Below are 72,089 nucleotides of genomic sequence, written 5' to 3' on the forward strand. Positions count from 1 at the left end.
GTTCACACTACGGAATTCTCGCCGACAATGTCCGCTGAATTCCGTCAGCTGTCCGCCCGCACATCTGGGCGCCTTTCCGCCGACCCCATTCTATGGGCCGGCGTATTCCGCTATACACTGAAAGAAGTGTCATGTCACTTCTTTCAGCGGATCGCGGAATACGCCGGCCCATAGAATGGTGTCTATGGGGCCGGCGAAAAAGCGCGTGCCCGTGCGGGTGGCCAGCTGACGGAATTCCACGGACATTTTCCGCGAGAATTCCTCAGTCTGAACCCACCCATAGAGGAAATTACCACATACCTGATAACCCCTCACATATAATATATAGTAATATAGATAACCCCTTACTTGATAGCTCCTCACATATAATATACAATGTATATACCTGAGAACTCCTCACATATAATATACAGTATAATAGAGACAATTACCTCATACCTGATAGCTCCTCACATATAATATACAGTATAACAATTACCTCATACCTGATAGCTCCTCACATATAATATACAGTATAACAATTACCTCATACCTGAGAACTCCTCACATATAATATACAGTATAATAGAGACAATTACCTCATACCTGATAGCTCCTCACATATAATATACAGTATAACAATTACCTCATACCTGATAACTCCTCACATGTGATATACAGAGCCAATTACCTCATACCTGATAGCTCCTCACATATAATATGCAGTAATATAGAGGTAATTTACCTCTATTTACCTCAGGGTACTCGGGTTACAGGGGTCACCTGACGTGTTTCACCCCATATTGCCGGAGCGGCGCTGTAGAGCGGTTTCTGATTTTCCCGCCCTTTCGATGCAGGTACTTTTTTTCTCCACTAGATGGCGGAGGATGACGTCAGACGAAAGGACGCATCCACCCCGGAAGAAAATTGACCGGTCACTTTTTGGGCTCCACCTTCTTATCGGACGTTCGCCCCGCCTACCGCTCAGACCTTTGGTTGCCAGCATGGAAGGGGAGGAGCTGTAGGTGGTCATGTGATGATCTGAAAGATGGCGGCGCTGTGCTGAGTCCCCGGTACGGGTGGAGTGACAGCGGACCCGTGACATGCAGGAGGCCGGGGACGGAGACAAGACGAAGAGCATGTTCCTGTCACGGGCGCTTGAGAAGATCCTGTCCGACAGGGATGTGCGAAAAAGTCACAACTCCCCACTGCGCACAGCCTGCCAGGTGGCCCTAGGTGAGAGGCGGGGGCCCGGGGGAGCGAGGGGTGACAACGGCATGAGGGGGAGCGAGGGGTGACATCAGCATGAGGGGGAGCGAGGGGTGACATCAGCATGAGGGGGAGCGAGGGGTGACATCAGCATGAGGGGGAGCGAGGGGTGACAACTGCATGAGGGGGAGCGAGGGGTGACATCTGCATGAGGGGGAGCGAGGGGTGACATCAGTATGAGGGGGAGCGAGGGGTGACATCAGTATGAGGGGGAGCGAGGGGGTGACATCAGTATGAGGGGGAGCGAGGGGTGACAACAGTATGAGGGGGAGCCAGGGGGTGACAACTGTATGAGGGGGAGCGAGGGGTGACAACTGTATGAGGGGGAGCGAGGGGGTGACAACGGCATGAGGGGGAGCGAGGGGTGACATCAGTATGAGGGGGAGCGAGGGGTGACAACGGCATGAGGGGGAGCGAGGGGTGACATCAGTATGAGGGGGAGCGAGGGGTGACAACGGCATGAGGGGGAGCGAGGGGTGACATCAGCATGAGGGGGAGCGAGGGGTGACATCAGCATGAGGGGGAGCGAGGGGTGACAACGGCATGAGGGGGAGCGAGGGGTGACAACGGCATGAGGGGGAGCGAGGGGTGACATCAGTATGAGGGGGAGCGAGGGGTGACATCAGTATGAGGGGGAGCGAGGGGTGACATCAGTATGAGGGGGAGCGAGGGGTGACATCAGTATGAGGGGGAGCGAGGGGTGACATCAGCATGAGGGGGAGCGAGGGGTGACATCAGCATGAGGGGGAGCGAGGGGTGACATCAGCATGAGGGGGAGCGAGGGGTGACATCAGCATGAGGGGGAGCGAGGGGTGACATCAGTATGAGGGGGAGCGAGGGGGTGACATCAGCATGAGGGGGAGCGAGGGGTGACATCAGCATGAGGGGGAGCGAGGGGTGACATCAGCATGAGGGGGAGCGAGGGGTGACATCAGCATGAGGGGGAGCGAGGGGTGACATCAGCATGAGGGGGAGCGAGGGGTGACATCAGCATGAGGGGGAGCGAGGGGTGACATCAGCATGAGGGGGAGCGAGGGGTGACATCAGCATGAGGGGGAGCGAGGGGTGACATCAGCATGAGGGGGAGCGAGGGGTGACATCAGCATGAGGGGGAGCGAGGGGTGACATCAGCATGAGGGGGAGCCAGGGGTGACATCAGCATGAGGGGGAGCCAGGGGTGACATCAGCATGAGGGGGAGCCAGGGGTGACATCAGCATGAGGGGGAGCGAGGGGTGACATCATCATGAGGGGGAGCGAGGGGTGACAACCGTATGAGGGGGAGCCAGGGGGTGACGACAGCATGAGGGGGAGCCAGGGGGTGACGACCGCATGAAGGGGAGCCAGGGGGTGACGACCGCATGAGGGGGAGCCAGGGGGTGACGACCGCATGAGGGGGAGCCAGGGGGTGACAAACAGGGCTGTGGAGTTGGAACTAGTTTTGGCTGGAGTCGGAGTTGAGGTAGAAAAAAATGTACAGACTCCAGCTTTAAAAAAAAATCTTAGAACAATTTAAAATTAAGTTTTAATATGATTTTTATCAGTTTTGCTCATCAATATATATTATGAGCAACATTCTAATAGGGCACCAGCCCTATTAGATAAGGGTGGTCGGGGAATATATCAGTAATAAGACACTGGCCCTATTACATAAGGGTGGTCAGGGAATATATCAGTAATAGGACACTGGCCCTATTACATAAGGGTGGTCGGGGAATATATCAGTAATAGGACACTGGCCCTATTAGATAAGGGTGGTCGGGGAATATATTAGTAATAGGACACTGGCCCTATTAGATAAGGGTGGTCGGGGAATATATCAGTAATAAGACACTGGCCCTATTACATAAGGGTGGTCGGAGAATATATCAGTAATAAGACACTGGCCCTATTGCATAAGGGTGGTCGGGGAATATATCAGTAATAAGACACTGGCCCTATTAGATAAGGGTGGTCGGGGAATATATCAGTAATAGGACACTGGCCCTATTACATAAGGGTGGTCGGGGAATATATCAGTAATAAGACACTGGCCCTATTAGATAAGGGTGGTCAGGGAATATATCAGTAATAGGACACTGGCCCTATTACATAAGGGTGGTCGGGGAATATATCAGTAATAGGACACTGGCCCTATTAGATAAGGGTGGTCGGGGAATATATCAGTAATAGGACACTGGGCCTATTACATAAGGGTGGTCGGGGAATATATCAGTAATAGGACACTGGCCCTATTACATAAGGGTGGTCGGGGAATATATCAATAATAGGACACTGGCCCTATTACATAAGGGGGGTCGGGGAATATATCAGTAATAGGACACTGGCCCTATTACATAAGGGTGGTCGGGGAATATATCAGTAATAGGACACTGGCCCTATTAGATAAGGGTGGTCGGGGAATATATCAGTAATAGGACATTGGCCCTATTACATAAGGGTGGTCGGGGAATATATCAGTAATAGGACACTGGCCCTATTACATAAGGGTGGTCGGGGAATATATCTGTAATAGGACACTGGCCCTATTACATAAGGGTGGTCGGGGGAATATATCAGTAATAGGACACTGGCCCTATTACATAAGGGTGGTCGGGGAATATATCAGTAATAGGACACTGGCCCTATTACATAAGGGTGGTCGGGGAATATATCAGTAATAGGACACTGGCCCTATTACATAAGGGTGGTCGGGGAATATATCAGTAATAGGACACTGGCCCTATTACATAAGGGTGGTCGGGGAATATATCAGTAATAGGACACTGGCCCTATTACATAAGGGTGGTCGGGGAATATATCAGTAATAGGACACTGGCCCTATTACATAAGGGTGGTCGGGGAATATATCAGTAATAGGACACTGGCCCTATTACATAAGGGTGGTCAGGGAATATATCAGTAATAGGACACTGGCCCTATTACATAAGGGTGGTCGGGGAAAAGTTGTCGGTCAATATTTGTCAGTTTTTCTGAGCTGGAAGAGTCCATTGTGTGGGGGGAGATCTGTGCTGGTCTCTTCCTGGATGCTGGATGACTGTATATGAGCAGCAGTGTAATATGAAGATATCCTGTGTAATATAGAGGAGGAGGAGAAGACATAAGTAGTGTAGCAGTAACCTCTGTCCTCAGTGTGGTGTTTTTCTTCAGTGTTCTATGGCTGCAGCAGGCTGTGTGTGTGTGTGTGTGTGTGTGTGTGTGTGTGTGTGTGTGTGCGCGCGCGCGTGTGTGTGCGCTATGGCTGCAGTAGGCTGTGTGTGTGTACTATGGCGTGCCCCCATACCCACAGAGACCTCTTTGTCACTATGTGTGACCCCTCTCTATATCACTATGTGTGACCCCTCTCTATATCACTATGTGTGACCCCTCTCTATGTCACTGTGTGACCCCTCTCTATATCACTGTGTGACCCCTCTCTATATCACTGTGTGTGACCCCTCTATATCACTGTGTGACCCCTCTATATCACTATGTGTGACCCCTCTATATCACTATGTGTGAGCCCTCTCTATATCACTGTGTGTGACCCCTCTCTATATCACTATGTGTGACCCCTCTCTATATCACTATGTGTGACCCCTCTCTATATCACTGTGTGTGACCTCTCTCTATATCACTGTGTGTGACCCCTCTCTATCACTGTGTGTGAGCCCTCTCTATATCACTATGTGTGAGCCCTCTCTATATCACTATGTGTGAGCCCTCTCTATATCACTGTGTGTGACCCCTCTCTATATCACTATGTGTGAGCCCTCTCTATATCACTGTGTGTGACCCCTCTCTATATCACTGTGTGACCCCTCTCTATATCACTATGTGTGACCCCTCTCTATATCACTATGTGTGACCCCTCTATATCACTATGTGTGACCCCTCTATATATCACTGTGTGACCCCTCTATATATCACTATGTGTGACCCCTCTCTATATCACTATGTGTGACCTCTCTCTATATCACTATGTGTGACCCCTCTCTATATCACTATGTGTGACCCCTCTATATCACTGTGTGTGACCCCTCTCTATATCACTATGTGTGACCCCTCTCTATATCACTATGTGTGACCCCTCTATATCACTATGTGTGACCCCTCTCTATATCACTATGTGTGACCCCTCTATATCACTATGTGTGAGCCCTCTCTATATCACTATGTGTGAGCCCTCTCTATATCACTATGTGTGACCCCTCTCTATATCACTATGTGTGACCCCTCTCTATATCACTATGTGTGACCCCTCTATATCACTGTGTGACCCCTCTCTATATCACTATGTGTGACCCCTCTCTATATCACTATGTGTGACCCCTCTCTATATCACTATGTGTGACCCCTCTCTATATCACTATGTGTGACCTCTCTCTATATCACTATGTGTGACCCCTCTCTATATCACTATGTGTGACCTCTCTCTATATCACTATGTGTGACCCCTCTCTATATCACTATGTGTGACCTCTCTCTCTATCACTATGTGTGACCCCTCTCTGTATCGCTGTGTGTGACCCCTCTCTATATCACTATGTGTGACCCCTCTCTATATCACTGTGTGACCCCTCTCTATATCACTATGTGTGACCCCTCTCTATATCACTGTGTGTGACCCCTCTATATCACTATGTGTGACCCCCTCTCTATATCACTATGTGTGACCCCTCTATATCACTATGTGTGACCCCTCTATATCACTATGTGTGACCCCTCTCTATATCACTGTGTGACCCCTCTCTGTATCGCTGTGTGTGACCCCTCTCTGTATCGCTGTGTGTGACCCCTCTCTGTATCGCTGTGTGCCCCCCCCCCTCTATATCGCCGTGTGGGTAGCCCCCCCCTCTCTATATCGCTATGACTTACCTCTATATTACAGGTATCTGGCAGTGTTAGCAGTGTTTCTGTGTGTATGGTGAATATTTAGTTAGAAACATAGAAGCCTGTCAGCAGGAAAAGACCACCTGCTCCATCTAGTCTAGTTGTGAGTAGTTCAGGACATGGAGGCTGGAGACTGGCTGCATCTACTGCACACACAGGAGAAGCTGCTGTATATACCGTATTCCTTTATTCCCTCATAAGTCGCCCCAGGATCATGTAGGACATTAGGGAGAAGCTGCTGAGCCGGTGTGATAGATAACTCCCCTGGTATATGACCAGCCATTAATCAAGGAGCGGGAGTCGGAGTCGGTCCTGATAAAATTCAGGAGTTGGAGTCGAAGCTGCTGCTTACTGACTCCACAGCCCTGGTGACAACGGCATGAGGGGGAGCGAGGGGTGACAACGGCATGAGGGGGAGCGAGGGGTGACAACGGCATGAGGGGGAGCGAGGGGTGACAACGGCATGAGGGGGAGCGGGTGGGGGAAAAGGGACAGCTTGTCTTCCTATATGTGCCCTGTACGGGCAGCTGTATATTCTAGTCATAACGGAGAGTTGTGGTGTGAACACACTGCACAGTATGAACCAACCTTAGTCATGTGACCCACTTGTACCCTCATAGGAGGAGCGCTCGTCCACCCGTCAGACGGGTTTATCAGGATCTGTCTGTCAGGTCTCTGGTGACACCCTCAGGCGTCATGACCCCATCATATCAGCCCTAGCCTATATCACAGTAAGATGATAGATATAGGAGCTGTTTGTTATGGATGAGGTCAGGTGTATGATGTTACTGTATCAGGTCAGGTATGGGATGTGTTACTGTATCAGGTCAGGTATAGGATGTGTTACAGTAACACATACACCTGACCTGATACAGTAACACATCCCATACCTGGCCTCATACAGTAACACATACACCTGACCTGATACAGTATGAGGCCAGGTATAGGATTTGTTACTGTATGAGGTCAGGTATAGGATGTGTTACTGTATCAGGTCAGGTGTAGGATGTGTTACAGTAACCCATCCTACACCTGGCCTCATACAGTAACACATCCTACACCTGACCGGATACAGTAACACATCCTACACCTGACCTGATACAGTAACCCATCCTACACCTGGCCTCATACAGTAACCCATCCTACACCTGGCCTCATACAGTATCAGGTCAGGTATAGGATGTGTTACTGTATGAGGCCAGGTGTAGGATGGGTTACTGTATGAGGCCAGGTGTAGGATGGGTTACTGTATGAGGCCAGGTGTATGATGGGTTACTGTATGAGGCCAGGTGTAGGATGGGTTACTGTATGAGGCCAGGTGTAGGATGGGTTACTGTGTGAGGCCAGGTGTAGGACGGGTTGCTGGATGAGGCCAGGTGTAGGACGGGTTGCTGGATGAGGCCAGGTGTAGGACGGGTTGCTGGATGAGGCCAGGTGTAGGACGGGTTTCTGGATGAGGCCAGGTGTAGGACGGGTTGCTGGATGAGGCCAGGTGTAGGACGGGTTGCTGGATGAGGCCAGGTGTAGGACGGGTTGCTGGATGAGGCCAGGTGTAGGACGGGTTGCTGGATGAGGCCAGGTGTAGGACGGGTTGCTGGATGAGGCCAGGTGTAGGACGGGTTGCTGGATGAGGCCAGGTGTAGGACGGGTTGCTGGATGAGGCCAGGTGTAGGACGGGTTGCTGGATGAGGCCAGGTGTAGGACGGGTTGCTGGATGAGGCCAGGTGTAGGACGGGTTGCTGGATGAGGCCAGGTGTAGGACGGGTTGCTGGATGAGGCCAGGTGTAGGACGGGTTGCTGGATGAGGCCAGGTGTAGGACGGGTTGCTGGATGAGGCCAGGTGTAGGACGGGTTGCTGGATGAGGCCAGGTGTAGGACGGGTTGCTGGATGAGGCCAGGTGTAGGACGGGTTGCTGGATGAGGCCAGGTGTAGGACGGGTTGCTGGATGAGGCCAGGTGTAGGACGGGTTGCTGGATGAGGCCAGGTGTAGGACGGGTTGCTGGATGAGGCCAGGTGTAGGACGGGTTGCTGGATGAGGCCAGGTGTAGGACGGGTTGCTGGATGAGGCCAGGTGTAGGACGGGTTGCTGGATGAGGCCAGGTGTAGGACGGGTTGCTGGATGAGGCCAGGTGTAGGACGGGTTGCTGGATGAGGCCAGGTGTAGGACGGGTTGCTGGATGAGGCCAGGTGTAGGACGGGTTGCTGGATGAGGCCAGGTGTAGGACGGGTTGCTGGATGAGGCCAGGTGTAGGACGGGTTGCTGGATGAGGCCAGGTGTAGGATGGGTTGCTGGATGATTTCAGATCTTTGTCCTTGTTTCCTTTTCATCCCCTTTTTCTGTTTTGCAGATGAGCTGAGAGCTGAGGTGGAGCAGCAGAGGTGAGTGCGGAGTCAGCTCAGCGGTTTTCATGGCCTCCCGTTTTGGCGCCTCTTTTATAAGCTTTTGTTCCTTTTGTTTAGGGATGAGTCCGCTCCACCCTCCAAACCCAAATTCATTGAAGCCGACAAGTACTTTCTTCCCTTTGAGTTGGCGTGTCAGTTAAAGTCTCCTCGAGTGGTCAGCACCTCCCTGGACTGCCTGCAGGTACCCATCCTCATACGCGGGGAACTACAAGTAGCAGCAATACGTATTACATAATAGCTGCCTATGCGTGCCCTCCCCACAGTCTTATGATAAAGATATCAGGGATAGATCGGGTATGGAGCTGAAGGGCAGGGGGGTCTGGAGGAAGAGGGTGGAGAAGTCTGGAGCTGGGGTGATGGAGAGTTCTAGGGGGTGGGGGCAGAGTAGTCTGGAAGGGGGTGATGGAGGAGTCTGGTGCTGGGGAGGTGGAGCAGTCTAGGGGCAACAGAGGAGTCTGGAGCCAGGGGGGCGGGGGGGGGGGGTGCAGGGGGGCGGCGGAGGAGTCTTGAGTGTGGGGGGGGGGAGGGCGGCGGAGGAGTCTTGAGTGGGGGGGGGGAGGAGTCTTGAGGAGTTCTCTTCTACGTGTGTGGTGGAATGGGCAGACATAGCACCTGGCTGAATAAACATTTGCTCTTCTGGTGTCATGTCTCGGCACTGTACGGAAGCCGCACTCACAATGACATATGGTCTGCCTTGTACGGAGGCTGCACTCACAATGACGTATGGTCTGCATTGTATGGAGGCCGTATTCACAATGACGTATGGTCTGCATTGTACGGAGGCCGCATTCACAATGACGTATGGTCTGCTTTGTACGGAGGCTGCACTCACAATGACGCATGGTCTGCATTGTACGGAATCGGCACTCACAATGACGTATGGTCTGCATTGTACGGAGGCCATACAATGACGTATGGTCTGCATTGTACGGAGGCCGTATTCACAATGACGTATGGTCTGCATTGTACGGAGGCCGCACTCACAATGACGTATGGTCTGCATTGTACGGAGGCCGCACTCACAATGACGTTTGGTCTGCATTGTACGGAGGCCGCACTCACAATGACGTATAGTCTGCATTGTACGGAGGCCGTATTCACAATGACGTATGGTCTGCATTGTACGGAGGCCGCACTCACAATGACGTATGGTCTGCATTGTACGGAGGCCGCACTCACAATGACGTATGGTCTGCATTGTACGGAGGCCGCACTCACAATGACTTATGGTCTGCATTGTACGGAGGCCGCACTCACAATGACGTATGGTCTGCATTGTACGGAGGCCGCACTCACAATGACGTATGGTCTGCAGTGTACGGAGGCCGTATTCACAATGACGTATGGTCTGCATTGTACGGAGGCCGTATTCACAATGACGTATGGTCTGCAGTGTACGGAGGCCGTATTCACAATGACGTATGGTCTGCAGTGTACGGAGGCCGTATTCACAATGACGTATGGTCTGCATTGTACGGAGGCCGCATTCACAATGACGTTTGGTCTGCATTGTACGGAGGCCGCACTCACAATGACGTATAGTCTGCATTGTACGGAGGCCGTATTCACAATGACGTATGGTCTGCATTGTACGGAGGCCGCACTCACAATGACGTATGGTCTGCATTGTACGGAGGCCGCACTCACAATGACGTTTGGTCTGCATTGTACGGAGGCCGCACTCACAATGACGTATGGTCTGCATTGTACGGAGGCCGCACTCACAATGACGTATGGTCTGCAGTGTACGGAGGCCGCACAATGACATACAGTGACTTGTAGTTTTTTTGTCTTGTAGAAACTCATTGCCTATGGACATATAACCGGCAATGCTCCAGATAAAGGGATTGCTGGAAAACGCCTCATCGATCGCATAGTGGACACCATCTGCAATTGTTTTCAGGGCCCCCAGACAGACGAGGGGGTACAGCTCCAGATCATCAAGGTGAGTATTACAGCCCAGTATGGATGATACCAGAAGAAGCAGGACCCATTGCAGCAGCCAGATTAGTTACTGGCACCCCCACCCCCGTAGACCAGCGGCCACAGCAGGTTAGTGAGCACTCACACCATCAGGATGATGAACCCCAGCGGTTAGCAAGGAATAATGGGCAGAGACGTTACCCTGTAGCACGATGTAACTTGTATATGTGTATGTAATGATAATAAAGAGACCATGAGGGAGCGGGGGTACACTTTAACCATGTGTGTTAGGCGGGGGTGTTTTGTCTTTTAAACAAAACTGTTAATAATGTTAATATAAAGTATCCCAATACCGCGCCCTGATAACTTACTGTTGTGTTCAGGCCCTCCTGACTGTCGTCACCTCTCCATATGTGGAGATCCATGAGGCCACCGTCCTCCAGACCGTGCGGACATGTTACAACATATATCTGGCCAGCAAGAACCTGGTGAACCAGACCACCGCGAAGGCCACGCTGACCCAGATGCTGAACGTCATCTTCACCCGCATGGAAGCTCAGGCGGTAAGAGGGGCACACGCGTTACTTATGGCAATGCAGGCTAGAAGGACACGTACTATTGTACATAGATGTTTGCTTCACGTGTGTGACTTGTTTTTCATCATGATTTAGGCCGGGTTCACACTACGTAAAAAACACGGCCCTATTTCATAACAATGGCCGTGTTTGCACAAACAACGGCCGTTGTTTGCGAATATACGGCCGTGTTTTTTATGTAGTGTGAACATAGCCTAATACCTGATATTTTTTTAAGGTTTCTCAATAACTGAAACTTTTTAGTAAGAAACACCCATAAAGAATGTTAGGGGACTTTTACTTAGGCGCTTAGTGTCTCTATTTTGTGCCAGTATGGTGTGTATGATTGTTGGAAATCACACAAATGTCGGGTGAGCCTAGCTGCCAGCAGCAATATGCATTATACATGGTGGCAATTTGAGGATCTAGTACTGCTGGCCAGCAGACAGCTATTAACCCTTTCATGACCATGGGTCATTGATACCTCAGTGTCCAGGTCGTTTGGGACTTCAGCTTATGGGATCGTAATGATCCCACAAGCTGAAGTCCCTTGCGCTGTCCCCTCTCCTTTGTCCCCTACCGCTGTTAGACACCAGAGAGGAGTGGGCAGAGCTTGCGGACATGTGCTGGCTTTCCCTCCCTCACTTTCCCCCGTCCATTTCCCCCGTCCATTTTCAATATAACTATTTGCAAAAATAAGTTTTACTGTTAAAGAGGTCCTGTCACACACCCATATCCCCCAACCCCCCCCCCCCCCCCCCCCCTTGTCGGGGTGACAGGTTCCCGACCCCCGCTAGGGCACATTATACGTACCTGATCGCGCCGGGTCCCGCTTCTTGAGACCATCGGGTGACATAGATTTCAAAGCCCGAAGCCCGGCACGTGTGTTCCTGAGATGAGTCCAACTCTCATAGAGAATGACTGGGTCCGACGCTCCGTCATTCTCTATGAGCGATGGACTTCTCTCAGGAGCGCGCACGCCGAGCGTCTGGCGCGAATCAGGTACGTATAGGGTGCTCTAGCGTAAAACATTATAAAAGCAATATAAGCTGCATATCGCTGTGATCAGCCTGACCTATAGAATAAATATATCATGTCAGTTTTACTGTAGTGCATTGAGTAAACACGGAAACCTCCAAAATTGGTGTAATTGCATTTTTTAATCCCAATTTCACCCCACAAATAATAATCTTGGGGCTTTCCTCATTTATTTTATGGTAGATTAAAAGGCGCCATTACAAAGTCCATCTGTTCCTAAAAAAAAACCTCACATGTCCCTGGAGATGGAAAAATAAGATTTATAGCTATTAGAAGGCAAGGAGGAAAAAATGAAAATTGGCACGTTCATAAAGGTCATTTTAGGCTCTGTCTAAAGGGGTTAATAAAGATTTTTTTTTAGTATTTGGGTTGGCACAAAAAGTGCTATTATGGACCCTCTATGTTCGTGGGGTTGGTGATAAATTTAATATCACCCTCCACCCAGACAGGTATAATTACTGTAGTATTTACGTGATTTATGGAAAAGTCATAGGAAATGCTTCTAAAAAAGCAAACAAATTCACCCAGTTCTGACATTGACGGAGACCTGCACCAGTTTATGCGACTTTTTAAAACGTTGCAAATGATAAATTGGGTGCAAATCCCAGATTATGCAAATTTTTAGGGCGAATATTTAAAACAGGCAAATTAAAAAAAAAAAAAAAAAAAGTTGCATCTAAAAAATATTTGCCCGTCGAATACACATAGTTTATAAATAGACCTTAGACCTAAAATGGGTGAAAAATCCAATTATTCACCTAAAAATAGGCGCAAAGCCCTGGATAAACGTCCCCCAGATGCCATAATGGCAGCTCGGTGACGGTTCACACTGCTCTGGGGAGGGTGGTCGGCTCGCTTACAGGTGTTCCTAGTGTGCAGGTGATGGATTTAGTTTTTTCTCCTAGGCCCAAGAATATATTGATTACACCAGACTTCAGACACTTCATTCTCCTGCCGCTCACAAATTACCAGGCTTCCAAGGGGGCACACCGAGGAGAGGCAGCTATCCTCAGAGCGCCCCTGCCACACCGACCAGCCTCAGCAATGGCCGCCAGCACAGAGAGGACGCAGGTGACGAGACACCAATATACTATAACCTTCCTTACTCTTTTTTTTTTTTTTTTTAAACATAATTTATTAGTTTTCAGGAGGGGGGGGGGGAAACCTAACATACAGTGTCAGTATACACATTCAAACAGATATTTGGAAATATAGTTCCAATAATAGCAGAGAGTCTGTACTTTGTAGAGTATATTTGAGTCTATGTAAAGTCCAGGCTGTATGAATAGAATCATTTATTGATAGGAGAGAAACCGATCATCAACAGGAAATGACAAATAAACACAAACCTAGGAAAGGTGAATGAAAACATTGATGTGAATTCTGTAATGCATAAGTCCGTTCCATAAGGGAAAAGGATATAAGAATATTGGAACAGTCGGAGCTGCCACCTATGGAACCAAGTCTGAGCCCCAACCCCCCGGGTGTTTGCTGCGTATGTGTTACTATACCATAAAGAAAGTAAAATGACGTATAATAGGTTCTCTTTCCTCCGTGGATAATTGGTTAGTAAGGAAATCTCTCCACTTTAACATAAAGCCCTTAGTAGATAATTCCTTGGTGTGTATGGTGTCCAGCATTTCCCAATGGAGTGTCTGTAAGGCATTCTATTAGCTCAGGGAGAGTAATGTATTTAGTAGCCAGTGTCGAAGGAGACTCTGTATTTATAGAAGTAGGGTCAGATGGATACCTTTAGTAGCTATAGGTCCCCTAGATGGTACCTCGCCCTCCCACCACAATATAATGGAAAATATCACTGATGGGGTGTAGGGATCTATCGAGACCCCAGACTGAATAAAAGATTTAATTTAACTCCAATATGTTTGTACGTGGGTGCATAACCATATACAATGGGAGAGGTCTGCTGTTGGTAGTAAACATTCCGGACAATGTTTGATATAGTCAATTGGTGACTGCAGAAAAGAAAAATTTAAGGCGTATGTTGTATATCCTTGCTTCTGTCTCCATGGTATGTGTGGGGTAAGCTGCACGTATATTGCTGTATAATAGTAGAAGAGCAGCCACCTACTGAGGAAGAATAGCTTAGGAGATAGACATTGTAATAGCAAGGGAAGGAAATGGGGGGGCCCCCAGAGGAAGGGCTTCCAACAGCACAGAGCTAGTCGAGGAAGGACACATCCAAGGGAGGTCATGTGTATGAGTATATATTCTGTAGAGCGCAGTCTTCATCATTTGGATTTCTTTTTTTAGTGCTGAAGGAGCCATCACAGGTGGACAGAGCACAGGAGGCACCATTGAGGGTGGATGGGTTGCCATCAGAGGTGGACGGGGCTCGGGTGGCTCCCTCAGAGGTGGACAGGCCTCAGGTGGCTCCCTCAGAGGTGGACAGGCCTCAGGTGGCTCCCTCACAGGTGGACGGAGTGCAGGAGGCTTCCTCACAGCTGGATGAGACACTGAATGTTCCATCACAAGTGGACAGGGTTCCATTGCAAGTGGATGGAATGCAGGTGGCCCCATCACAGATGGTCGGGACATGGCAGGCACCAGCTGAGCCTGATGGTAAAGGTATAATGGTGATAGTTTCTCATTGTTAGCTCAGCATACCTGGCATAAACATGGCTGCTGCTGTAGTGATAGTGAGTATACAGGAGAGATGATGGGATTAATTTATATTGCTTGTTTCCCCACCACAGTGTCTGAGGAGAAGGTTCCAGAAAGTGTCTCTGAAGCAGCTGATCTTCCTCCCCCTGACAGTATCCACACTAATGGGATAGCAGATGACGGGCAGTCAGTGTCGTCCATGGATAATCTGGTAGGACACAATGCTGGTGGATGGATCTACCTGATTCTGGACATTCTGGATCCAGTGTAATGTGATCTGTTTTTTTCCATTCAGGAGTCGGACTCTCTTCCCGGCCAGCACTCTGGAGCTCGATTCACCCATATCCTACAGAAAGATGCTTTTCTGGTCTTCCGCTCACTCTGTAAACTGTCCATGAAACCCCTGGGAGATGGACCTCCTGACCCAAAGTGAGTGCCCCCCGCTGTGCGGAGCCGTCCTCGTGTCATGAGGTTCAGGAAACATTCAGAATTTTCTGACCGTAAAGATTGGAAAGACAAAAAAAAGCCATACCTGCCTGCTGCACGGCTACAGCTCTCTGCAATCCAACTTGTCTTCTCTGGTCTTTTCTCGCTGTGCTCATGTGCATAGCACTGGTGGAGAGAACGGCCTTGTGGCCAAAGGCATAATGCTGTCTCCAGCCTTAAATTGATATTGTTGCCCCTGTTCCAACCAGTTTAGGACAAGTTTAATAATTTTATGACCAATTTTACGGAACAGACACCCTTCAGGGAAAAAATGGATGTTCATGGCTAATAAAACCCTATGGGCACGAAAATGTATCTAACTAGAGATGACGCTGCTGACGCTATCTGTCTGTCTGGTCTAGAGATGACGCCGCTGACTCTTTTTGCAGGTCCCATGAGCTGCGCTCTAAGATCCTCTCCCTCCAGCTCCTGCTGTCAGTGTTGCAGAATGCCGGTCCTGTCTTTAGAACCCATGAAATGTTTATCAATGCAATCAAGCAATACTTGTGTGTAGCCTTATCCAAGAACGGGGTGTCCTCTGTGCCAGACGTCTTTGAACTCTCCTTGGCCATATTCCTCAGCCTGCTGTCCAACTTCAAGATGCATCTAAAGATGCAGGTGGAGGTGAGCATCGGCCGCAGTTTAAGCGGGGGGGGGGGGGGAGCTTTGGCAAAGGGGGAGAGCATTGGTTGCGGGGCAGGGGATAAGTTGAGCATTGGGTGGGGGTAGGTAAGCATCGGTGGAGGGGGGTTGAGTGTTATCTGGAGGAGCATAGTTTAAGCGTGGTCTGCCGTGGCGGGGGGCTTTGTGCATAGGTGGCGGAAGGATTGAGCTTCGTCCGTGGCAGAGGGGAGTATAGGGTTAAGCATTGGCAGAGGGGAAGGTGCAGATTTTACTTTCTCTGATCTCAATGCGTTTCTTTTTTTCTCAATGCGTTTTTTTTTTTTTCCTTCAGGTGTTTTTCAAAGAAATATTTCTTAACATCTTAGAGACTTCATCAAGCTCATTTGAGCACAAGTGGATGGTGATCCAGACCCTGACAAGGATATGTGCAGGTGACTAATAACACCCACCAACCCCCTGATAATGATGTGGTGGTATGATGATGGCGAGGAGATGATGATGATGATGATGATGATAATTGTGCGGGGATAGTGATGATGGTGACTGTGCAGCAATGATGATGATAGTGATGATGATGGTGATTAGAGGTGAGTGAGTACTAAAATGCTTGAATGCTCGATTCAAGTAATGAATTAAAATCAGTAGGAGACTCAAGCATTTTTTCAGGGGCCTGCAACCCTTAAAAGCTTCCTTATATGTGACCTTAGTTCCTGTCATCCCTGACAACCATAGATGCCATACAGAAGGGGGAACCCCAAGTACACCCACTGGTAACTGTTTTTGTGTGTGTGATATAGTCAGACCCATCCTGTATACATTCTGAAGGCTGGACTAAAAGACTCAAGACTATATACTGTAACCCTCCACCTGCTGTCCCTGCTCCAGCAGCTCTCTCTGTCTCCTACCTAACTATATAATGTAACCACCTGCTGTGTCCCTGCTCCAGCAGCTCTCCCTGTCACCTACCTGACTATATAATGTAACCACCTGCTGTGTCCCTGCTCCAGCAGCTCTCCCTGTCACCTACCTGACTATATAATGTAACCACCAGCTGTGTCCCTGCTCCAGCAGCTTTCCCGGCCAGCTATCAGACCGCAAGTGATTCCAGCATCTAGAGACCTTGATCTTTATTCGCCCCGGTCACCTGATGCAGCCGGCCAATCTCTGCTATGACTGCACCCGACACAGCTGCTATGTAGCAATTGGAGATGAGCGAACCTCGAACATGCTCGAGTCCATCCGAACCCAAACTTTCGGCATGTGATTAGCGGTGGCTGCTGAAGTTGGATAAAGCCCTAAGGCTATGTGGAAAACATGGACTTAGTCATTGGCTGTATCCATGTTTCTCGGGCGTCTTATTGGGGGACACAGACACCATGGGTATAGGCTGCTGCCACTAGGAGGCTGACACTAAGAAAAAAATAAAGCAAGTCGGCCCCTCCCAGCAAGCTATACCCGCCCACTGGCACTGAGCTAATTCAGTTTAGCTTAGTGTCAGTAGGAGGCAGATGCAGGTCTGGTTGCTCCAGATCATCTCTGCTTTTTTTCTTATACTAACCCCCTTTTTTTCCCCTAACAGGTTGGGCACGGTGAGTAATCTAGACTCACCCTGATCCCACTTTCCACGTGACCAGGGAACAGACCCTAAATATAGAGGGACTGTCTACCCTAGGTCACCTACGGCCGGACCCAGCGCCCAGGACACAGACCTGCCCAGCTGTCTGTCTCCTTATTGCGGACTTTGCTCCGCCAGCCCCTGCCCACTCAGCCTCCCAGAGTTGAGCGGTCAGCGTGGCACAGTGCCGGCAGAAGACGTCGGATGGTGAGTTATCCTTCTGGCCTCCTCCCCGTTTGTCTGCCCTGTCCCCCCCGGGTTCCCGACTTGCCCGGGCGTACTGCGCGTCCCCTCTGCTCGGGCTGTCTGCTCCTCCGGACCACCTCTCTCGGCCCCGGCGCGCGCCCCGACTCCTTCGCCGGCTTTGGCGCGCGGGCCTGGCTCCCCCGACTGCTCCTCCGCTCCGGGCCTGGTGTCAGAGGGTGCCGCTCTCTCCCGGCGGCGTGCGCTGCACTCCAGGTCCGGGGCGCTATTCCGGTCAGGCTCCTGTTTGAATCTCCCGCGCGCGGGCCGGCGCGGTGACGTCACTGCGCAGAGGACGCCGCGCTAGTACATCCCCACGCGCGGGCTCCAGGACACCAGTGCTTCCGTCCCCTGGTCCGCACGCCATTACTGTGCCCTGCTCTGCAGTTGATCTGCTTGTCTCCCTGCCGAGTGCCTGCTCCTGCATCATCTTCTCCAGGACGCTTCTGATTCTCCCGGGTAAGCTCTGTGGGATTCTTTACTCTTATTTTACAGTTTTTTTCTTGCTGCCAGCTCACTGGGTATCTGTTCCTCCCCTGCAGGCTGTCAGCCTCCCCAGCTTACCTGGTACTCTGCTGAAATCTTTCTACCACGACACCTTTTCCTTTAAAGGACAACTCCCGCGGGACCCCAAAAAAAAAAAAAAAACACAGACACACACAGACACCATACTCGCCATCCCTCCGGTGACGATCGCCACTCGATTCGCCCGCCGTCCGCCTCTCCGTCGCCGCCGTCCGCCATCCAGCGATGTCTCAGACTTCCGGGTCCAGGGGATGGAAAAGGCTGCCAGTGCGCTTTTCATTGGCTAGAGCGCATCACATGGCTTCCAGCAAGCTCAGCCAATCAGGGCTGAGCAAGCTGGAAGCCATGTGATGCGCTCCAGCCAATGAAAAGGCTGCTGGTGCGCATGTGCACCAGCAGCCTTTTCATCCCCATTCACTTTGCATGAAGACGCCGAGGAGGAAGAAGACCCGGACCGCCCCTCGGCTCTGACGTCGTCGTCACCAGATGCCGCCCCGGAGAAGAGGACCGTGACGATCGTAATAGGTAATGTATACATTCTTTAACTTCCGGGGTGGGGGGTCGGGGGTCCGAAAGTGGGGGAAGGGGGCCAGGCCGGGTATTTAACCACATTACAAAGTTATATAACTTTGTAATGTGTGTTAAATGAGCAAAAAAAATTTTTTGTGGGAGTTGTCCTTTAAGCTGTCTGCCCCTAAGAGGATACACTTGTGTGTTTTTTCCCTTATATTGCATTATGTCTGACTCAAGGTCTGACTCCTCTCGCCGTCAGCAGCCTCCACCTTCCTCTGTTACTTACTATTTCTGTTCATCCTGTAACACTAAATCTTGTTCTGGCCATTCTCAGCCACTGTGCACTGCTTGTTCCATGCAGTCCGGTTCTTCTCAGTCCCTTGCACAGGATCCCCCTCCTTCCCAGGAGTCAGATGAGCCAGCTCCAGCTTGGGCGCATTCCCTCTGTCGTTCTGTCTCTCAGATGGCTGAATTTTCCCAGTCGGTCGCGGCTGCCCTCGACCGTCTATCCACTTCTGCGGCAGCTCAGGCTCGCCCCCTCCCTTCCACCAGTCGCTCCGGTCGGAGTCCTTCCCGTAAACGCCCTCGGATGGCCTCTTCTCGTTCGTCTTCAGGTTCTCCTAGGTCGAGTTTGGCTCCTGCCCACATCTCCCCAGCAAGACGGTCTCATTCTCCTGAAGATCAGTCAGATTCTGAGTTGGCTTCCACCTCTGACTCAGAGGATTCTCACATGTCTGCCACGGTAGATAGCCTCGTGGCCGCCATCCGTGATACCTTCCAGTTGAAGGATTCAGCGGACCCACCTCCATCTGGAGAGGTCTGTTTCAACAAAAGTGCCCACCGTGTTCGTAGCTCCTTTCCCAGTCACAAGGAATTTGACGCTTTACTCACTAAGAGCTGGAAGACCCCGGATAAGAAGTTTGCCAAGCCCAAACGCTTGGAAGCCTTGTATCCGTTTTCACAGGACCTTGTGTCCCTTTGGTCTTCCCCTCCTTCTGTGGATCCTCCAGTTTCCCGTTTGTCTAAGGCCACTACGCTTCCTCTTGACAACGTGGCTTCCTTCAAGGATTCCACAGACAGACGGGTGGAAGCCTTGGCAAGGTCGGCTTTCGAGGCCTCTGGATCCTCCCTTTTGCCCACTTTTGCCTCTACGTGGGTTTCCAAGGCGATCTCGGTGTGGGCTAAACAACTGAGGGACGGTCTTCTTTCTGGGGCACCCCCTGACGACCTGGCTGACCTCGCCCAGCAGATACAAGATGCGGCCCAGTATATCTGTTCGGCTTCCTTAGACTCTGCAGCCAGCTCGGCCTTCGCATCAGCTAATATCGTGGCCATACGCCGATCTCTATGGCTGCGTGAGTGGCGGGCTGACCCGGCCTCTAAGAGGTCTCTTACCAGCCTCCCTTTTGCAGGTTCCCGTCTTTTTGGGAAACGCTTGGACGAAATTATTTCTCCTCCCGGCCCCCCTTCAAGTCAGGCGCTCCCAAGACCGCCTCCTACTGAAGTTTTTCCCCCGTGCGACTCCCCGCAGGTGGGCGGCCGTCTCCTGTTTTTCCAGGAGGCCTGGCTCTCCCATGTCGAGGACGCCTGGGTGCGGGACGTGGTGTCTCGGGGCTACAAGATAGAGTTTTCTTCCATTCCTCGCGACCGCTTCTTTCCTTCTCGCCTACCTCGGTCCCCCTCCCTGGCGGCCGGATTCTCCCAGGCCCTTCAGTCTCTCCTCGACAAGAGAGTTGTCGTTCCCGTTCCTCCCCTCCAACGGTTCCGCGGGTTCTATTCAAACCTATTTGTAGTTCCGAAAAAGGACGGCTCGGTGCGTCCGATCTTGGATCTCAAGCGCCTAAACCGCCACGTCCGACTATCTCATTTTCAGAAGGAGTCTTTGCGTTCCGTCATCGCGTCCCTGGAGCCGGGAGAGTTCCTCTCCTCGGTGGTCATCCAGGACGCGTATCTCCACATTCCTATTTCCCCCCCCCCCCCCACCAGCGTTTTCTTCGCTTCGCCATCGGGTCGGACCACTTTCAGTTCGTGGCTCTACCTTTCGGCCTGGCCACGGCCCCTCGTGTTTTTACGAAGACCATGGCGGCCGTCATGGCTCTTTTACGGACTCGAGGGATTTCTGTAACGCCTTACTTGGACGACATTCTGGTCAAAGCCCCGTCTAGGGACCAGAATTTAGAAAGCCTCCGTATAACGTTGGACACCCTTTCTCGTTTCGGGTGGCTCCTCAACCACCCCAAGTCCTCCTTGACCCCCTCCCAGTCCATCGTGTTTCTGGGGATGAGGTTGGACTCGCTTCAGGCTCGGGTCTTTCTCCCGGAGGACAAACTGGTGTCCCTTCGGTCCGGGGTTCGAGCCCTTTGCAGTCATCGCCCGGTGTCCATTCGATTCTGCATGAGGGTTCTGGGGAGGATGGTGGCCGCAATGGAGGCAGTGCCTTTTGCGCAGTTTCACTCTCGTCCCCTTCAGCTCTTCCTCCTGGCGCAGTGGGACAGGTCGCTCCCTTCTCTGGATTGCCGGGTCAGCCCCCCAGCTCGTCTTCGGCGGGATCTCCAATGGTGGCTCCGGTCTCCGAGCCTCTCCATCGGTCGCTCATTCCTCCCCATTCACTGGCAGATCGTAACCACCGACGCCAGCCTGCAGGGCTGGGGAGGAGTGTAGCACACTCTCACCGCGCAGGGGACCTGGTCGCCGCAGGAGTCTCGGCTTCCTATAAACATACTCGAGCTACGGGCGGTCAGGCTCTCTCTCCTGCACTGGCAGTCGCAGCTTCGAGGTCTCCCCGTCCGCGTACAGACAGACAATGCCACTGCGGTGGCGTACGTGAATCATCAAGGCGCAGCAGGGCCGCCATGACCGAAGTGGCGCTGATCCTCTCCTGGGCAGAGGTAAATGTGCTGGCCCTATCCGCTGTCCACATCCCAGGGGTGGACAATTGGATGGCCGACTACCTGAGTCGCACACGTGTGGATCCCCGAGCACCCCGAGGTGTTCTCCCAGATCTGTCTCAGATGGGGGACGCCCGACGTGGATCTGATGGCATCCCGGATCAACCGACGTCTGCCGAAGTTTGTCTGTCGGACGCGGGACCCTCAGGCTCTGGCGTCAGACGCCTTGGTGATCCCCTGGCGGCAGTTCAGCCTGCCATACATTTTCCCTCCCCTCCCGCTCCTTCCGCGGGTTGTGAGAAAAATCAAGGCGGAAGGGGTTCCAATCATCCTGGTGGCCCCGGACTGGCCCCGTCACGCCTGGTACGCGGATCTAGTGAACCTCGCCGTCGACGCCCCCTGGCGTCTTCCCGACCGTCCGGATCTTCTAAGTCAAGGCCCGATCTGCCACCCGCATTTCGCGTCGCTTCGTTTGACGGCGTGGCTGTTGAAACCTGGGTTCTGAAATCCCGGGGCTTCTCGGACGCGGTCGTCAGGACGATGATCAGGGCACGAAAGCCGTCATCTGCCAGGATTTACTATCGCTGTTGGAAGGCCTACCTTCGCCATTGTGAAGCCTGCGCGGCGCACCCGCTTTCCTTTTCGTTGGCCCGGCTCCTCGCTTTCCTCCAGGCAGGGCTGGAGTCCGGTTTATCTCTTAGTTCCCTTAAGGGTCAAGTTTCTGCGCTTTCTGTTTTTTTCCAGAGACCTTTGGCTTCGGTCTCTCAGGTAAAGACATTCCTTCAGGGTGTGGCACATCTCGTCCCCCCTTATCGTCGTCCAGTTCCCTCCTGGGATCTGAACCTGGTTTTGGATGCTTTGCAGTCTTCTCCGTTTGAACCCCTCCGGGACGTGCCCCTGTCTATTCTCTCCTTCAAAGTGGTCTTCTTGGTAGCCGTCACGTCGGTTCGGCGGGTATCGGAGTTGGCCGCTCTTTCTTGCCGCCCTCCCTTTCTGGTCTTTCATCAGGACAAGGTGGTGCTGCGGCCTGTGGCCTCATTCCAGCCCAAGGTCGTGTCGCCTTTTCACCTCAATGAGGATATTGTCCTCCCCTCCTTCTGTCCTGCCCCCTCTCATCCGAGGGAGCGGGCGCTTCACCACTTGGACGTAGTTCACGCCTTGCGCATCTACCTTGCACGGACGGAGTCGTTTCGCACCTCTGACTCCCTTTTCATCATCCCTGAGGGTCCTCGCAAGGGATCGGCAGCGTCCAAGGCAACTCTTGCCCGCTGGATTCGTTCTGCCATCTCTCGAGCTTACAGCGGTAAGGGTAAGTCGCCTCCGTTCGGAGTCTCGGCTCACTCTACTCGGTCGGTTGGGGCTTCCTGGGCTATCCGGCACGGGGCTTCGGCCCTTCAGGTGTGTAAGGCCGCCACATGGACGTCTCTGCATACCTTCTCGAGGTTTTATCGCGTGGACACCTTTGCATCGGCTGATGCGAGCTTGGGCCGCAAGGTCTTGCAGGCAGCGGTGGCTCCTTCTCCTTGAGTTCTTTCTCTGCTCTTTCCCACCCAAGGGACTGCTTTGGGACGTCCCATGGTGTCTGTGTCCCCCAATAAGACGCCCGAGAAAGGAGGAGTTTTTACTCACCGTAAACTCTCTTTCTCGTAGTCTTCATTGGGGGACACAGCACCCACCCCTTGTTTGTCTGTGCTGTAGTTGCCGTTTGGCCTGTGTTTTCAGACCTTGAGTGTGGACTGTTTTTTGGTGTTTTTTCCTTTTTCTTTCGGCTCCTCCTACTGCTTTTCACTACTGAATTAGCTCAGTGCCAGTGGGCGGGTATAGCCTGCTGGGAGGGGCCGACTTGCTTTATTTTTTTCTTAGTGTCAGCCTCCTAGTGGCAGCAGCCTATACCCATGGTGTCTGTGTCCCCCAATGAAGACTACGAGAAAGAGAGTTTACGGTGAGTAAAAACTCCTCCTTTTCCAGACAACCTTAGAGCTTTATCCAAGTTCAGTAGCCACCGCTAATCAAATGCCAAACGATCGGGTTCAGATCGGCTCGAACCTGAACCCGGTTCGCTCATCTCTAGTAGCAATATGTCCCAGTCCCTTCACCGCAAGTTTATTTGCTGATTAAAGCCTCCAGACACGTGCACCACACGGTAATTGTTCTAGCTCAGAGTACCTGATACTCGAGCGAATATAGCTTGAACGAGCATGTTTCATCTCTCGTGGTGATGATGGGGAGGATGCTGCTGTGTGTGTGTGGTGGTGATGGTGGTGGTGGTGGTGATGATGGCGATTGTAATGGTGATTGATGATGGTGGGTGTGGTGATGTAGGCGCTGACATTGTTTCCCTGCTGCAGATGCGCAGTGCGTGGTGGACATCTACGTAAACTATGACTGTGACTTGAATGCTGCTAATATATTTGAACGCCTTGTGAACGACCTGTCCAAGATCGCTCAGGGAAGGAGCGGCCATGAGTTGGGGATGACTCCTCTACAGGTGAGTGAGGAGGGGTTGATAACAGGTGAACAGTGTAAGAGACATACCTTCATCCTCTGCACTTCCTGCGCTTTAGGGAGCTATCAGCTGGTTAGATTTGATATCTGTAGGTGTAAAAGGATCCTTAGTCTTTGTGTGTTCAGTAGTTTGGTTAGGAGTATATAGTCGTGTCACTAAGGTGCCGCAATTAACTCCTAAACCATAGCAAATTGTGGAAATAGCAAGACATGCGTTACAGCATCAACGTCGTACCAGGCAAGAACGTTTAGACGCAGACGTAGGACCCCTGTGTCCATGTCTTAGCGTCTAAGCGTTCATGCCTGCTACAGCGTTGATGCTGCATCGCACGTCTTGCTGCACTACTAAATAAAGCGTCAGGAAGAGGTAAGTGCGCTGGGTGTTTTCTGTTATGAAGATTATTACCACTATATAATTTATGGTGTACTCACTGTGGTGGTCCAGGGGGAATATAATCTGTGGTGCACTCAGTGTTGTTGTCCAGAGGAGATATAATTTATGGTGCCCTCACTGTGGTGGTCCAGTGGGTAATATAAATCTGTGTTACATGCATTGATTAGTTTCTTTGTCCTGACAGGAGCTCAGTCTCAGGAAGAAAGGTCTGGACTGCCTGGTGTCCATGTTGAAGTGTATGGTGGAGTGGAGCAAGGACCTGTATGTCAACCCCAACCACCAGTCTAGTCTAGGTAAGGGGCCACTGCCCAGCATAGCCACCAGCCATTTAATGTGTATAGAGTCCTCCATGTAGGGTAGGGGGGGTATGTTGGATTTCAGGTGCTTGATGATTTCGTTCTCAGATAGGTAAACCACTGTTAGGAGTCTGACACTCTCTCCATTCACAACATGCGCACATTCCATCCAGCAGAATGTTCATGTGTGTTGGGAGGATTGGAAAAGATGGCAATAAGCATTCTTTCAATGGCTATCCTTGTGTGTGGACTCCAGAAATTCAGACCCTCCCCACCAGGCTCCACCCTCTTTGTTTATTCATGTGTCCACCATTCATTATGTGCTGCTGAACAAAATCTAATCTGCCTTATCTAAACTAGTGCAGTCATATACATAGTAGGGGGAGCCCATACAATGAGAACACTCCCCTGCTCACCACCTAATATTTCTGTGTGCATGTTCCCCATCCTATAAGATGAAACTTCTCCCCGATTTCCTTGCTTCCTGTTTGTAAGAACTGAAAAGGTGAAACCTATTGCAATGAGAGACTGAAGATAGAATACACTAAAGGCCCTATTCCACGGGTCGTTTAGAGGAGCAATATCGTTCGTATTCGGCCGATATTGGCCGCTACGAACGATATTCGTCCCGTGGAATAGAGTGCAACGATTAGCCGACATCGTTCATGTCGGCTTATCGTTGCAGTCGCTTGTTTTTCAACATGTTGAAAAACAAGCGACTGATATAGCAGCGATCTGCTGCCGTCGCTCCATTGAATAGGAGCATTGGCAGCAGGCGCTGCTGTATCCTATGGGCTGCCCGGACGATCAGCGATTCCCCCGGGCAGCTCCCCGCCGCCCCTCCCGCGCTCACCCGCTTGCTGACGCCGCGTTGAATAGCGGCGGCAGCGAGCGGGGAACGAGGAGCAAACGAGCGCTAATAGCGCTCGTTTGCTCCTCCAAACGACTCGTGTAATAGGGGCATAAGACTCTATAGTGTGAGTTATGTGACAGAAGATCTATATCACCGATCTATCACAAGGATACAGGATGAAGCTGTATCACATAGGGATACACTGAGATTGTATAGTGTAAGGGGACAGAAGATCTATGTCACTGATCTATCAGAAGGAGACAGGATGAAGCTGCATCACATAGGATACACTGAGCTAGTGTAGTATGAGGGGACAGAGAATCTGTCTCCCTGAGCTATCACAAGGAGACAGGATGAAACTGCATCACATAGGATACACTGAGATTGTGTAGTATGAGGGGGCAGCCATGCTAATTTTTCTTTTAGTACTCATTTACTAGGTAGTGGGTGACTGATTACTGATCCTTGTGTCGGGAGCCCCTCCTCAGCTGTCTTGGGGCCACATGTGGATTATTGTATGGAGTACAGAGTTGAGTAACATGGAGGTTAACCTACATTATACTGATATGTGTTTATATCTCATCACAGGTCAAGAGAAATACTCTGATTTTGAGGGTGGGGAAAATAAAACCCCAGAAATCTTGGTTCACAGGAGCAGCCCGAGCTCCCTGGACTCCAGCGCCTCCTCTGGCATCAGCAGCGCCCCCTCCTCTGTGCCTGACGACCCGGAACAGTTCGAAGTGATCAAACAGCAAAAGGAGATCATTGAACATGGCATTGAGCTGTAAGCTGATGGCAGGGGGTACCGAGGGGGGGCAGTTAATCCTGGTTCTTTCATGCAAGTTATGAACTAACTCTATTTTTTAACAGATTTAACAAGAAACCAAAGAGAGGCATCCAGTATCTGCAGGAGCAAGGCATGCTGGGAGGCACCCCGCAGGACATTGCACAGTTCCTGCACCAGGAGGAGCGGCTGGACTTTGTAGGTGGCGTTTCTGTACTCTTCTATCGTACTGACTGGTGTATGGGGTGGGGGTGGGGTCACCCTGAGGCTCCTGTCATACTGATTGGTGTCTGAGGAGTGTGGGGCAGTTACCCTGAGACTCCTCTATCATACTAAATTCTGTATGAGGAGCGTAGGGCAGTTACCCTGAGACTCCTATCATACTGAATGGTGTATGAGGAATTTAAGGGGGGGGGGTTGTTACCCCTTAAATTCCTCATACACCATTCAGTATGATAGAGTCCAGACTTTATATCACTAGGATGTCTGGTCACATCAGGGACACTTGGGGCCTGTAATATGCATTCCTGACAATGCTGCTTTACCATTCCACTTTGCAGAGGGGATGGGAGTATTGACGTACAGGGAAGATCAGTAACCGGGCTGAAATGCTGATGACTGATCCCAGATAATGGAGGGGTATTTGGGGGAGGGAGGGAGGACTGGGTTTACCCCTGGCTCATCGATTTTAAGGGCCCTATTCCACCGGACATTTATGGTTTGCATAATCGTTAACGATCTCAAACGACCGCTATTGCGAAAGACCTGAAAACGTTCACTCATTTCCATGAAACGATAATCGTTACTTATGATCGTAATTGCGATCGCTTTTTCTTCGCTATTTATTCGCTATTGTGTTCGTATCTATTGCGAACGACCGAACGATGTATTCAATGCGAACGATTTGCGAACGAGCAACGATAAAAATAGGTCCAGGTCTTAAAGCGATCAACGATTTCTCGTTTGGTCGTTAATCGTTAACTGTATTTCAACCGAACAATTATCGTTTAGATTCGAACGATTTAACAATAATCTGAACGATAATCGTCCGGTGGAATAGGGCCCTTAGCTTAACATTTTCTGTCTTTGTGTGGTAGACGATGATCGGGGAGTTTCTGGGAGAAAACAATCGCTTTAACAGAGAAGTCATGTACGCGTACGTGGACCAGCTGGACTTCTGCGACAGGGACTTTGTGTCCGCCTTGCGCCTCTTCCTGGAAGGCTTCCGTCTGCCCGGAGAAGCCCAGAAGATCGACCGACTCATGGAGAAGTTTGCAGCCAGATACCTGGAGTGTAATCAGGGGTAAGGTGGTGCCGAACACACACACATCTAAATAATATATACATCTAATCTCACAAACACCTATATAATATATACAGTACATCTAACCACACACACACACATACTATATACATCTAATCTCCCACACGCACATAAAATATATACATATAATCTAACACATATATATATCTATATAATATATACATCTAATCTCACACACACGCTTATAATATATACTTATAATTACACACATATATATATATAATTTTATTTATTTTTTTAATATATTGTCTATTTCGGTGGTGATATGTGAGGCAGTGGCTGAGCCCGTGTGTTCTCTCGGCAGGCAGACGTTGTTCGCCAGCGCTGACACGGCCTATGTGCTGGCCTACTCCATCATCATGCTGACCACAGATCTGCACAGTCCTCAGGTGACTATCCCCCCCCAGGAGTCCAGGGCGGCCGCTGTGACCGCTCAGCTGACAATCCTTTCCTTACAGGTGAAGAATAAAATGACAAAGGAACAATATATAAAAATGAACCGAGGGATCAATGACAGCAAGGACCTCCCCGAGGAATATCTATCCGCTATTTTTGATGAAATTGAAGATAAGAAGATTGCAATAAAGGAGACAAAGGAACATACCATGACTAACAAATCTACCAAACCAAGTCAGTGACCTATATACATGCTAAGTATGTCGTTGACACCACAAGGGGGGGGGTTAGGACGGGGCTGTCGCTGATACCACAGAGGGGGAGGGGCTATCACTGTGGAATTATATTATGATATCAGTGATGTCCTACAGGGAGACAGGACTATGCTGGTGTTATATTACTTTATCACTGATGTCATACAGGGGGTGGAGCTGTCACTGGCATTATATTATATCACTGATGTTATACAGGGAGGCAGGGCTATGCTTGTGTTACTGTATCCGTGATGTCATACAGGGGGCAGGGCTGTGACTACCTCTCGGTATAAGATGTTGGGATCTCTTCTTGTCATACTCAGGTGTTGCTAGCGAGAAGGAGCGTCGGTTGTTATACAATATGGAAATGGAGCAGATGGCAAAAACAGCAAAAGCTCTCATGGAGGCTGTGTGCCATGCCAAGGCTCCATTCACCAGCGCCACTCACCTGGACCATGTCAGGCCCATGTTTAAGGTGAGGAGAGAAGGTTGGGGTTGGCCAGACAGGTTGGGGTTCTCTGTCTCACTTGTGGACTTGTGTGCAGCTGGTGTGGACGCCGCTCCTGGCTGCTTACAGCATCGGCCTTCAGGACTGCGATGATAATGAAGTGACCAATCTGTGTCTGGAGGGCATCCGGTGCGCCATCAGGATCTCGTCTATCTTTGGCATGCAGGTCAGTTGTCAGTCACATGCTCCGTAGGCCTTTATTGTGGTCTCGTCCACCTCCCTCTGCTGTCACCTGGGCATTCGGCTATGACCGGGTGCTTACCATGTATGTGTTGGGAGTATGACTGGTTGGCATCGGGCACCTCAGCTTTTCCTGACTTGGTTTTTATTTGTCTCTGGGCAGCTGGAAAGAGACGCGTATGTCCAGGCCCTAGCCCGCTTCTCTCTGCTCACCGCCAGCTCCAGCATAACAGAAATGAAGCAGAAGAACATTGACACTATCAAGACTCTCATCACTGTCGCCCATACTGATGGCAACTACCTGGGTAACTCCTGGCATGAGGTTAGTGGTTCCTGTCCCCAATGAAGACACCGTATGTTACCACACAAAATGTCACCTGCTCCCCTCATAGCGTATGTCCGCTCTCATAGGTCCTGAAGTGCATCAGTCAGCTAGAACTGGCCCAGCTCATTGGTACTGGAGTGAAGACGCGCTACATCTCAGGAAGTGGCCGGGAACGGGAAAGTATCATTAAGAGCCACACCACCGGAGGAGAGGAGTTCATGGGCCTTGGGTTAAGTAAGTCCCCTGTCTCTTCGGGGGGAGGGGACGGTGCGCAGCTGGTATTCTTACATCTGCTCTTCTCTAGGCACATTGGTTGGTGGTGGAGTTGATAAGAAACAAATGGCCAGCATCCAGGAGTCTGTCGGGGAGACAAGCTCACAGAGCGTAGTGGTCGCTGTAGACCGGTGAGCATACATAACCTATAATTCCCTCTATCAGCCTTTGTGGTACGATCCTCAGTTCAAAGTGAGTGGTCACTGTAGACCGGTGAGCATACCTAACCTATAACTTCCCCTATTATCAGCCCCAGTGGTCCGGTCCTCAGATCAGATTGAGTATTAGATGTCCTGTACACCCCTCATCAGCCTTAGTGGTCTGGTCCGTTATTCCTGTTTCTGTTTTATACTCTTAGTTCGTACACGGCAGTAGTAATAGGATTTACTTGTTTGTGCAGGATCTTCACTGGCTCCACGCGGCTGGATGGATACGCTATAGGTAGGTGTGAGTGTTGACAATATGAGGGTCTCTGGTCAGGATTAGGGTCTGTGCCAGCGCTGCTCTCCTCTTCTTTATCTTTCAGTTGACTTTGTGCGATGGTTGTGTGCGGTCTCTATGGATGAACTGGCCTCTGTCCACCAGCCTCGCATGTTCAGCCTCCAGAAAATTGTGGAGATCTCATACTACAACATGAACCGCATCCGGCTGCAGTGGTCCAGGATATGGCAAGTGATTGGCGACCATTTCAATAAGGTGTGCACTGGTGGCCCCTCTGTGATGTGGGGGAGGGGGGAGCTGCAGATTTGGATTGTCTGACGTTACAGACCTCAGGGTAGTTGTGACCTCCTCAAGACAACCTCTGTTGTAACCTGTGCTCGGAGCCTATAGCATTGCAATGCTGAGGTCACATGATGCCTGGTGAGGCCAGCAGCTATATTGTGGACGTGTAGAGATGGGCTGGTGGTGTGGTGTTATTTGGAGTTCATGTGTTCACTGAGAATGATGAGATCCGTCCTGTGTCCCTCTGATAGGTTGGCTGCAATCCCAACGAAGATGTCGCCATATTTGCTGTGGATTCTCTCAGGCAGTTGTCCATGAAGTTTCTGGAAAAAGACGAGTTGGCCAATTTCCGTTTCCAGAAGGATTTCTTGCGTCCTTTTGAGCACATCATGAAGAAGAACAGGTGAGGTGTCCAGGGGTGGCTGCGCCGCGGTGGTGGTGCCCTTTGCTGTCTAATTCCTTCTGCCCCGCTAGGTCGCCCACTATCCGGGACATGGTGATCCGCTGTCTGGCGCAGATGGTGAACATGCAGGCTGGGAACATCCGCTCCGGCTGGAAGAACATATTCGCAGTGTTTTATCAGGCAGCTTCTGATACAAATGGAAACCTTGTGGAGCTGACGTTCCAGACTGTCAACCACATTGTCAGTAAGTGGAAGGTCTTGTATCAGTGCGGATCTGCAGAGCGTCTGTGAGCTTCTAACAAGTCTGTCTCTGTCCTCAGCCAATGTTTTCCAGCACCACTTCCCAGCAGCAATTGATTCCTTCCAGGATGCAGTGAAATGTCTGTCAGAGTTTGCTTGTAACTCTGCTTTCCCAGACACCAGCATGGAGGCCATTAGACTGATCCGTTACTGTGCAAAGTACGTCTCTGACAAGCCTCAGGTGGGTGATGTCCGGACCACGCTCTGTCCTGCAGCCATCATGTAGTGTTCTGTATTTGTGCTCAGTAGATGCCGCTCTACACGTTCTCCTGAATCTTAACATGATCATGTGTTGCAGGCGCTGAGGGAGTACACCAGCGATGACATGAATGTGGCCCCTGGGGACAGGGTTTGGGTCCGTGGCTGGTTTCCCATTCTGTTTGAGCTTTCCTGCATAATCAATAGGTGTAAACTGGATGTTCGAACAAGGTAATGTATGACGGGATCCTGCTATCTACCAGTCGGAGATAGGGCGCCCTGCCACCTGCTCTCTCCACTCCACTATCTCGGACTACTTTTTTGCTCCAGTTTTCAGGTCATAAGTGATCTTTTAGAATATCGTTTAGGAATGGTGGAAGGGCAGTTGTCATAGTACAGTGCTCGGTCTGCTGTGACACCTCTGTGGCACTCATCTTTGCTCTTGCTCTCTTTGCAGAGGCCTCACTGTCATGTTTGAGATTATGAAGAGTTATGGCCATACCTTTGAGAATCACTGGTGGCACGACTTGTTCCGCATTGTATTCCGAATATTTGACAATATGAAACTCCCAGAGCAGCAAACAGAGGTGAGGAGACGAGCCGGTGTGTGGTGGCCACTCGGAGCGAGTCTATATAAGCGTGTACATGTAATATATGTATATATTAGTGTATATAAGCATATATATGTGTGTATATATAATATTGTATATAAGCGTGTATATGTAATATGTATATAAATATATATACTAGTGTACATGTAATATATAATAGTGTATATAAGCGTGTAAATGTAATTTAGTGTATATAAGTGTGTACATGTAATGTATGATAGTGTACATGTAATACATTTAGACCTCTGTGTATATACATTTTTCTGTGTGTAATACATTTGGACCTGTGTATATATATTATAAGTAGGTTTTTTTTTTTTATTTAATTAGAAATCAGAGTGGATGACCACAACCTGTAACCACGCCCTTTACGCCATTTGTGATGTCTTCACCCAGTTCTACGAGGCCCTGAACGACGTTCTGCTCTCAGATATCTTTACTCAGCTACACTGGTGTGTGAAACAAGGTGCGAGACGTGACCCATGATGTTTTCTATAGGGCACTGGTCATATATACACTCACCGGCCACTTTATTAGGTACACCATGCTAGTAACAGGTTGGACCCCCTTTTGCCTTCAGAACTGCCTCAATTCTTCGTGGCATAGATACAACAAGGTGCTGGAAGCTTCCTCAAGAGATTTTGGTTCATATTGACATGATGGCATCACACAGTTGCCGCAGATTTGTCGGCTGCACATCCATGATGCGAATCTCCCGTTCCACCACATCCCAAAGATGCTCTATTGGATTGAGATCTGGTGACTGTGGAGGCCATTGGAGTACAGTGACCTCATTGTCATGTTCTTAGCTGAGCGGAGTGGCACCCGGTGTGGTCTTCTGCTGCTGTAGCCCATCTGCCTCAAAGTTGGCCGTACTGTGCGTTCAGAGATGCACTTCTGCCTACCTTGGTTGTAACGGTTGGCTATTTGAGTCACTGTTGCCTTTCTATCAGCTGGAACCAGTCTGCCCATTCTCCTCTGACCTCTGGCATCAACAAGGCATTTCCGCCCACAGAAATGCCGCTCACTGGATGTTTTTTCTTTTTCGGACCATTCTCTGTAAACCCTAGAGATGGTTGTGCGTGAAAATCCCAGTAGATCAGCAGTTTCTGAAATACTCAGACCAGCCCTTCTGGCACCAACAACCATGCCACGTTCAAAGGCCTCAAATCACCTTTCTTCCCCATACTGATGCTCGGTTTGAACTGCAGGAGATTGTCTTGACCATGTCTACATGCCTAAATGCACTGAGTTGCCGCCATGTGATTGGCTGATTAGAAATTAAGTGGTAACCTGCAGTTGGACAGGTGTACCTAATAAAGTGGCCGGTGAGTGTACATGTACTGATGATGCTGGTGCCTGCTGTCTGCGTGGTATATTGCAGGGATCGGTGATCACCGGTATGCAGGCGATAATACAGGCACCTGCGTCTAGATACAGAACGCGGGGATTGGTGATCATGTGATAATACAGGCACCTGCGTCTATATACAGAATGCGGGGATCGGTGATCACCGGTATGCAGGCGATAATACAGGTGCCTGTGTCTAGGTACAGAACGTGGGGATCGGTGATCATGTGATAATACAGGCACCTGCGTCTACAAACAGAACGCGGGGATCGGTGATCACCGGTATACAAGTGATGAAACAGGCACCTGCGTCTAAATACAGAACATGGGGATCGGTGATCACCGGTTTACAGGCGATGATAAAGGAACCTCTGTCTACATACAGAACGCAGGGATCGGTGATCACTGGTTTACAGGCGATGATACAGGAACCTCTGTCCACATACAGAACGCAGGGATCGGTGATCACCGGTATACAGGTGATGATAAGGGCTCCTGCATCTACATACAGAATGCGGGAATCGGTGATTATTATTGTGGTGTGGGGATGTTTCAGGATCAGAGGTCAAGCCCTTGGCTGTCCCCTCACATGGTGCAGCTATTCACATATCCTTGTGGTTGTATCTCCCAATTTCTGCAGATAATGAGCAGCTGGCGAGGTCGGGCACCAATTGTCTGGAGAACCTGGTCATCCTGAATGGAGAGAAGTTTAGTCCTGAGGTTTGGGATCAGACGTGTCAGTGTATGCTGGATATCTTTAGGACTACTATCCCCAGCGTGTAAGTGTCAGCAGTCTGTATGTTGGGCTGGAGGGTACCATGGCCATTTATAACATCATATTCTTCTTCTCGAAGGTTATTAACTTGGCGACCGTCTGGGATGGAAGACGATATGATGACAGAGAAGCGCTATGTGAGTCAGAGGCGCTGAGGGCTGTCTTCAGGTTGCACTGTGGAAAGTTTCAGACACTTATCCTCTTTTTTTTTTTTTTTTTTTTTTGTCTCCCTCACAGGATTTGGATATAGATCGTCAGTCAGTGAGCAGCCAGGACAGAAATCCATCAGAGAGGGCTCACAGCCAGCTGTCTAATACTACGGAGGAGAACTGGAGGGGAAGGTCCAATGAGAGTGAGTGGTTCTCCCCTCCAGCCCGTCCCCTACCTTCACTGTCAGATGCGTAGCACAGTCTATCCTCTGTGCCTCATCTCTAGCGCCACACAGTCTGCCTCGGTGCCTCATCTCTAGCGCTCGGTATTTATTCTTACCTTGTATCTCCGCTCAGGACTTGCTGACCAGAAGTTGTTCGCTGGGCTGCTCATAAAGTGTGTTGTGCAGCTTGAACTCATCCAGACCATCGATAACATTGTCTTCTTTCCAACTACCAGCAAGAAAGAGGATGCAGAACATCTGGCTGCAGCTCAGGTCAGGCTGGGGTGTTGTCTCCATGGGTTATAAGTGTAATACTGTGGGAACAGGACAAGTGTTATACTGGGGATGGTATTTGTCAGACTGTAGTGACACCATTCTCTTTATACAGAGGGATACACTGGACAATGACTTGCATACTGAATACGAGGACCAGGGAATGTATAAGTTTATGTCCACACCCCATCTCTTCAAGCTGCTGGACTGTCTCCAGGAATCGCACTCATTTGCAAAAGCTTTCAATTCCAACAATGAACAGAGAACGGCGCTGTGGAGAGCAGGTAGTGTGCCGCGGGCAGCAGGGGGTTTGCCGTGTTTAGGCTCCTGGCCACCTGCACTTGGGAGGTCTAGGTCAGAGGTCATGGTGGGGCAGACATCATTTGCTCTTTACGTTGCTTGCTTTCTGTTCATTAGGATTTAAAGGAAAATCCAAGCCCAATCTATTGAAGCAAGAGACCAGTAGCCTCGCCTGCTGCTTACGGATCCTGTTCCGCATGTACACAGATGAACATCGCAGAGACTCCTGGGAAATCATAGAGCAGCGGCTTCTAAAGTAAGAGACGTCTGACAGTCACAGGCAGCGGTCGGGTCCTGGTGGATGTCTCTTACTCATGTCTGTCCCTGTGTCATTACAGTGTGTGCACTGAGGCCCTGGCCTATTTTATTACTGTAAACTCTGAGAGCCATCGAGAGGCATGGACCAATCTGCTGCTCTTACTGCTGACCAAAACCCTTAAAGTTACAGATGAGAAGGTATGATCAGCTCCCCCTCCAGTAACACAAGCGGAGTTATAGAAGCTGTGACATAATGGAGGGTTGACGTGTGGTAACCCCTAGCCGTATAGCGTCAACATAGCTAAGAAGAGGGAGAGGGGTAGGATTGGTCTTTCTGGGATGGCAGAGGGGTAGGATTAGTGTTCCAGGGATGGAAGAGGTGTAGGATAGGGGAGTAGGATCTCCTCTTTTGTGGGTGTGCTACAGAGACATAGGGGAACAGGATCTCCTCTTCTGAAGGTGTGCTATAAAGATATAGGGGGGCAGGATCTCCTCTCCTGAGGGTGTGCTATAGAGATATAGGGGAACTGGATCTTCTCTTCTGAAGGTGTGCTATAAAGATATTGGGGAGTAGGATCCTCCCTTCTGAGGGTGTACTCTAGAGCTTGAGGGGAGCAGGATCCTGAAAAGGTATGAGCTCCCCCATCCAGTAACACAAGGGGAGTTATAGAAGCTGTCACATAATGGAGGGTTGACCTGTGGTACCCCTAGCCGTATAGTGTCGACATAGCATGGAAGAGGCAGAGAGGTAGGACTGTTGATTCCAGGATGGAAGAGGCGTTGGATTGATGTTGCTGGGATGGCAGAAGGGTAGGATTGGTGGTGTTGGGATAGCAGAGGCTTAGGATTGGTGATCCCAAGATGGCAGAGGTGGAGGGATGGTGTTCCCGGGATGGTAGAGACATAGTGTCATTGTTCCTGTGATGGTAGAGGCATAGGGTCGGTATTCCTGGGATGGCAGAGATGTAGGATAGGGGGGTGCGCTATAGAGATATAGGGGAGCAGGATCTTTTCTGAGGGTGTGCTATAGAGATAGAAGGGAGCAGGATATCCTCTCTTCTGAGGGTGTGCTATAGAGATATAGGGGAGCAGGATCCTGGTCTCTGAGGGTGTCCTATAGAGATATAGGGGAGCAGGATCTTCTCTCTCCTGAGGGTGTGCTATAGAGATATAGGGGGGCAGGATCTCTTCTGAGGGTGTGCTATAGAGATATAGGGGCGCAGGATCTCTTCTGAGGGTGTGCTATAGAGATATAGGGGGGCAGGATCTCTTCTGAGGGTGTGCTATAGAGATATAGGGGCGCAGGATCTCCTCTCTTCTGTGGGTGTGCTATAGAGATATAGGGGAGCAGGATCTTCTCTCCTCAGAGAGTGTCCTATAGAGATATAGGGGAGCAGGATCTTCTCTCCTCAGAGAGTGTCCTATAGAGATATAGGGGAGCAGGATCTTCTCTCCTCAGAGAGTGTCCTCTAGAGATATAGGGGAGCAGGATCTCCTCTCCTGAGGGTGTGCTATAGAGATATAGGGGAGCAGGATCTTCTCTCTCCTGAGGGTGTGCTATAGAGATATAGGGGGGCAGGATCTCTTCTGAGGGTGTGCTATAGAGATATAGGGGCGCAGGATCTCTTCTGAGGGTGTGCTATAGAGATATAGGGGGGCAGGATCTCTTCTGAGGGTGTGCTATAGAGATATAGGGGCGCAGGATCTCTTCTGAGAGTGTGCTATAGAGATATAGGGGGGCAGGATCTCTTCTGAGGGTGTGCTATAGAGATATAGGGGCGCAGGATCTCTTCTGAGGGTGTGCTATAGAGATATAGGGGGGCAGGATCTCTTCTGAGGGTGTGCTATAGAGATATAGGGGGGCAGGATCTCTTCTGAGGGTGTGCTATAGAGATATAGGGGGGCAGGATCTCTTCTGAGGGTGTGCTATAGAGATATAGGGGCGCAGGATTTCTTCTGAGGGTGTCCTATAGAGATATAGGGGAGCAGGATCTTCTCTCTCCTGAGGGTGTGCTATAGAGATATAGGGGGGCAGGATCTCTTCTGAGGGTGTGCTATAGAGATATAGGGGGGCAGGATCTCTTCTGAGGGTGTGCTATAGAGATATAGGGGGGCAGGATCTCTTCTGAGGGTGTGCTATAGAGATATAGGGGCGCAGGATCTCTTCTGAGGGTGTGCTATAGAGATATAGGGGGGCAGGATCTCTTCTGAGGGTGTGCTATAGAGATATAGGGGCGCAGGATCTCTTCTGAGGGTGTGCTATAGAGATATAGGGGGGCAGGATCTCTTCTGAGGGTGTGCTATAGAGATATAGGGGCGCAGGATCTCTTCTGAGGGTGTGCTATAGAGATATAGGGGGGCAGGATCTCCTCTCTACTGAGGGTGTGCTATAGAGATATAGGGGCGCAGGATCTCTTCTGAGGGTGTGCTATAGAGATATAGGGGGGCAGGATCTCTTCTGAGGGTGTGCTAGAGAGATATAGGGGAGCAGGATCTCTTCTGAGGGTGTGCTATAGAGATATAGGGGCGCAGGATCTCTTCTGAGGGTGTGCTATAGAGATATAGGGGGGCAGGATCTCTTCTGAGGGTGTGCTATAGAGATATAGGGGCGCAGGATCTCTTCTGAGGGTGTGCTATAGAGATATAGGGGGGCAGGATCTCTTCTGAGGGTGTGCTATAGAGATATAGGGGCGCAGGATCTCTTCTGAGGGTGTGCTATAGAGATATAGGGGGGCAGGATCTCCTCTCTACTGAGGGTGTGCTATAGAGATATAGGGGCGCAGGATCTCTTCTGAGGGTGTGCTATAGAGATATAGGGGCGCAGGATCTCTTCTGAGGGTGTGCCCAGTGGGATGCATTTTGTAGCTAAAAGTAATAATGTGACACTATACGTGTGAAGCTATCCCTGAGATAATTTTAAATTGCCAAGAGAGCCTGCCAAATTCTGTGTATAATACCATTGGGTATGCTAGAGAGTAAAGGCCCTATTCCACGGAACTTTTTCAAACGATTATCGTTCATAAAATCGTTCAAACGATTGCTCGTTAACGATATTAGTTTTGTGGAATAGCTGTAAACGAGCGAACGACAACAGCGAAATCATCGTTGAGTTGTTCACTATTTTTTTTCAACATTTCGAAAAAAAAATCGTTGGTCTTTTAACAATAATTCGCTAATCTTTTCGTTGAATAAAAAAATCTTTCAATCATTCTTGAAATGTCTACCTACATTTCCCCACGTTTTAAACAACGATGTAACGACCACCAAAAAATCGTTACACTACAGATATCGTTCATGTTCCCACACGTATTATGTGTTATTGTTTGCTTAAAAAAACTGTTAAGTGCTCGTTGGAGCGAGTCTATGAACGATAATTGTTCCGTGAAATAGGGCTATTAGGAAAGAAGTGGACCATATAACACCATGTTGCCTTTTGAAGGATCTTCTGGGAACAAAGGTATAAAGTGGAATAAACACAGGTTTAAAAAAAATAAAAAATTACGAACATATTACGAACACACTAATATATATATATATATATATCATAAAAATCAAAGTCTGTCTGTCTGTCTGTCCTCTATAGACTTCCAAACGCCTGAACCGTTTGACCCCAAATTTGGCCCACAGATACATTGGGTGCCCGGGAAGGTTATTGCGAAGGTCCCGTCCTCGCCAGATGTACAGGAGGGGAGGGGGAGGGGAAAGAGCGGCGCCTCATAGAGATGAATGGGAAAATCTCCTCACTGCACACACAGGTGATATAATTAGCTGCAGCAGACACGGCAGTTGGAGCCTTAGCAACCAATAGGATTACTGCTCTCATTTTCACAGGGAGCAATGGTTGCTAGGGAAGCTGCCTCACAACATCCACAGTAATAACTGGTAGACCCCCTACTCCAACTATACAGTACATGTATACAGGACCCCCTACTCCATCCATACAGTACATGTATATACAGGACCCCCTACTCCATCTATACAGTACATGTATATACAGGACCCCCTACTCCATCTATACAGTACATGTATACAGGACCCCCTACTCCATCTATACAGTACATGTATATACAGGACCCCCTACTCCATCTATACAGTACATGTATATACAGGACCCCCTACTCCATCTATACAGTACATGTATATACAGGACCCCCTACTCCATCTATACAGTACATGTATATACAGGACCCCCTACTCCATCTATACAGTACATGTATATACAGGACCCCCTACTCCATCTATACAGTACATGTATATACAGGACCCCCTACTCCATCTATACAGTACATGTATATACAGGACCCCCTACTCCATCTATACAGTACATGTATATACAGGACCCCCTACTCCATCTATACAGTACATGTATATACAGGACCCCCTACTCCATCTATACAGTACATGTATATACAGGACCCCCTACTCCATCTATACAGGACATGTATATACAGGACCCCCTACTCCATCTATACAGGACATGTATATACAGGGCCCCCTACTCCATCTATACAGTACATGTATATACAGGGCTCCCTACTCCATCTATACAGTACATGTATATTCAGGACCCCCTACTCCATCTATACAGTACATGTATATACAGGGCCCCCTACTCCATCTATACAGTACATGTATATACAGGACCCCCTACTCCATCTATACAGTACATGTATATACAGGGCCCCCTACTCCATCTATACAGTACATGTATATACAGGGCCCCCTACTCCATCTATACAGTACATGTATGTACAGGACCCCCTACTCCATCTATACAGTACATGTATGTACAGGACCCCCTACTCCATCTATACAGTACATGTATGTACAGGACCCCCTACTCCATCTATACAGTACATGTATATACAGGACCCCCTACTCCATCTATACAGTACATGTATGTACAGGACCCCCTACTCCATCTATACAGTACATGTATGTACAGGACCCCCTACTCCATCTATACAGTACATGTATATACAGGACACAACAGATATACCAAACTGTGACTGGGTAACACTGCTACACCAGACCTGACCAATACCGCCATACTGTGCTGGATAACACTGTCATACCAGACCTGACCAATACCGCCATACTGTGACTGGATAACACTGCCAGACCTGACCAATACCGCCATACTGTGACTGGATAACACCGCCACACCAGACCTGACCAATACCGCCATATTGTGACTGGATAACACCGCCACACCAGACCTGACCAATACCGCCATACTGTGACTGGATAACACCGCCACACCAGACCTGACCAATACCGCCATACTGTGACTGGATAACACTGCCACACCAGACCTGACCAATACCGCCATACTGTGACTGGATAACACCGCCACACCAGACCTGACCAATACCGCCATACGGTGACTTGATAACACTGCCACACCAGACCTGACCAATACCGCCATACTGTGACTGGATAACACTGTCATACCAGACCTGACCAATACCGCCATACTGTGACTGGATAACACTGTCATACAAGACCTGACCAATACCGCCATACTGTGACTGGATAACACTGCCATACCAGACCTGACCAATACCGCCATACTGTGCTGGATAACACTGTCATACCAGACCTGACCAATACCGCCATACTGTGACTGGATAACACCGCCACACCAGTCCTGACCAATACCGCCATACTGTGACTGAGTAACACCGCCACACCAGTCCTGACCAATACCACCATACTGTGACTGGATAACACCATCATATCAGACCTGACCGATACTGCCATACTGTGACTGGATAACACCATCATATCAGACCTGACCGATACTGCCATACTGTGACTGGATAACACTGCTATACCAGACCTGACCAATACCACCATACCGTGACTGGATAACACCGCCACACCAGACCTGACCAATACCCCCATACCAGACATGACCAATACCGACACTCTGTGACTGAATAACACTGCCATACGGGTAAATACAACCCTGCAAGTATACAGGACACTACAGGTATACAGGACCCCAAAACTATATACTACAAGTGCACGGGACCTCCACAAAACTATATACTACAGGTATACAGGACCCCAAACTTTACACTACAGGTATACAGGACCCCAAAACTATATACTACAGGTATACAGCACCTCCACCAACTATATACTTCAGGTATACAGGACCTCCACCAACTATACACTACAGGTATACAGGACCCCAAAACTATACACTACAGGTATACAGGACCTACACCAACTCTATAATACAGGTATACAGCACCTTCACCAACTCTATACTACAAGTATACAGGACCCCAAATATACTATAGGTATACAGGAACTCCACCAGCTATATACTACAGGTATATCGGACCCCAAACTATACACTACATGTATACAGGACCTCTACCAACTCTATACTATAGTTATACAGGACCCTCAAACTATTTACTACAGGTATATAGGACCCCCGAACTATATACTACAGGTATACAAGACCTCCACCAATTATACACTACAGGTATCCAGGACCCTCAAACTATAAACTACAGGTATACAAGACCTCCACCAACTATACATTACAGGTATACAGCACCAACTATATACTACAGGTATACAGGACCCCCGAACTATACAGTATAGGTATACAGGACCTTCACTAACTGTACACTGCAGGTATACAGGACCTCCCTCAACTATACACTATAGGTATACAGCCCCCCCAACTATGCACTACAGATATGCGAGACCCCTAAAAACTATACATTGTGGGTATACAGAACCCCTCCAACTATGCACTACAGGTATACACTAATTCCACTGATTAACTCAGATGAAACAATACCTTTAGCATGGCCTCCTGGGCACCTTAGAACAAATCTAATTAACACACTGACACTTTATACCCGGGTACATTTTCTAGTATATATATATATATATTATACACACACACACACACACACACACACACATATCAAGGACTGCATGGACGTTAATAACAAGATGTTATCTCTCTCTTTATACAGTGTCTTTATAGTGTCCTGATATTCCAGCAGTCACTTCAATTGAATGGCAGAAATGCCCGGGGGAGCACTGTACCAGCTAGCCTCTGGTCCGCTTCTCACCAAGAGGGGTGCGAGTGGCAGGCGCTGGTGGTGTCTGAGCAAGAGGCTGTCGATGTTAGAATGCTGGATGGTGTGCCTTACCCGTGTTTCCCTTTTTCTGTAGTTCCGGGCTCATGCTTCCCACTATTACCCGCACTTGTGTGAGATCATGCAGTTTGACCTGATCCCAGAGCTGCGTGCCGTCCTGAGGAAGTTTTTCCTGCGCATCGGGATTGTGTTCCGGATATTGATGGGAGAAGAGCAGATGAGTGGAGGACGTCGTCCATTTTCCTAATTGCTGGTTCTCAAGGCCTCAGTGCTGACTGCTGCTCCTCCCGTCCTGGCTTGTGGCGGGCTGTTCCTGACCCAGACTTTCAGCCCGATATTTTAAGAAGGATGAGACAAATGTCTTGTAGAATTTTATTTTTGCTACTTTGGGTGTGAGGCTCCTGAATATATTTTTGGTTGTTTGTTTGGGTTGATTATTTCCTCCTGTTGAGTTGGTGTTTTTCCGATGGTGCTGAGCTCTGCTGACTGGTCCCTCTTGCTGTATACATGGTCATGAGTGGGCGCTCTGCTGACTGGTCCTTCACGCTGCATACATGGTCATGAGTGGGGGCTCTGCTGACTGGTCCCTCCCACTGCATACATGGTCATAAGGGGGGGGGGGGGGGAGATCTGCTGACTGGTTATTTTTGCTGCATACATAGTGTGTGTGTGTGGGGGGGGGGTCTTTTGAAGGGTGCCTCCTGCCATGTACATTGTGAAGGCGGGGGCTCTGCTAACAGTTGCCTCCCGCTGCACAAATGGTCATGCCAGGGGGCTTTGCTGATAGGTGCCTTGTACATGGACATATCGGAGGCGGTCTCCCCTTATACAGGATCATTGGTTACCCCCTTATGTTCATCTTATATTCCCTATGAGCCTGCTAAGGCAGATGCTTGAGGGCAAAAATGCCCCCCCCCCCCCTGCACACCCCTGGAATACTGTATTATGGCTTCATGTTGCACATCCATAATGCAGCCGTTCAACCATGCCCCTTGATGATTACACTGGATAGGGTGGCTCTAAGGTCACTGTCTGGCTCCAGCCCCCTTTATTCTTCTTTACTGTTTTTGCACATGCGCCTTTTCTTACTGGTAGTAATGGACACAATGGCGGGTACGTTCCTGATCTTAGGATTGAGAAACAGAGTTTTGGTATCTGATGATTCTGTGATTTGCCTCTAGGTCTCGGATTCTTGCTGTCCACCCCAATCTCCCCACACACACGCAGTATACAGCTTTATCTGTATATACATAGCTTGGCCCCCATATTATTGTCCATGTAGCTTTCAATAAATGAGAAGGGCCATTGTGTGTTCAGGACACGCCGATCTTACACTGGTGAGAGGGAGGGAAGGCTGACCTCCTCTGTGGACTCTGTTTCTTCCCCCTGTAGTCTGCCAGGCAGCTGTCTAGTACATGCAACTTGGCGCCTCTCAGCCTCCCCTCAAGTATGATGGGTGTAGTATTATTGGTCAGTATAGGGGCCATTCCCTATCCTTCCTAGCCAGTGTTATAATATTGCTTAGGGAGAGGCCTCACGGGGGCAGATGGTGGTGTGTCTGTGTCCATATATATATATATATATATACCCACCTCCCAGGAATGTTCTGTATTATATATCTACTGTTTAAGTTATTCCTTTTCCCCTTGATTTTAATGACTGCTGGATGTAAACATTTTCAATAGAGATCTATGGAATCCTCTGTAAAATTTTCTATGTAATATAGACTGTACCATAAGGTTATTATCTACTCTGCCGTAATCAGGTGTCAATAAAGCTTTAATGGTGTCTGATGGCGGCTTTATGTCCAAAGAAGGGCTCCAAGATCTCCCTGCCACAGTGATGCCCCACCTGCTGCTCCCTGGCCTGTGGCCCTGTTCACACGTTGTAAAGCTGAATCCCACCACCTTATCTGCACTGAAGCTGAAAATGAAAATTAATCTGGATATTTATTTTACATCTGTATCGAGAATATAATGAAATTCTGGTAACATCATAGACAGCCATGCAGGTCAGGATCAGTACAGCACGTCTATGTGAGCGCTATAGATGTCACTCAACTACAAAACCTCACCTAACCGTGGACAGGAGCAGCACACTGTGGATGATATTCGGTACTCACCGCACCCCCAGTACCTATCCTCTCCACACACACCCTGTACTCACCCCACCCCCAGTACCTATCCTCTCCACACACACCCTGTACTCACCCCACCCCCAGTACCTATCCCCTTCACACACACCCTGTACTCACCCCCCCCCACTCCCAATACTTATCCTCTCCACACACACCCTGTACTCATCCCCCCCCCACTCCCAATACTTATCCTCTCCACACACACCCTGTACTCACCCCCCCCACTCCCAATACTTATCCCCTCCCCACACACCCTGTACTCACCCCCCCCACTCCCAATACCTATCCCCTCCCCACACACCCTGTACTCATCCCCCCCACTCCCAATACCTATCCCCTCCACACACACCCTGTACTCTCCCACCCCCAGTACTTATGCCCTCTGTACACACCCTGTACTCATCCCCAACCCCCCGTACCTATCCCCCCCACCCCTAGTGCATATGCCCTCCACACATACCCTGCCCTTTCCCACCCTCAGTACCTATCCCCTCCACATACACCCTGTACTCATCCCCCCACTCCCAATATCTATCCTCTCCACACAATCTGTACACATCACCTCCACACATACTCTGCACTCTCCCACCCCTAATACCTATACCCTGCACTCATCCCACCCCCAAGTACTTATCCCTTCCACACACACCCTGCACTCATCCCACCCCCAAGTACTTATCCCTTCCACACACACCCTGCACTCATCCTCCCCCCAAGTACTTATCCCTTCCACACACACCCTGCACTCATCCCACCCCCAAGTACTTATCCCTTCCACACACTTCCTGTACTCATCCTCCCCCCAAGTACTTATCCCTTCCTCACACACCCTGTACTCATCCTCCCCCCAAGTACGTATCCCTTCCACACACACCCTGCACTCATCCCACCCCCCAAGTACGTATCCCTTCCACACACACCCTGCACTCATCCCACCCCCAAGTACTTATCCCTTCCACACACACCCTGCACTCATCCCACCCCCAAGTACTTATCCCTTCCACACACACACCCTGCACTCATCCCACCCCCAAGTACTTATCCCTTCCACACACACCCTGCACTCATCCCACCCCCAAGTACTTATCCCTTCCACACACACCCTGCACTCATCCCACCCCCAAGTACTTATCCCTTCCACACACACCCTGCACTCATCCTCCCCCCAAGTACTTATCCCTTCCACACACACCCTGTACTCATCCTCCCCCCATCACCACCAGTACTTATCTCCTCCACTCCCACCACAAGTACCTATCCCCTGCTACATACACCTGGTACTTGTCTCCTAAATTTTAATGCAATTTAACATTTGCTCTCTGATAATCTAATGGTGCATTTACGGAGAAAGATTATCTGCCAAAGATTTGAAGCCAAAGCCAGGAGTGGATTTGAAAAGAGGAGAAATTTCAGGCTTTCCTGTATGACCTGATCTCTGTTTATAGTCTGTTCCTGGTTTTGGCTTCAAATCTTTGGCAAATAATCTGTCAGATAATCTTTCTGTGTAAACGCACACCATTAAACACAAGATTAACAGTGGCGAGATCTAATAAAAGCCAGAGGTGATAAACATCCTCACAAGATGATAGAAAACACCTATTAAGGCTACATGCACACAGAGCAAAAGTGGCGGAACATGTTCATTATTCACATCATAATATCAACCAGGGTCAAGACGGACCTCAAATGGTTGCTCACACCAGGTTGTCTTCTCCAGGGGAAGCTTTTGACAGCTGCAGGTTCTATGGTGCCTACTACGGATGCCTCTGGCTTCCGCTGGGGTTCACATATAGACATCATGTGGCTACAGAAGAAGTGGTCGCCCAGAAACTGAACCTTGTGTTCCAATCTGAAAGAATTAAAAATGATCCATCTGGCACATCTCAAGGGCAATGCAGTCCAAGTTCAGTCACACAACTGTGCCAATCAGTGCTAAAGTTCCTATGTGAAGGCTGTATTCTCACGGAACACGGACGTGGAATGCCTGTAAAGAAGTCTCCCCTGCCCAGACAGCATCTGTGATAAGATGCTGAGAGCGGGGGGGAGGGGGGTACTGTACAGATATATGTGCGCGCTGTAATGAATCAGCCGCACGGCTGATCCCCCGCACGTACAGTTCCCCCGCTCACAGCATCTAATTACAGATACTGTCCGGGTGGGGGAGACTCCGTTACAGGCATTCCATGTCCGTGTTCCGTGAGAAACACCAAAACAGCCTTAGAGAAACGGCCAGAGCCAAACACCCTTAGGCTATGTTCACACAATGTAAACATCGGCTGTTGTTTGACCCAGGTCAAACAACGGCAATCTCTGAAATGTTCACCCGGCTGATACTGACAAATTAACGTCCTTTTATTTTAATTGGAATGCAGGCACATTCGGGTGTGCCCACACGTCAATTTGCAATAGACCACAATGTAAAGTACGGCCGGGAGTCGAACTTTACTCTGTGAGCACAGACTATCTTGAATGGCAGCTGTTCACTGAATAGCGGCCGCACAAAAGACACCAGTCAATTATTTTGTGTGGCCACAGACAAGCACAGTTGAAGTGTATACAGGGGTGTACGCTATTGCTGTGGTTCCATAGACAGCTAGTGCAGCAGTGCTCTTAAACAATGGCCGTTGTTGCCCTCTGCAACAACAGCCGTTGTTTAACGGCCAAATACACTGTGAACATGGCCTTAAAGTGCATTTTACAGCTATTAATGCCTACCTAGATGGATTTTCTACTAAATCTACCTTTATATCTAGATTCTTCTGTGCTGTTAGTAAATTGAGACCACCTTTTCCTATGTCTGTGAGGACATGGGTTCTGGCTGTCGTGTTGAGGAATCTCAGCAGGGAAGCCTTTGATCCTACTTTGTTTCTGATGGCAAGGACCTCCAGAGCCTGACAAATCAGTAAGCTCCACACCTTGTCCTGTGAAGAACCAGAGTTAGATATGTCTAACCTGCTGGTATCTCCCTACAGTGCATGGGGTACTGAGGATGAAGGAGAATTTTATCAAGTGCCCCTTTTTGGCAGAAAGTGGCTGGTCAGCCAGAAAATCTCAGAAAGTGATGGAAACACTACAGAATTTAAATGGCAGCGTGAGCATGCATGGGTGGATGCTTTAAAGACTTCCAGGTTGCTGTATTAGGCCACTTTTACAGACTGACAATAATGCGCACCCAGCCAGGAGTGCAATTTAAAAGTGGAAAGTCAGTTATAACATCCCCAATGGAGCTTCTAGTGTAAGGAGGGGGTTTCTGTGTGTTTCACCTTCTCACTCAGTGCAGTGCTTCCACCTGAGTCTTGACAAGAGCTTGTGCGGGATGCAGGAGATATTCACTCTTCTGCCAGGGGCTGACTCAGGAAACCTCCAACTCGATACACACTCAATACACTAAAAGTGATATACTCACAGAGAGAAGTAATGTGGAATCATGAACCAATTTAATACTTGAGGGGGGAAAAATCAATACTGGGTCAGTATTGGTGGCAATGGGGTATTGTGAGTAAACAGGTGTATAAACATGATGCTGCAATACAGGACTCTCCACTGAAAGTGAAACACATCAACAGCAGGAGGGGGGTGCTTAGTTATATTTCCTGGTAGTAACCTCAACAAATGTGACTAGTGTGAGTACACTAACAGTCTAGATTCGAGGACGAGATTTTCATCATATAATTTTTCTTTTCTCCCATATTTCTACCTCCTCACTTACAGTCACTACACACCTTCTTACAACCCACCAAACACGTACATTCTCACTGTAACTATATGCAGCAAGCAATAGGTTAGTTGCCGCAGATTTTGGCTCCCTTTACTGCACTTAATAACAAAGGGCTTAAAAAATCCATGGGGTAACAATGTAATCCATGAGTTAACAACTCTTATGAACAGAACAAATTCCAACAGGGTCTAAAGGCCCTATTCCACGGAACGATTATCTTTCATAAACTCGCTACAACGACCGCTCGTTAACGATAATCGCTTTGTGGAATTGGTCTAAATGAGCGAACGACAAATGCAAAATCGTTATATTGTTGTTCAAAATTGTTTTTCAGCATGTCGAAAAAAAATCGTTGGTCTTTGAAAGATAATTCGCTAATCGAAATCTTTCAGTCGTTCTTAAAAAAGTTTTAAAAAGGAGGTGTGTCGAATGGTCATGATCACCCAGGTGAACGTTTTAAACTAACATGTAACGACCGCAAAATAATCGTTACACTACATATATCGTTCACGTTCCCGTGTGTTATCGTTTGCTAAAAAAAATAGTTTAGTGATCGTTAACGAGCGGTCGTTGGAGCGAGTTCATGAACGATAATTGTTCAGTGGAATAGGGCCTTAAGCTGTCAGTCTTTATTTGCCTAGACACAGCTTAACCAGCAGCATTTAGGAAGTATCTCAGAGGGAGCAGGTGGCAGTATCCTCTTCACTGGGCACACAGGGGCTGGGGAGTCATGTCTGAGCTCTTCCTTTCTCATCTGTCAGATCCCTCTCTATTATCTCTGACACATATGCTAAAATTATTATGTTAATTTGTTTTCCCTAAGACCCATTGGCATCACAACATATGGGGGTAAATTCGCCCCTGCGAGCCCCTGGGACGAAGGAATATTTAATGAAAAAATAACAATTAAATTTTAATCCCCTCCTCCATGAGGTATAAATAGGCTCCACCTCCCCCTAGACCTCAGTCTAATTATAAAGAAACATAAAACACAGGGAGGGAGTCTTGTGATGCCAATGGGTCTTAGGGAAAACAAATTAACATAATAATTTTAGCTTCCCTTACGTCCCATTGACATCACAACATATGGGGAATTAGCAAGCATTATCCCCAATGGGCGGGTTATTTATTATGTCCGCATTAAGAACAGATCTTGCAAAGGTTGTTCTTGACAAGAAAGAAGTATCCAGCCTGAAATATCTCACAAAGGTAGTCAAAGACGACCAGGTAGCTGCCTGGCATATGTCCTCAAGTGGCACAGCGGCACGCTCTGCCCAAGTGGAGGCCACAGCTCTAGTAGAGTGAGCCCTGGTAAATTCTGGTGGATCCAGATCAGCAGAGGAGTAACATAAGGCAATGGAGTCACAGATCCATCTGAATATTGAAGGTTTTGAAGCCTTTCTCCCCTTGTTCTTTCCTGCAAAAGGGATAAAGAAATTCTCGTCTTTACGAAAATCACCTACTCTATGTGGATAGATCTTGATAGCTCTGGATACGTCCAATAAAGATCCAAGTCTTCTTTAGATGATCCAGTAGGAGAAAATACAGGCAATACTATTGGCTGGTTGATGTTGGCAAATGAAGCCACCATAGGCAGGAATCCTGGAAGGAACCCAAGGATAACCTTGTCTTAGGAAAAAAATCACGTATGGAGGTGCGGAGTCAAGGGCTTGAAGTTCTCCAACTCTCTTAGCAGAGGTAATGGCTAGTAAAAGAGAAACTTTCAATGTTAACTTGAAGTCTACTTCCTCCCAAAGCTTAAAGGGAGGAAGACAAATGCGTCTCAACACAAAGGATAAGTCCCATGGGTCTACCTGCTTTACCAGGTTAGGCCTAGTCTAGCCTTAACAAAATTCTTACCTCCAAGATCTGAAAGAAACGTGAGTTTAGGTGTGCAGAGAGGGCTGCTATCTGCACCTTGATGGAACTAGGTTTTAATCCTTTATAGAAGCCTTCCTGTAAAAACTCCAATGACTGTGGAGTAGAAGGTTTAAGTCCATCAATACTCCTGCTCGCACACCAATCTTGAAAATCTTCCAAATACGTGCATAAGATTTATTTGTAGTGCTACTACGAGCGTGAAAAAGGGTATACTATACCTTCTCAGAAAAACTAGAGTCTAATACGGTCCTTTCAGTCTCCAAGCTGTCAAGCTGAGGCTGGAAAGATTCCTGCACAGATGTTGACCCTGGAATATTAGATCCGGATGCAGAGGTAATCTCCAAAATTCCCCTCTGCTCATATTCATGGGCAGGGTGAACCATGACCCCTTCGGCCAGAAGGGAGTTATTATTATTACTGACGACTGATCTAGACTGATCTTCGTGAAACTCTGGGAATCATGGCTATGGGAGGAAAGATATACGCCAGCTGGTATGTCCATGGTATTGTCATTGAGTCCACTACCGTGGGATTGTCTGCCCTGTAAAGGGAACAGAAATTCCTCAGTTTGGCATTGCTTGCTGATGCCATGAGGTCTCTCTGAGGAAGCCCCCACCTCTGGGTTAACTGAATGAACACTCTCCTTGAGAGAGACCATTCCCCCGGTAATGTCAGGCCTCAACTCAGTCAATCCGCCAATATATTGTCGACACCCCTGATATGAATCGCAGAGAGTCTGGTTATTCTGGTTTCTGCCCAACAGAAAAATCTTCTCTACTTCCCTGAGGAGAGAAGGGGATCTGGTACCTCCCTGTTTAGGTACGCCACACAGGTCCTGTCGTTCATCCGGATTCTGACTGCTCTCTGTAAAATAGGAGGAGAAAAATGAAGAAGAGCTAGGTAAATCGCTCTGAGCTCCCTCACGTTGGAGGGCAGAGCGGATTCCTGTTGACTCCAAGATCCTGCAGTCGTGATGACTGTCAGATGAGCTCCCCAACCTGTTCCTGAAGCATCTGTCGTGATGGTTATCCAGTGTGGTTCTGAAAATAAAACTCCATGTTTGACTTGTCTCCACCACATTAGAGAATGTCTTGTTTGAGTCGATAGAACATGCATCGCATCCAAGTCCTTCAGTCCTCGGTTCCATACTGTTAGTGCTTCTCTCTGAAGAAATCTCATGTGCCATAACGCCCATGGCACCGCGTCCGCAGCTGAGGCAAGGAGCCCTAGAAAGCGCATTTATGTTTTTATGGATACCTGACGAGGAGGAATTATGAATTAAGTCTGATTTCTCTATGTTGATAAGCCAACCTAATTGTTGAAGTATGTCCTGGACATAGTTCAACTGAACTCTCAGAAGATCCTGAGTCTGAGTCATAATCAACCAATCGTCCAGGTAAGGGATAACTTTATCCCCTGTAGACGGAAGCGAACCATCATGGTGACACTAACTTTGTGAAAACAAAGGGTGCGGAGGTATTCCGGATGGAAGGACTTTGAATTGTAAGTGTCTTACCTTCCCCTGGATTTGGATGGCGAAGGCTCTCCTGTGAGCCTTCAGAATCGGTACATGAAGATATGCATCCGGTAGATCTATGGTGACCATAAAATCTCCCTCCTGGAGAATAGATTTTACCGATCTTATGTTCTCCATGTGGAACGTCTTCTTTACGATGAACCTGTTGAGATATCGCAAATCTATAATAAGCCTCCAATTTCCGGATGGCTTCAGCACTAGTAACACTGGGGAGTAAACTCCCTGACCGATCTCAGATAGAGGAACATCCTCTAGAGCCTCAATGGAAAGGAGGTAAAGAATTTTTGTCTCTAGGACTAAGTGTCTTTCTGGCTTAAGATTTCTTGACAGAAGAAATCTTGGAGGAGGAATAGATGATAAATGAAGGACATAACCATTTTGAATAATATTTAACACCCAGTGATCTTTTCTTAATTCTTCCCAGTCAGGGAGAAACAAACTCAGACGTGTTCCCACTGGACAGCTTCTGCGTCAGAAGTCTGGTTTCTTGTTGGTGTCCTTATTCTGCTGCTTCCCGGAACCTCTTCTGGAGTAGTTTCTTCCTCAACCTCTGTACTGGTATCTCCCTTTGCCTCGCTGAGGAGATTTTGCTCTGCGAAAGGAATCACCGCTCTTATAGGACAATGGTAATGACTTACCCTCCTTGTCAGACAATTCCTCCATTAATTTATCCAGCTCAGAGCCAAACAGCCTACCTGGCTGGAACTCCATATTACAGAGCTGAATTTTGGAGTTAGCATCTCCAACCCAGGGTTTTAACCATAGCGCCCTTCGGCAGCGGTCGAGAGCGTACTAGTTTTTTTACGCTAACCTGGTTCCCTGAGATGCATCATCGCAGAGGAAGTCAACGGCCATAATGACCTTTTTTAAGGAGCGAAGGACCTTGTCCCTGCTAGCTCTACCTTCCAAATTTTCCTGGACCTTGGCCAGCCATCTTCTTAGGCTTCTAGAAACCTCAAAGAAGAAATGGAGACTGCCCCTTGGGCTGCCGCTGCCGTATATGATCTCTTGAGGGCTACCTCCACCCTTCTATCCATCGGATCCTTAAGATTGGATCCGTCCTCCGCAGGCAGCACAGTACATTTCGACAGTTTGGCTATGGCCGGGTCCACCTTTGGAGGCTCAATCCAGTCCTTACATTGTTCTTCCTTGAGAACATATAAGGTCTTAAACCTCTTGCTCAAACCCGGAGCCTTTTCCGGTTCCTTTCATTCCGCCTGTAACATAGACAATGAAGTCTTACCCACAGAAAAAGCCCTAGGCTTTTTTGAGGAGGACCAATCCTATCCTCTTCTATTTCCTCAGGGTGTATTTCAGCTTGCACAGCTTAGCAGAGCTTGTGAATTCTATCAGCTGTGAAATACCCTCTGAATAATTCTTTCTCATCTTCAGAAGTAGAAGAGGTTTCAGAAGAAGATGATGACTTAACTTCATCAATCACAGTAAAACTGAAAATGACCATAATCCTACAGCCATAAAGTAACATACTCAAAGGCTGGGAGTAGAGAGAGAAATACTCCATTTGGTCTTTAACTTAGGACACGGGCGGCGAATCTCATTAGCCGCTAAAGTCTTTTGCACATAGTCCTTGACCCATACAACTACATCCTGAACATCAGGCTCCTCATAGGTTTTGGTCTGCATGAAGGACAGCGTACTTAGGCATTATAAATATTTTTAGGCATTCATAAATATTTTTATGAAAGAAAGGATGAATCTTATCTGGAAAAAATGATCCTCCTACGGTATCCATAGCCGTCAGGTAGTGGAGTCTCACACTCGGCACATGAAGTGCTTCCTTAGAAGGTCTTTTGCCAGCAGCAGGACTGGTCTCCATTTCAGACATTTTTAAGTATATAGAAGAGAGATCACAGCACTTTGCACTCAGATGTTTTCTATTAGATCCAAATGAGCCACAGAAAATCCTTCCAGAGGAAGACAGCCAGACCTAGAGGTAGCAACAGCTTACCTTCTGCCTTGAACACACAGCTAATCCGGCATGCAGAGAGCGCGCGCCGATGCCGGCCCCCGAAAGTGACATGACGCCGATGCCGCAGTGCTGAGACACACGCAGCGCTGATGTGTTCCACAGTCGAACGCGACTGGAAGAAAAGCCAGCGGCTCGGGTGACACGCAGAGTGCGTTCCAAGACGCACTAGGTAAGAAAAACTTAAAAGCTAAGACCTGCAGAAGCAAATATCAGGATACTACCTAGACACCGACTCCAGCGGCATCCCAGCAATCATTACCTGGAGAGAAAACCTGAATGCAACAGGTTAACAAAGCATAAAAACGGAGGAGGGACAAAGTCCCCTAGGGCTAACAGCAACGAAGTAAAAAAAGACTGAGGTCTAGGGGGAGGTGGAGCCTATTTATACCTCATGGAGGAGGGGATTAAAATTTAATTGTTATTTTTTCATTAAATATTCCTTCGTCCCAGGGGCTCGCAGGGGCGAATTTACCCCCATATGTTGTGATGCCAATGGGACGTAAGGGAAATACATATACAGGACTGGCCAGCCCAGGTGGGGGTCTCCTCTCCTCAGATAATGCTGATTAACTTGCATTGTCTCTCTCTGGCTTTTTTCCCAATAAACATCGCCTCATTATAGATTTTACTTACCTAACCAAACATCTCCAGGAATAAAACTTTAGCATGAAGAATATAAATTCTGTACATAACTGTTAAAGCTTTTTTTTTTTTTTTTTTTTCAGATTACGTTTGTGTTAGGAGGCTCTGACCATGGTTTTTTGCCGGGTCATTCTCCCCATATTGCACCGCTGGCTCAGAAAAGCTCTGTCCATTGTTTGTACCTAGTCATCATATCAGCCTGCTGATATTGACTTCAGAATGCTCTGGCCATGGATATGCTAGACCAGTGATTTTCAACCTTTTTTGAGCCGCGGCACACTTTTTATACTTAAAAAAATTCCGGGGCACACCACCAACCAAAATGGCACAAAATGACACTAAAACAGTACATATTATACATATAGTTAATAATATACATTCTAAATGTATTTATACATTTATAGTGTGAAACCTGGGCCTGTTTTCTTCTCCCCCTGTGCTTCTCTCCTGTGCTTCTCTCCACCATACTTCTCCCCTCTGCTTCTCTCCTGTGCTTCTCTCCACCATACTTCTCCCCCCTACTTCTCTCCACCATACTTCTCCCCCCTACTTCTCTCCACCATACTTCTCCCCCCTACTTCTCTCCTGTGCTTCTCTCCACCATACTTCTCCCCCCTGCTTCTCTCCTGTGCTTCTCTCCCCCATGCTTCTCTCCTGTGCTTCTCTCCACCATACTTCTCTCCCCCCCTGCTTCTCTCCCCCCTGCTTCTCTCCCGTTTCTCCCCCATCCCCATGTTTCTCTCCCCCCTGCTTCTCTCCCCTGTTTCTCCCCCATCCCCATGTTTCTCTCCCCCATCCCCAGGTTTCTCTCCCCCATGCTTCTCTCCCTGTCTCTCCCCCCCGTTTCTCCCCCATGCTTCTCTCCCCCATCCCCAGGTTTCTCTCCCCCATCCCCATGTTTCTCTCCCCCCTGATTCTCTCCCCTGTTTCTCTCCCCCATCCCCAGGTTTCTCTCCCCCATGCTTCTCTCCCTGTCTCTCCCCCCCCCCCCTGTTTCTCCCCCATGCTTCTCTCCCCCATCCCCATGTTTCTCTCCCCCATTGTTTTCTCCTGTTTCTCTCCCCCATCCCTAGGTTTCTCTCCCCCCCCCCTTCCTCCTCACCTCCTCCCACATGGTCGCCGCTGCTCTCCGCCTCACCTACTGGCCCCCTGTAGGGCCCAGACATGCTGCACCATGCTCCCAGTCTCCACTGATTGGATAGGAGGAGCACGTCCGGGCGCTACAGGCGGCCAGTAGGTGAGGCGGACAGCAGCAGCGGGGCGATCTGCAGGGGCACCATGGTTTGGGGAACTTTCCCCGCGGTACACACGACCATGTGTCACGGCACACTGGTTGACAATCACTGTGCTAGACCATCTTACTATATTGCCTTGGCGTCAGGAGGCTCTCCCAGCCCTTCCCTGTCTACTCACTAACAGTCAGACGTCATTAGGGGGGCTGGCATTGCACGTCGGTCTGGCCGACGTCTTTACTAACCTGCGCATGCGCAGTACTGTGGGTGAAGCCGCTGCTGTACTACGCCACGCAGGCGCAGTACCGCAGCGTCTTCTCCGGCTGCACTGCGCATGCGCAGCTTAGTAAAGACGTCGGCCAGGCTGACATGCAATGCCGCCCCCCCCTAATGACGTCACCCTGCGGTGCTTTCTACACACGCTCAGAGGGGCGTGATTACAGCGCTGGAGCCGGCCCAGGACACGGACTACTTGAAGAAGACACCCGCCCACCGTGACTACTTGAAGAAGCCGTCCGCCCACCGTGACTACTTACATGGTAATTTGCATAGAGCCCGGGAGACTAATAAACTAACTTTGCGGGATCTATGTACAGGGGACAGGGGGATGGTTAAGAAGCGTGCTGGCTGATCTACCAGCACGTTTCCTTAGCTTTATAGCCAATTTTTGTGTGATTGGTTCCCTTTAACTACATGAAGTACCCTCTCTTGACGGTGCATGTTCCCCACCCACAAATCTGAGGATGTCTTTTCCCATATGTATGCAAACAGCTGAAGGCCTTTCTGATGAGCTCCAGAAACTGCTATAAAAAGTCCTGAATGGCTTCTTCTTTGATTGTGAGAAAGATGACCTTTCTCTTCACGGAGAGGTTTCTGAATTTCCTTTAACTGAGGATGGATAAAATGGCAGAGACATAAGATGATTTTTACATGGAACTTCTCCTCCATTGTCTGAGCCGTATATATCTGCAGACCCTTGGCCACTGGGTTGGAAGCAGTAGCCATTTTGGTAGATGATGCAGGAGGCACAAATGTTTTTTGTTTTTTTTACACAAAGAATTAACTTTTTTGTCTATAGAATCTGGTAATAAGCCTGGCACCTACCTCTGTTTTGGCTAGTCCTACTTATACCATTCCTTAACTGCAGGTCTTTGAGCTTGCGAGAAAAAGGCAGATATTACCTCAAGCTTAGCGAGTAAAGGAAAAAGTGGTGGATTTCTGTTAGCACCAAACCCTTGTTTGAAAACCAGCCAGGTGTCTCCAACGTACAACGGTCAAGGCTTCTGGAGTCAAATCACACTTTATTGATATGCTACACATTGATATAGAGTGAGATGTATCTGAGTTTCATCGATACAATCACTGAGGGACTGCAACACATTATGCTACAAATGTTATTAGTTTGAATATAAGTGACTCGAATTCCTGTCACTATGTTTGCTGATTGTAAAAGTTTTTTTGAAGTGTAGGGGATACGAACCCAGGCTACTGCAATAATGGATACATGCGTCACTTTGAGGGCTGGGCCACACACTACACATACCTAGGGGTAGATCTAGATTGTAGACTCTTTGGGCTGGGCCCGAATATAAGCTGATTTTTATATTTCTTAATAACTTTGGAAATAAATGGGTTCACAGAGGGAGCAGCTTCCTCTGTCTACCAGATTAGATGCTGTGGTCACTTGCAGCCATGCAATCTGAAGGGTTAAACAGCAAGGGTAGGAGTTATCTCTGATCCAGGCCTTTCTAGTTGGATACTGGCAGCAGCACACATCCGTAATATATGGTCCGCAGACTGACTGTATACCAAGGACTGCACTCTTGACCTTGTATGGAACTCTCACAGCTACATGATTTATTATGATGCTGGGAGCTATTAAACAGTTCTTGGTATATCACATATTGCTGGCATTGCTGTAACTGCACAGACCTGAAGATAACACTTGGTGCATAAAAGAAACTTCCCTTACGTCCCATTGGCATCACAACATATGGGGTAAATTCGCCCCTGCGAGCCCCTGGGACCAAGGAATATTTAATGAAAAAATAGCAATTAAATTTTAATCCCCTCCTCCATGAGGTGTAAATAGGCTCCACCTCCCCCTAGACCTCAGTCTTTTTTTACTTCATTGCTGTTAGCCCTAGGGGACTTTGTCCCTCCTCCGTTTTTATGCTTGTTTACCTTTTGCATTCAAGTTTTCTCTCCAGGTAATGATTGCTGGGATGCTGCTGGAGCCGGTGTCCAGGTATTATCCTGATTAGGGATGGTCCGAACCTGCCGAGGTTCGGGTTCGTATAAACCCGAACGCTCGGCAGCAGATTCCCGCTGACTGCCCGCTCCGTGGAGCGTGTGGATACAGCGAGAGGAACGCCTGGAAAACTGGGATACAGCCTATGGCTATGGCTGTATCCCAGTTTTCCAGGCGGTCCTCCCGCTGGATCCGCCCGTCAAGAAATCTTAAGCCAGAAAGACACTTAGTCCTAGATACAGAAATTCTTCACCTCCTTTCCATTGAGGCTCTAGAGGATGTTCCTCTATCCGAGATCGGTCAGGGAGTTTACTCCCCAGTGTTTCTAGTGCTGAAGCCATCCGGAAAGTGGAGGCTTACTATAGATTTGCAATATCTCAACAGGTGCATCGTAAAGAAGACGTTCCACATGGAGAACATAAGTTCGGTAAAATCTATCCTCCAGGAGGGAGATTTTATGGAATATGAGCAGAGGGGAATTTTGGAGGTTACCTCTGCATCCGGATCTAATATCCCAGGGTCAACATCTGTGCAGCAATCTTTCCAGCCTCAGCTTGACAGCTTGGAGACTGAGAGGACCGTATTAGACTCTAGTTTTTCTGAGAAGGTATAGTATACCCTTTCTCACGCTTGTAGTAGCACTACAAATAAATCTTTTGCACGTATTTGGAAGATTTTAAGATTGGTGTGCGAGCAGGAGTATTGATGGACTTAAACCTTCCACTCCACAGTCATTGGAGTTTTTACAGGAAGGCTTCTATAAAGGATTAAAACCTAGTTCCATCAAGGTGCAGATAGCAGCCCTCTCTGCACACCTAAACTCAAGCTTTTTTCAGATCTTGGAGGTAAAGAATTTTGTTAAGGCTAGACTAGGCCTAACCTGGTAAAGCAGGTAGACCCATGGGACTTATCCTTTGTGTTGAGATGCCTGTGTCTTCCTCCCTTTGAGCCGTGGGAGGAAGTAGACTTCAAGTTAACATTGAAAGTTTCTCTTTTACTAGCCATTACCTCTGCTAAGAGAGTTGGAGAACTTCAAGCCCTTGGCTCCGCACCTCCATACGTGATTTTTTTCCCAAGACAAGGTTATTCTTAGGTTCCTTCCAGGATTCCTGCCTAAGGTGGGTTCATTTGCCAAAATCAACCAGCCTATAGTATTGCCTGTATTTTCTCCTACTGGATCATCTGAAGAAGACTTGGATCTTTCTTTATTGGACGTATCCAGAGCTATCAAGATCTATCTACATAGAGTAGGTGATTTTCGTAAAGACGGGAATTTCTTTATCCCTTTCGCAGGAAAGAATAAGGGGAGGAAGGCTTCATAACCTTCAATATCCAGATGGATCTGTGACTCCATTGCCTTATGTTACTCCTCTGCTGATCTGGATCCACCAGAATTTACCAGGGCTCACTCTACTAGAGCTGTGGCCTCCACTTGGGCAGAGCGTGCCGCTGTGCCACTTGAGGACATATGCCAGGCAGCTACCTGGTCGTCTTTGACTACCTTTGTGAGATATTTCAGGCTGGATACTTCTTTCTTGTCAAGAACAACCTTCGCAAGATCTGTTCTTAATGCGGATGTAATAAATAACCCGCCCATTGGGGATAATGCTTGCTAATTCCCCATATGTTGTGATGCCAATGGGACGTAAGGGAAGCTAAAATTATTATGTTAATTTGTTTTCCCTGAGACCCATTGGCATCACAAGACTCCCTCCCTGTGTTTTATGTTTCTTTATATTTAGACTGAGGTCTAGGGGGGGGTGGAGCCTATTTATACCTCATGGAGGGGATTAAAATTTAATTGTTATTTTTTTCATTAAATATTCCTTCGTCCCAGGGGCTCGCAGGGGCGAATTTACCCCATATGTTGTGATGCCAATGGGTCTTAGGGAAAACAAATTAACATAATAATTTTAGCATCTCACAATTTGCTAAATTTTGTTGTTTTTCCCCTCGTTTTCACCCCACAAGGACTTCTTTTTTTGTGTTGAAATCAATTCTTTTCTCAAACTACTTTTTCATTCCTGCTCTCTGGATGGGGACCTGCCCTTAGCTGAACCTCGTGAGAGCATGTATCAGCAGCAGCCCAGCCTCCGGGGTCACGTGTCCTGTATCTATGCACATGGAGGCCACTCCTCCTCCACCATCCAGCTCCACCATCCCGCGCGTTCTCCTCACCACAGACACCGCCTGACGGATGAGAGTATATCCCGCGCGCTGAACTCTGAGAGCAAGCACATGCGCAGTGAGGGAAGGTCGTGCGCGCGCACGTTGGAGGCGTGATCTTGAATATGTGAGCACTGAGAGAGAGGACGCGCTAACTGGGACATGCGCAGTGACGGGAGAGGGCGCGCGCTCAGCGGCCGCGCTAACCGGGACATGCGCAGTAAGGATGGAGGATGCGCGCGCACGGAGGAGGTGTGATCTGAGACATGCGCAGTGAGGACGGCGCGCCATTTTGCCGGAGTTTGAATGTGAGGTGGTGAGGGGCCGCGCCTGGGCCTGTGAGCGGAGCCGGGTGACAGGTGAGGAGGGCGGTGGTCTATGTGTGTGAGGGCCTCAGCCCTGAACTATCTCCGTGTATATATATACAGGTATATAGGGAGGGCGGCCTGTATCCCCTGTGCTGCAGGGGCCCCCCGAAATCCACCATGTGCCTCCCAAATTATACTGTGTATTCCATCCCCCCATTATATGGGCTCTGTCCCCTTCCCAGTATATACCATGTGCTTTATCCCCCTAGTATAGACCATGTGCTGGACCCCCCCCCCCCAGTATATACAGCCTGCTGTCCCCCCCCCCCCAGTATATACAGCCTGCTGTCTCCCCCCCCCAGTATATACAGCCTGCTCTCCCCCCCCCAGTATATACAGCCTGCTCTCCCCCCCCCCAGTATATACAGCCTGCTCTCCCCCCCCCCAGTATATACAGCCTGCTGCCCCCCCCAGTATATACAGCCTGCTCTCCCCCCCAGTATATACAACCTGCTGTCCCCCCCCAGTATATACTGCCTGCTGTCTCCCCCCCAGTATATACTGCCTGCTGTCTCCCCCCCAGTATATACAGCCTGCTGTCCCCCCCCCAGTATATACAGCCTGCTGTCTCCCCCCCAGTATATACAGCCTGCTGTCTCCCCCCCCCAGTATATACAACCTGCTGTCCCCCCCCCAGTATATACAGCCTGCTGTCTCCCCCCCAGTATATACAGCCTGCTGTCTCCCCCCCAGTATATATTGCCTGCTGTCTCCCCCCCAGTATATACAGCCTGCTGTCTCCCCCCCAGTATATACAGCCTGCTGTCTCCCCCCCCAGTATATACAGCCTGCTGTCTCCCCCCCAGTATATACAGCCTGCTGTCTCCCCCCCAGTATATACAGCCTGCTGTCTCCCCCCCCAGTATATACAGCCTGCTGTCCCCCCCCCAGTATATACAGCCTGCTGTCCCCCCCCCAGTATATACAGCCTGCTGTCCCCCCCCCCAGTATATACAGCCTGCTGTCCCCCCCCCCAGTATATACAGCCTGCTGTCCCCCCCCCAGTATATACAGCCTGCTGTCTCCCCCCCCCCAAGTATATACTGCCTGCTGTCTCCCCCCCAGTATATACTGCCTGCTGTCTCCCCCCCCAGTATATACTGCCTGCTGTCTCCCCCCCCAGTATATACTGCCTGCTGTCTCCCCCCCCAGTATATACTGCCTGCTGTCTCCCCCCCCAGTATATACTGCCTGCTGTCTTCCCCCCCCCCAGTATATACAGCCTGCTGTCTCCCCCCCCCAGTATATACCGCCTGCTGTTTCCCCCCCCCCAGTATATACCGCCTGCTGTTTCCCCCCCCCCCAGTATATACAGCCTGCTGTCTCCCTCCCCCCCAGTATATACAGCCTGCTGTCTCCCTCCCCCCCAGTATATACAGCCTGCTGTCTCCCTCCCCCCCAGTATATACAGCCTGCTGTCTCCCTCCCCCCCAGTATATATAGCCTGCTGTCCCCCTCCCCCCCCCAGTATATACAGCCTGCTGTCTCTCTCCCCCCCAGTATATACAGCCTGCTGTCTCTCTCCCCCCCAGTATATACAGCCTGCTGTCTCTCTCCCCCCCAGTATAGACAGCCTGCTGTCTCCCCCCCCCCCAGTATATATTGCCTGCTGTGTCCCCCCCCCAGTATATACAGCCTGCTGTCTCCCCCCCCCCCCAGTATATACAGCCTGCTGTCTCCCGCCCCCCAGTATATACAGCCTGCTGTCTCCCCCCCCCCAGTATATACATCCTGCTGTCTCCCCCCCCCCAGTATATACATCCTGCTGTCTCCCCTCCCCCCAGTATATACAGCCTGCTGTCTCCCCCCCCCCAGTATATACAGCCTGCTGTCTCCCCCCCCCCAGTATATACAGCCTGCTGTCTCCCCCCCCCAGTATATACATCCTGCTGTCTCCCCCCCCCCCCCAGTATATACATCCTGCTGTCTCCCCTCCCCCCAGTATATACAGCCTGCTGTCTCCCTCCCCCCCAGTATATACAGCCTGCTGTCTCCCCCCCCCAGTATATACAGCCTGCTGTCTCCCCCCCCCAGTATATACATCCTGCTGTCTCCCCCCCCCAGTATATACATCCTGCTGTCTCCCCTCCCCCCAGTATATACATCCTGCTGTCTCCCCTCCCCCAGTATATACAGCCTGCTCTCTCCCTCCCCAGTATATACAGCCTGCTGTCTCTCTCTCCCCCCAGTATATACAGCCTGCTGTCTCTCTCCCCCCCAGTATATACAGCCTGCTGTCTCCCCCCCCAGTATATACAGCCTGCTGTCTCCCCCCCCAGTATATACAGCCCGCTTCCCCCCCCCCCCAGTATATACATCCTGCTGTCTCCCCTCCCCCAGTATATACATCCTGCTGTCTCCCCCCCCCAAAGTATATACTGCCTGCTGTCTCCCCCCAGTATATACCGCCTGCTGTCCCCCCCCCAAAAAAAAAAATATACAACTCGCTGCCTCCCCCCCAGTATACACCACCAGCCGCTCACCCCTGTATATACTGCCTGCTGTCTCCACCCCCAGTATATACAGCCTGCTGTCCCCCCCCCCTGCAGTATATACCACCTGCTGCCCCCCCCCCAGTATATACCATCCGCTTTCCCCCCCCCCCCCAGTATATACCACCTGCTGTCTCCCCCCCCCCCCTGCAGTATATACCACCTGCTGCCCCCCAATATATTATATACAACTGGCCGTCCCCCCCCCATCATTATATGCAACTGGCTGTGTCCGTTCCCCCCCCCCCCCCCAATATACAACTGGCTGCCTCCCCCCCTGTAAATACCACCTGCCGCTCACCCCTGTATATACCACCTGCTGTCTACTCCTCCCCCCCCCCCCCCCAGTATATACAGCCTGCTGTCTACTCCCCCCAGTATATACAGCCGGCTGTCTACTCCCCCCCCCCCCAGTATATACAGCCTGCTGTCTTCCCCCCTCTCCCACAGTATATACAGCCTGCTGTCTTCTCCCTCCCCACAGTATATACAGCCTGCTGCCCCCCCCCCCAGTATATACCACCTGCCTTCTCCCCCCCAGTATATACCACCTTGTCTCCCCCCCCCCCCCCCCCCAAAGTATATACCACTGGCTCCCCCCACCCCCATATATTATATACAACTGGCTGTCCCCCCCATCATTATATTCAACTGGCTGCCCCCCCCCCCCCAATATACAACTGGCTGCCCCCCCCCAGTATATACCACCTGCCGCTCACCCCTGTATATACCGCCTGCTGTCAACTCCCCCCCCCCCAGTATATACAGCCTGCTGTCTCCCCCCCCCCCAAAGTATATACCACCTGCTGTCTACTCCCCCCCCCCCCCCTAGTATATACAGCCTGTCTTCCTCCCCCCCCCCCCTAGTATATACAGCCTGTCTTCCTCCCCCCCCCCCCCCCTAGTATATACAGCCTGCGTCTTCCCCCCCCCTTCCCCCGTATATACCACTGGCTGCCCCCCCCCTATTATATACAACTGCCTGTGCCCCCCCCCCCCCCCCCCCCAATCATTATATACAAATTTTTTAAGCCAAAGCCAGGAACAGACTATAAACAGGGAACAGGTCATAAAGGAGACAGAGATTTTTCCTTTTTTCAAATCCATTCCTGGCTTTGGCTTCCAAAATCTGTCAGATAATCTGTGTAAACACACCATTAGTGAAAGGTTTGTGTTAGTATTAGGGATAGTGTTAGTACAGGGCTTGGGATAGTATTAGTGTTAGTATGGGGTTTGGGTTAGTATTGGTTTTAGTAGAAGATTTAGAATAGTATGCTTGTTTGTACAGGGTTAGTATTGCTGATACTGGGGGGACACAAGAGTTTACACACTAGGAGGACTGGGGGAGGACACAAGAGCTTACACACTAGGAGGACTGGGGGAGGACACAAGAGCTTACACACTAGGAGGACTGGGGGAGGACACAAGAGCTTACACACTAGGAGGACTGGGGGAGGACACAAGAGCTTACACACTAGGAGGACCAGGGGGGATACAAGAGCTTACACACTAGGAGGACACAAGAGCTTACACACTAGGAGGACTGGGGGAGGACACAAGAGCTTACACACTAGGAGGACTGGGGGAGGACACAAGAGCTTACACACTAGGAGGACTGGGGGAGGACACAAGAGCTTACACACTAGGAGGACTGGGGGGGGACACAAGAGCTTACACACTAGGAGGACTGGGGGAGGACACAAGAGCTTACACACTAGGAGGACTGGGGGAGGACACAGGAGCTTACACACTAGGAGGATTGGGGGGGACACAAGAGCTTACACACTAGGAGGATTGGGGGGGACACAAGAGCTTACACACTAGGAGGACTGGGGGAGGACACAAGAGCTTACACACTAGGAGGACTGGGGGAGGACACAAGAGCTTACACACTAGGAGGACTGGGGGAGGACACAAGAGCTTACACACTAGGAGGACTGGGGGAGGACACAAGAGCTTACACACTAGGAGGACTGGGGGAGGACACAAGAGCTTACACACTAGGAGGACTGGGGGTAACACAAGAGCTTACACACTAGGAGGACTGGGGGAGGACACAAGAGCTTACACACTAGGAGGACTGGGGGAGGACACAAGAGCTTACACACTAGGAGGACTGGGGGAGGACACAAGAGCTTACACACTAGGAGGACTGGGGGAGGACACAAGAGCTTACACACTAGGAGGACTGGGGGAGGACACAAGAGCTTACACACTAGGAGGACTGGGGGAGGACACAAGAGCTTACACACTAGGAGGACTGGGGGAGGACACAAGAGCTTACACACTAGGAGGACTGGGGGAGGACACAAGAGCTTACACACTAGGAGGACTGGGGGAGGACACAAGAGCTTACACACTAGGAGGACTGGGGGAGGACACAAGAGCTTACACACTAGGAGGACCGGGGGGGACACAAGAGCTTACACCCTAGGAGGACTGGGGGACACAAGGGCTTACACACTAGGAGGACTGGGGGAGGACACAAGAGCTTACACACTAGGAGGACTGGGGGGGACACAAGGGCTTACGCACTAGGAGGACTGGGGGGGACACAAGGGCTTACACACTAGGAGGACTGGGGGGGGACACAAGAGCTTACAGACTAGGAGGACTGGGGGGGACACAAGGGCTTACACACTAGGAGGACTGGGGGAGGACACAAGAGCTTACACACTAGGAGGACTGGGGGAGGACACAAGAGCTTACACACTAGGAGGACTGGGGAGGACACAAGAGCTTACACACTAGGAGGACTGGGGGAGGACACAAGAGCTTACACACTAGGAGGACTGGGGGAGGACACAAGAGCTTACACACTAGGAGGACTGGGGGGGGGGACACAAGAGCTTACACACTAGGAGGACTGGGGGAGGACACAAGAGCTTACACACTAGGAGGACTGGGGGAGGACACAAGAGCTTACACACTAGGAGGACTGGGGGAGGACACAAGAGCTTACACACTAGGAGGACTGGGGGAGGACACAAGAGCTTACACACTAGGAGGACTGGGGGAGGACACAAGAGCTTAGACACTAGGAGGACTGGGGGAGGACACAAGGGCTTACACACTAGGAGGTGTACTCAGAAAGTGCCTATAAGGGCTCTATTACATGGGATGATTATCATGTCAATTGTCGTTACATTGTTCAATTTTAAGTGATAATCTCATGAGGAGTCTAGGGGTTAATGGATGATAAATATAATATAAACAGCAGACCTGCTTTATGACCTGCTGATTTACATTTTGTAAGATATAACAGGAACACTTTAAAGGAATTTTCCATGGTGTTCTGCAGTGTGTGCCTTCTAGGTGGTTGTGGGGGCATCACACTCTGGCGTCTGTAGGGGGCGTGATGCTGACTTGTTTCATTGTTCTTACAGATTTTACCAATAAAATCTCATCAGGAGCTGAACGCATCACCAGGTGAGTGAGCCCCTCTGTATCACATGGTACATGCCCCCGCTGACCCCTATGCCTGGTATGTGGCGGGCTCCTGATGATCTCACCATAGATGAGAAGGAACAATACCCCGACGACCAAAGGTGTCTTTTAAAGCGACTCTGTACCCACAGTCTGAGCCCCCCCCCCCCACACACACACACACCACTTCGGATAGATGCTTTTAATCCAAGATCTGTCCTGCGGTCCGTTTGGCAGGTGATGCAGTTATTGTCTTAAAAAACAACTTTTAAACTTACAGCCCCGTGCCCTAGGGGAGTGGCTTAGAATATCTGTGCCCTAACTTTGCACCATCCTTCCTCCCCACCCTCTTCATTAGGAATGCCACATTTTCTCCATGCTGAACATTTGCACAGGTGTCTTAACGATCCAGCCCATGTGCTGGGCTGACACAGCTCATGAATAGGAGGCAATCTGCCTAGAGCATTCATAATGATGAGGAGGGCAGGGAGGAGGGACAGAAAGGTTGTGCCAGCCTAATGCATACACAATCTAGGCCACGCCCATAGGGCACGGGGCTGCCAGTTTAAAAGTTGTTTTTAGAACAATAACTGCATCACCTGCCGAACGGACCCCAGGACAGATCTTGGATTAAAAGCAGCTATCCGTTCAAGCGGTTTAGGGAAGTCAGATTGCGGGTACAGAGTCACTTAAACCCTCCCTGTAGAGAACGTTGTCCAGAGAACATAAATGGTATTTAACCACCTTAAAGGGGTACTTTTTAGAGAATGTTTTCAGATCAATACACCACTTCCTGCAGGACACACAGCAGCTGATAAATACTGTAAGACTGGAGATTATTACATAAAAGTAATTTACAAATCTATAATTTTCTGACAATGGAAAAACACATATTTTCTCTGGAGTACTCCTTTAACCAGCTGGGGGACAGTGCCTGTGACCCCTCCTTATAGTGTGCGTCCAGTGTGTGTTCATGGCAGCACTTGGTGTTGCTAATTCCTGTTCCAGCTCATTTAGGGCTTCCGCCCGGTTTTCATGCCCTTCTCGCTACGTCTCTGCTTTTAGGTTTTGTAATCATGGAGCTGAGTGACGCCAACCTGCAGGGCCTGACAGAATACCTGAGGAAGACTCTGGACCCCGACCCTGCGGTGCGCCGGCCAGGTAACATGAGACTCATAAGGCGTGCTGCCTTATACAGTGCTACAGGGATGAGCCCCCATTATAGACGTTCTATAATGTATCTCGTTCCTGCAGCCCCCTGTAGAATGGTCACTTCTCTATACTTTGTGCTCTGTAATTTCTCAACTGCTAGGGTTCCTGTGATTTGACCTTGTGACACCACAGAAGCGGAAAGTGCCCGTTGTGAGCCTCCTCTGTTGCACTTCTAATGTGGGGTGGTCACTCTAGGAACCCATTTCACCTTCACTTTGTCCTCTTCCTCATTGTAGCTGAGAAGTATCTGGAATCTGTGGAGGCGAATCCCAACTACCCACTGCTGCTACTAACCCTGCTGGAGCGCTCGCAGGACAGCGTCATCAAGGTGTGCGCCTCCGTCACCTTCAAGAACTACATCAAGAGGAACTGGAGGATCGTAAGTTGGGGTGGTGGGGGCCATCCTCTGGTGCTTATAGGGGTGGGGGGGGGGCGACCTCTGGTGGTTACTAGGAAGGTGTCGTCGTCTTGCGGCTAGAGTGAGTTGGTTACGGTTTTCTCCTTTGTCTAGATTGAGGATGAACCAAACAAGATCTGTGAAGCCGACCGTGTGGCCATTAAAGCCAACATAGTGAACCTGATGTTGAGCAGTCCGGAGCAGATCCAGAAACAGGTGCTGTTCCTGAGTACCTTGTTCTCAGCAGTGCTTCTGCTCCTGTCTGTCAGTACCCACTAATCCTTGCGGCTTTTCTCGTAGCTGAGTGACGCCATCAGTATCATTGGACGTGAGGATTTCCCTCAGAAGTGGCCGGATCTGCTAACAGAGATGGTGAATCGATTCCAAAGTGGAGACTTCCATGTCATCAATGGCGTCCTGCACACGGCTCATTCCCTGTTCAAGAGGTATAGAAACTGTCTGTCTGCTGCTGCTGATCTTTACTTACCGCCACTGACCGCTTCTCCTTGTCACAGGTATCGCCATGAATTCAAGTCCAGCGAGCTGTGGACAGAGATCAAACTGGTGCTGGACACCTTCGCTCAGCCACTCACAAATCTCTTTCAGGTTATTACTGTATATCTCTCTAAAGTCATCACATGATTGGAGGGGCGAGCCCTATGTAGCACTATAACCATGGTATTGGGCCTCTGTGAACCCCACACACTCTCACTGAGCTATTACTGATGTCAACCATGCTTCTTCTTTCAGGCGACCATCGCTCTGTGCAATACTCATGCCAATGATGTCAGCGCCTTAAAGGTTCTCTTCTCCTCGCTGATCCTGATCGCCAAGTTGTTTTACAGCCTCAACTTTCAGGTATGGAAATGTAATTATGGGGGCTAGCAATATGGAAGGTCATCGCTCCTGGTGTAGAGGACACCAGAAGGTTTCGGTCATGTGTGGTGCCTGCATTTTTATGGTTGATGTCTTAACCCCTTAAAGGGGTTGGCCACTTTATAGTAAAATAGGTCAGTACAAAGTATTAGTAAGTGTGCTCACTGTATATACTGACAGCAGCTCTCTGTGTACCTCAGAGCTAAAATCAGACTCCTCTCCTTCAGACTGGGCTGCCCTGCTCTGTTTTGTTTCTGTCCATAAAATGGCCGACATGGAGGAGCATGTGACCATGCCCTGTCCCCTGTATCCTCCATAGACATATATTCAGGCTCAGTGGTGGACACTGGGGGGGGGCTGGTTACATGCTCCTCCATGTCAGCAGTCTTATGGACCAAAAAACCACAGAGCAGGGCAGCCCAGCCTGGTGAAGGGGAGTCTGATTTTAGCTCTGAGGGACACAAGGAGGTGCTGTCAGTATATACAGTGAGTACACTTACTAATACTGTACACTGAGCAATTTTACTATAAAGTGGCCAACCCCTTTAAAGACAGAGCCAATTTCGACTTTTGCACTTCCGCTTTTTTCCTCCTTGTGCTTAAAAGGCCATAGCAGTTGCATTTTTTCATCTAGACTTCTAGGGGGACTTCTAGTATAAGCACACTGATCTCTCATTGAAATCTATGCTGTATAGTTATACAGCATAGATCAATGAGATAGGCACTCGACTGCTTCTGGCTGCTGCAGCCGGAAGCATTCGAGTGCCGAGCCGGGATCAGCGCCATTACGGTGCAGACCCCGGCCCTAACAAGATGTGTGGATCGCTCCTCCGGGACCACTACACACCTGGGATGAGGCTGCATAAAGGATTCAGATGCAGCTGTCAACTTTGACAGCTGCATCTGAATCCTTAATTAGCAGGCACAGCGATCAGACCGTGCCTGCTAATTGCTGTGGTCCTGGGCTACATGTGGCACCCGGGACTGCGGCGGTTCAGAGCATAAATATACGGCCGCGGTCGTTAAGGGGTTAAAGGGGTTATCCAGCGCTACAAAACATGGCCACTTTTCCCCCTCTCTTGTCTTCAGTTCAGGTGTGGTTTGCAATTAAGCTCCATTTACTTCAATGCAATTGAGTTTGAAACCCCACCCAATCTGGAGACAAGAGAGGGGAAAAAGTGGCCATGTTTTTGTAGCGCTGGATAACTCCTTTAATGCTGGTTGTGAAGCATTTTCTACCAGGCTACACAGCCTGGAGTTACGGTCTCCACGTTCTAGAGTATGACCTATGGCGGCTCATGTCATGCTGGGGGATGCTGACAACCCAACGCCCTGTGTGATGGGTGAGTGGCTCCTGGTCTGATTTATTGTTCTTCTGCTTCTAGGATCTCCCTGAGTTTTTTGAAGACAACATGGAAACCTGGATGACAAACTTCCACAGCCTTCTCACCCTGGACAACAAGCTGCTCCAGACCGAGGTGAGTTTGGGGCAGAGACTGTGGCTAGTGGGACCCGGAGCCAGACATCACTCATTGTCCACATCTATATCCTGGTGGTAGTAGACATGGCTCCCATCACTATACACAGCTATATCCTAGTGGTGGTAGTAGTAGACGTGGCTGCCACTACTATACACCTCTGTGTGCCGGTATAGGCTGCCCATTTGACGCCATCTCTCACGTCTCTTCTCACTTGTGACAGGATGAGGAAGAGGCCGGATTGTTGGAGTTGTTGAAGTCTCAGATCTGTGACAACGCCGCGCTGTATGCACAGAAGTATGATGAGGAGTTCCAGGCGTACCTGCCCCGCTTTGTCACTGCTATATGGAACCTGCTGGTGACCACCGGCCAGGAAGTTAAATACGACCTGGTAAGCGTGGTCCTCTGCCCCCGGCTGTGTGGTCTGACATGTGACAGCAGCTCATTCTCTCTGTATTCTTCATAGCTGGTCAGTAATGCCATCCAGTTCCTGGCATCAGTGTGTGAGCGCCCGCACTACAAAAACCTGTTTGAGGATCCCAACACATTGACCAGTATCTGTGAGAAGGTCATCGTTCCCAACATGGAGTTCAGAGGTAAAAATGCTGCATCATCTTGTGGGGAGGCAGCGAAGGAATGACTGGGAGATGTGAGAGCAGCATAATACAGACGTGATGGGGGTTTACAGGAAAGGAGCCAATAGGGCAGTGGAGCTGATGACCCCTTATTGTCCCATTTGGGCCACCTTAGATTATCTGACCTCTCTGATGCATCTTGTGTAGTAGGGGGTCTGGGACTCGGCCATATCTCATCGTGTTCTCTGTTACAGCTGCTGATGAAGAAGCCTTTGAAGACAATTCCGAGGAATATATCCGGAGGGATCTGGAAGGATCTGGTAATGTAATCATGTATATAATTGTTTGGAGGGATCTGGCTGCGGGATCCTGGGCCCGCCAGTTGTGGTGGTGGTGGTGGGGGGGGGGGGGTTCTGGCCGCGAGGTCCTGGGCATACTACCTAGAGTTATGTGTCATCCCCCTCCCCTCAGGACATGCAGTTACTACATCTTTAGTATGGTTGGATCCTCTTCCCCCTCACCCCTCTGGCCTTCATGTACATACCAATGAGTAGAGATCCTGCCGGTAACGTTGTCGTCAGCTTCTCCTGTTTTATTCTGATTCTCTCTTCCATCTTTTTTTTAGACATTGACACCAGACGGCGAGCGGCTTGTGATCTTGTCCGTGGATTGTGCAAGTTTTTTGAGGCTCCGGTCACTAACATCTTCTCATGTTACGTAAACTCCATGCTCCAGGAATATGCCAAGAACCCGACGGTTAACTGGAAGCACAAAGACGCTGCAATCTACCTGGTGACATCACTGGCATCCAAGGCGCAGACACAGAAGGTTTGACCCTGTCTCTAGAAGTGTCACGGTACAAAGGGTGTACGATTATTTCTGTATGGTACAGGTATATATGGCATGTTAGGAGTAGTAATGGTTGGCCCGGCCACTCCTCCTGCGTAGTACAGGTGTATATGGCAGGTTTGGGGTAGGAATAATTGGCCCACTCCTCCTGTGTAGTACAGGTGTATATGGAAGGTTAGAATAGTAAATGGTTGTCCTGTTCCTTCGGTGTAGTACAGGTGTATATGGCACGTTAGGGATAGTAATGGTTGGCCGGCTACTCTTGTGATCCTGAGGGGTTGTGGGTAATCTCCTGATTTTCTTCACAGCATGGGATTACACAGGCCAATGAACTGGTCAACCTGACAGAATTCTTCATCAATCACATCCTCCCTGACCTCAAGTCTACAAACGGTGAGCAATACGGGAGGAGGGGACTTATAGATGAGGAGGAGGGGCTACCTGTAATGTGTGGGGCCCTATAGAGGAGGAGGGGCTACCTTTGGTGCAGGGTGGGCTA

The 72,089-nt window shown here is 49.5% G+C and overlaps 2 protein-coding genes across 3 annotated transcripts in view; both read left to right on the plus strand.

Moving 5' to 3' along the window:
* Positions 1-903: 903 nt before the first annotated feature.
* On the plus strand, positions 904-44,156 carry ARFGEF2 (ARF guanine nucleotide exchange factor 2). Of its 2 annotated transcripts, none has more exons than XM_069952702.1 (39): positions 904-1,215; positions 8,468-8,498; positions 8,580-8,703; positions 10,321-10,467; positions 10,829-11,008; positions 12,964-13,129; positions 14,330-14,644; positions 14,773-14,891; positions 14,976-15,109; positions 15,556-15,790; positions 16,122-16,221; positions 23,923-24,062; positions 24,658-24,766; positions 26,211-26,406; positions 26,493-26,604; positions 27,504-27,709; positions 28,035-28,119; positions 28,189-28,360; positions 28,704-28,855; positions 28,926-29,054; positions 29,232-29,390; positions 29,480-29,627; positions 29,698-29,797; positions 30,067-30,107; positions 30,193-30,362; positions 30,641-30,792; positions 30,864-31,036; positions 31,113-31,273; positions 31,391-31,521; positions 31,748-31,877; positions 32,232-32,367; positions 33,892-34,030; positions 34,106-34,163; positions 34,264-34,378; positions 34,533-34,672; positions 34,788-34,956; positions 35,090-35,228; positions 35,311-35,428; positions 42,440-44,156. In XM_069952702.1, the coding sequence occupies exons 1-39, from the start codon at positions 1,083-1,085 to the stop codon at positions 42,608-42,610; spliced, it is 5,535 nt and encodes a 1,844-aa protein (XP_069808803.1). In that variant the 5' UTR covers positions 904-1,082; the 3' UTR covers positions 42,611-44,156. The 2 variants fall into 2 exon arrangements, with proteins under 2 accessions (XP_069808803.1, XP_069808804.1); XM_069952703.1 differs by having other exon boundaries at positions 14,330-14,638.
* A 15,950-nt stretch (positions 44,157-60,106) lies between these two features.
* CSE1L (chromosome segregation 1 like) overlaps positions 60,107-72,089 on the plus strand; it is a 20,983-nt gene continuing 9,000 nt past the window's right edge. The window contains exons 1-14 of the mRNA XM_069952574.1: positions 60,107-60,276; positions 66,164-66,206; positions 67,269-67,364; positions 67,652-67,794; positions 67,927-68,028; positions 68,113-68,258; positions 68,328-68,418; positions 68,563-68,670; positions 70,074-70,166; positions 70,390-70,557; positions 70,633-70,762; positions 70,996-71,061; positions 71,367-71,569; positions 71,899-71,983. Of these exons, the coding sequence (XP_069808675.1) occupies positions 67,280-67,364; positions 67,652-67,794; positions 67,927-68,028; positions 68,113-68,258; positions 68,328-68,418; positions 68,563-68,670; positions 70,074-70,166; positions 70,390-70,557; positions 70,633-70,762; positions 70,996-71,061; positions 71,367-71,569; positions 71,899-71,983 (1,420 nt within the window). The 5' untranslated portion in view covers positions 60,107-60,276; positions 66,164-66,206; positions 67,269-67,279. The remainder of the gene's footprint in view (positions 60,277-66,163; positions 66,207-67,268; positions 67,365-67,651; positions 67,795-67,926; positions 68,029-68,112; positions 68,259-68,327; positions 68,419-68,562; positions 68,671-70,073; positions 70,167-70,389; positions 70,558-70,632; positions 70,763-70,995; positions 71,062-71,366; positions 71,570-71,898; positions 71,984-72,089) is intronic.

Source organism: Dendropsophus ebraccatus, chromosome 14 (assembly GCF_027789765.1).
Source record: "Dendropsophus ebraccatus isolate aDenEbr1 chromosome 14, aDenEbr1.pat, whole genome shotgun sequence".
NCBI lineage: Eukaryota > Metazoa > Chordata > Amphibia > Anura > Hylidae > Dendropsophus > Dendropsophus ebraccatus.

Excerpts from the sequence above, each read along its gene's own strand:
- ARFGEF2 (XM_069952702.1), top strand. The coding sequence starts at position 1,083 with ATGCAGGAGGCCGGGGACGGAGACAAGACGAAGAGCATGTTCCTGTCA. Across the intron at positions 13,130-14,329 it reads CCAGCACAGAGAGGACGCAG|TGCTGAAGGAGCCATCACAG; the intron begins GTGACGAGACAC and ends TTCTTTTTTTAG. Across the intron at positions 16,222-23,922 it reads CCTGACAAGGATATGTGCAG|ATGCGCAGTGCGTGGTGGAC; the intron begins GTGACTAATAAC and ends TCCCTGCTGCAG.